General features: G+C 41.6%; 2 protein-coding genes across 2 annotated transcripts; both read left to right on the top strand.

Annotated features, from left to right (window-relative positions):
• Window positions 1-28,339: 28,339 nt before the first annotated feature.
• scin (scinderin) lies at window positions 28,340-45,251 on the top strand. The gene is made up of 16 exons (XM_071919184.2): window positions 28,340-28,621; window positions 32,211-32,365; window positions 33,144-33,305; window positions 37,240-37,389; window positions 37,646-37,738; window positions 38,595-38,727; window positions 38,978-39,066; window positions 39,224-39,439; window positions 39,759-39,880; window positions 40,232-40,322; window positions 41,576-41,746; window positions 41,844-42,021; window positions 42,270-42,391; window positions 43,124-43,201; window positions 43,281-43,341; window positions 44,643-45,251. Exons 1-16 carry the CDS (start codon window positions 28,429-28,431, stop codon window positions 44,798-44,800), a joined length of 2,172 nt encoding a protein of 723 aa, XP_071775285.1. The 5' UTR covers window positions 28,340-28,428; the 3' UTR covers window positions 44,801-45,251.
• Window positions 45,252-47,106: 1,855 nt separating this feature from the next.
• Window positions 47,107-51,019, top strand: arl4ab (ADP-ribosylation factor-like 4ab). Its single transcript, XM_078290361.1, has 2 exons — window positions 47,107-47,183; window positions 48,389-51,019. Exon 2 carries the CDS (start codon window positions 48,492-48,494, stop codon window positions 49,095-49,097), a length of 606 nt encoding a protein of 201 aa, XP_078146487.1. The 5' UTR covers window positions 47,107-47,183; window positions 48,389-48,491; the 3' UTR covers window positions 49,098-51,019.
• Window positions 51,020-72,089: the final 21,070 nt, after the last annotated feature.

Genomic DNA, 72,089 nt, shown 5'->3' with positions numbered 1-72,089 from the left:
CATTGATGACTTCATTGGTTTAGCGAACCTGTAATCCCACCCACTGATGATTTCATTGGTTTAGCTGTCGAAACAGCTGCTGCAGCCTGCGGAACGGGGTGGGGCTACAGATCGATTTCATTGGTTTAGAGGTCAAAACAGGGCGGGACTACAGATTGCCTGTAATCTAAACTGAGAATCCACTATGGTTGGAAACGACGGAAGTAGTGGTTTGTTTACTTAGCGGTAGTTATTCAATTTAGTTTCCTACCGTACATATATTCACAAACACCCTGTTGCATGTAAGTTAAGTCAATAACACCAGCAATTAAAATAAAATGTTTTTATGGTGAAATATATTTATTACCTTTTGATTTTTTTCTTTCTCCTTTTCTCCACCTAACCCCCCGCCTAAGAGCAAGCGTCCCCGGGTAGATCATTCTACCCCTAAGCCCAGCACAACATCTCAGCGGCGCTCTCCTGCACCTCTGTCCTCTCGGCCTGCATCTGCCCTATTACCCTCTCCCGTATGCGGAGAGGGACCTGCTACCGCTGCTAATGCAGTGATAGTTCCTGTAAATCATCCTAGCAACCTAGCTATCTACGATGGGGGATGTCTCAATGGTCAACCTGAGATTCTTGTGATCAGCGATTCTATCATCAGGTTTATCAAACTTCCTGGTGGCATTACCTACTTTCTCTGGGTTTAAAGTAACTGATGTCATTGAACAAGTTCCTGCTATCCTTGATCTTTACACCTCTGTCCACACTGTTATTGTGCATGTTGGAGCTAATGATGTAATGTCTAGACAATCGATCAAACTTCAGTCTGACTTTGAGTCTCTGATAACAACTATAGAGAGCCTTGGGAAAAACTGTATTCTGTCTGGCCCCATCCCATCCTCAGGAAAGGGTTCGGAACGTTTTAGTTGCCTTTTTAGCCTGCATTGCTGGTTACAGAACTTCTGTACTGCTACTGGATATGGATTCATAAGCAATTTTGATTCGTTCTGGCCCAGGGAGGACCTGTACAAAAAGGATGGTATTCATCCAAATGGACTGGGGGTAAAGCAACTGACTTCAGACTGTATTAATTCTATAGCATCGCTGGCCTGACAACTACCTACATCTGAAAATACTTTGTCAAATAGTTGTCTTGTCTCCGATCCCCCCTACCTGAATCTGTGCCTGCTGCCTCTCCGAGTTTTAATTCTGTTGTTATTCCATGTAATTCTTCTCCTTCTCAGACATGCCCACCCGAGTCTACTCCATTCTGTCTAAATAATCCATATAAGCTTAAGACCAGAAAAGGCTTAGGATTGATTCATTGGAATATTAGAAGTCTACTCCAGCATCAGAAAATTGATCACTTGAATTTATTAGTCTCTCAAGCTGATCCAGATATTTTGGCTCTTTCAGAAACATGGCTTAAAAATAGCATTAGTGATTCTGAGGTGGCCTTGAATGACTATAATCTTTTTAGAATTGACAGAATTGGAAGGGGCGGTGGGGTGGCCATCTATGTCAAATCTTGCTTTTCTGTTTCTATCTTACACGCCATTACCGTGCCCAAATGTTTTGAATTTATTGCCTTAAAGGTAAATATTGGGTCTAATAACTCCATTGTTGTAATTGGGATTTATAGACCTCATTCAGCTTATGCTGGGTCTACTGATTATCTGGCAGAGTTACTCTTCCGGTATACCAACTCGGAAATGATAGTCTTGGGAGATTTTAACATTGATTGGTTGACTGTTGCTTCTGATTATTTAAAGGAGTTTTCTTCTAGCCTCAATTTATCTCAATTGATCAGTGAACCCACCAGGCCTAATCTGAAGAACCCTTTCATTCTTGGTGAAGTGAAAAACTCTAATAGCAGTATCAGTTTGGCTGGCAGTATCTTCTAGGAGTGTAAGAAAATATTGATAAGCTTGTACTTTTTATTTCTTTGAATTATATACTTAAATCCATGCACTATACCAGGGGTATTCAACTAAAATTCAAGTAGGTCCAGTCACTAAAATTTCTTCCCATCAAAGGTCCGAAGTATCATAATGTCTAACTTGTGCTATGATTCGGAGGCCTATATGTGTGTTGTACGACTTTCTATCAAATAAAATAAACAATGTACATTTCAATATCATTTCAAGATTGATCAATTTCAATAACTTTTCCCATGCACACATATTGAACGTGTGGAAAACAAATCAGTAGCTTAAACATAAATAAACGTATCACAATGAGGTTCTAATTTCAAGTAAAAGAAAACAAGACTGTTCTTCAGAATAAAATAACTAAAAAGTGCCTCTTTTTGAAATAGTGCAAACAGAACTTTGATGTCCCTTTTTCTTTTTCCATATTTTCTTTACCTCTCTACCTTTCTTAGTGAGAGAAATAACAACATCATTAATCAACTTTAATGTCCATTCTTCTTTCTTTCCCCTTTGTCTCACACTTAGTGAGAGAAGTTGGCCTTTAGTTGTCCTGCCAGTAGTTTGAATCTCGGGTTGAATGGAGTTAGTGCCATTCTCATGCACATATGTAGGTGCTCATTGGTGAGCCTGGAACGATACTTTGTTTTAATGATGTTCATAGTGGAGAAAGCTGACTCACAACTATAAGTAGAGACAAACATGGTCAACGTGTGTAGTGCTACTTTGGCTAGACCAGGGAAAACAGTCTCAGGCACAGTCTGTAGCCAGAAAGTAGCAGGGTCATCAGTTACTCCAAAATGCTCTCTCAGTGTGACATTTGCTTGCAGATCAATCAGTTCCATCTCCAGTAGTCCAGGATGTGCCCACTTGAAGGTCTGTGTCACATCCTTTGAAAATCCTCTGACATCTGAGATGAGAAATGGATTCTGAATGAGCAGAAGGAGCTGCTGTCCAAGGCTGAAGCTGTCAAACCGTTGACTGAAGTTTCCAATCAGCTTGTCTATGAAGTCAACACATGTTCCTGCACTTTTGGGAAATGTGCACAGTCTCCTTGGAGATCTTCCTTGAAAACTTGCAGTTTCCTCTGGACGGAGCGGACAGCTGTCATCAGGTCACAAACTGAATTGTTCTTGCCCTGCAGCTTTAAATTGAGTTCATTAAGGTGTGATGTGATGTCTACTAAAAAAGCAACAATATCCATTTTGGACTCATCTTGCAAAAAAAGTGAAAACTGTGTTGCCTTCTGACTCTTGAGCTGCACTAAGAAAGCTGCTATTTCTTTTTGGATGGACGAAAAGCGTCCCAACACCCTGCCTTTACTGAGCCATCGTACATTATTGTGCAGTAGTAGATCATTTGCATTTGCATCCACTTCTTTCAGGTACTCTCTCAGCAGGCGGTGTTGATGGGATGAGGAAGCGCTGAGGAACTTGATGACTTTCATCATTGTGTCCATTACTTCAGCATACTCTTCTGATAGAATGGTACACAGAACAGTCTAATGGATGATACAGTGGTAGGCTACGAGATCAGGGTTGTCCTCTTTCATCCGTGTCACAGCTCCTCTCTCTCTTCCTACCATGGCAGGGGCTCCATCTGTGGTGACTGAGACCACCTGTTTCAGATCTATCCTCCTCTTTCTCAGCATCTCCTTTATGGCCTCATATATGTCCTCTCCTCTCGTGCAGTGATGTAAATAGGTGCATGTCCTGCGTCTCTGACGCGTTCAAATCCAAAAGGACACAGTAAACTCACTATCGACACGTCCAGGGGACGCACCCTATTTTATCCTAGAAAATAGTCTCAATCATCGCGGGAGAGACTTAATGCCCTTGCTGGGCCTGCATCCAATGCTACTTTCGCCGCACAGATTTCATTTCAACAAGGCTACAAACTTGGTAATTAAATTAAATTAAATTGGTAAATAAACTCACGTGGATGCTGTATTCACTCATGTCGATGATGACCCGATGATGCTTTACCGTCCAGGGGACGCGCCGTGTTGAAAAAAAAATAATCCACCGACCACGATTTTCTCACCGTCTGCGCATATACTGTATCTTGCGCATATCTCCCGTATTGTTCAGTCTCAATGAGTGAAAGGAAAACGTTTTAAAATGCCACCAAAGACAAACATATTGCTGGCCAACAAACTATTGCAGGTAGGGATGTACCCGAATCCGAATCCGTTATTTGGGAAAGCACAGATAGGCTAATGCGATGGAAACAGATATTTCTTCTACCCGAAGTTGCTCGTTACTATTCGGGGAAAAAAAGCCATGATTGACATGTCTGTGCGTCAGCCACTATGTTTCTTCAAATCGATTCATATCATTGTGGATGGCCACAAGATAAAAATGTCCATTCTGTTTGCAACACAGGACTTTGATTTCACTAACTAGTCGTTTCATTTACTACACATTAGAGGTCTGCAACCCGACCCGAACCCGACGGGACCCGAGACTGTAACGCGATTGGTCATGTCTTAGCTTACATTAGCTTTGTGCTTGTTAGCTTTAGGGAAGTAGGCTAACGTTATTCCTTATTTTTTTATTTTTTTAAACAAAGGAATAATATACAAACATTCAGGTAAACAATAGCAGCACATATAGATCAAATTTAAGGACACAAATGTAGCTAACGTTACTCCTGGATAGCATGACAGAGCGAGACGACGTCAGTATTGGGTAGACTGGGAGTAGTGCTAGTACATCCTCTGTTAATATTTCAGTCTTTTTTGTTGCCGTTGAAGCTGACAAGGGGATTTGCTTGATTTTTTCACACAGCTCGTCTTTTTGTTTACCTTTTTGTAATGTCTCAGCGACAGCATTCAAGCACTCCTTTACAACTGCCCCGTCGGTAAATGGCTTTTTATGTTGCCCTAAAATCCATGCTACTTTCAGCGAACGTTCGTTTGCGCGTTGCTGGGCCATGAATGAATAGGAGAGGATTCGGGTAGACTGGTCATACTGGGCTTTCAGTTCAGTTATTTTGCGTGCCTTCACCTCGGATTGCTGTGGATAGGCTTGCTCAAAAGATCGGTGCTTTGTTTCAAAGTGGCGCTTCACATTGCCACTTTTTATTACTGCTACGGTTTCAGAACATATGAGACAGACTGGTTTAGAACTCGTTGCGGGGAGAATTAAGGCATATTGGTCTGTCCATTCATCCTTGAAAGCATGATTTTCTGCATCTACTTTTATTATTTTGGAGCAAGACATGCTGTCATCTCTGTCTCTGTTTAGCTCTGTTCTCGCTCTCTGTGCGTTCAGTGAAGTAGACGCATGTGATTGGTCAGTGACCTCCTAGCTCCACTGACCGATTACCGTATGAGCTGAAATAGCTGCGCCTAAGGTCTATAGCTGCGCCCGTGGAAAAAAAACGCTCCGTCAAATTCTCATTTATTGATCAGAATGGGTCGCGGTTCGCACACAACCATCACTGGGTCCGGATCCGGCCCGGAGTCCGCCAGTTAGTGATGCCTGCACTATACTGTAGAGGTTATAGAGTAGCAATTAGGAGAGTAGCATTGACTTGTTTCAGTCATGTCTATCAAAACAACAATATGATGTACAGTCATATCTTGTAATTGTTAAACAGAATCAAAGTATTGTAAACTAGAAAAATGGGAAAATAGCTCTGCACACTGCAAATAAAAGGCTAGGACAAAAAAGCTTTTTTAGTTCAGAAAAACTCATTTATTGCTAAAGTGCCTAACTTGAAGGTGCAAGTGAAAAAAGAACTATATGTACAAAAGAACTAAAGTACGGTGGCCATTTTAGGACATCCTCAGCTGCCTTTGTCAATCGTAGATCTACTTTGTCAAATTTGGGTGGACTTGTGTCGGGTTTAGCTGTCTTTTGTCAGACTTAGATGGACTTGTATCAGGTTTAGCTGTCTTTTGTCAGACTTAGATGGACTTGTATCAGGTTTAGCTGTCTTTTGTCAGACGTCGATTGAGTTGATAGAGTTGTATCAGGTGTAGCTGTACACGTCTAGCAGTGTTTGACAAAGTACAGCTACACCTGATGCAACTCCATCTACATTTGACAAAAGACAGCTAAACCTGATCCAAGTCCATCTAAGTCCGACAAAAGACAGCTAAACCCGACACAAGTCCATCTAAGTCCGACAAAAGACAGCTAAACCCGACACAAGTCCATCTAAGTCCGACAAAAGACAGCTAAACCCGACACAAGTCCATCTAAGTCCGACAAAAGACAGCTAAACCCGACACAAGTCCATCTAAGTCCGACAAAAGACAGCTAAACCCGACACAAGTCCATCTAAATTTGACAAAGTAGATCTACGAATGACAAAGGCGGCTGAGGATGTCCTAAAATGGTCACCGTACTATGGAGCAAACAGCTGGTGGTGGTGCAAACAGCTCCTGATGACTCCTGTTCCTGCTACAGAGGTGCAGGGTCCCCCTCACCTGCACCACTAGAGGAAAAGAGGACCAAGAAGACAGGGCATTCACTCAATACTCTCTTACTTACAAGTTTGCTTGAAGGCTCAAACAGGCCAGTTCACTGATTCCTCTTGTAAGCAGTGAGGGCAAAGCCTTACCTGAGGACATAGAACAGGAGGTAAGCGGTGTCCTCTCTGTCTCTCAGGACCGTGGCCTCGTCTGTCCTCGTCACACGGGAGTCATCTAGGGTCAGCCATTCCCCGCCGTGTCCCTCTGCGACATCGCTGATGTAGTGACCTGTGTGGGACACAGAAAACACATTGCAGATTAAGCTTTATTTTGTGTGTTTGTTTATATGTGTGTGTGTGTGTGTGTCCCAGATCCATATTTATGTCTGATGTATGTGACATTAATTACCGCAGTCGATGCTCTCCCCGAGGTGAGAGACGATTGCAGAGAGGTGGTAGCTGCTCTGGACACTGTGATCCTGCTGTAAAGAAACATGGTGAGTGATGCCTTTTTAATAAGGCTCTTAAACTACTCTATCCATGAGTAACTATTCAGTACATTTTCTCTCTCTTGTACATGTATTTTCTTTCTCCATCTCTGCTGTCTCTCCCTATTTCTCTCTCACCACAGAAGCTCCCTGCTGAAATCTGTCTCTGTCTCCAGAGCTCTCCAGCTGATCAACTGATGCTGAGAGACACACCACAGAATCTTGTTTTACTTGGAAACTTACAAACTAAAGTTGGGTGTTTCTAGTTAGCTTAGCATTGAACAGGTTTAAAATTTTCTCTCACCTGAGCTTGGGAGGGGTTTTGCCAGCGGTGACGTCTTGCTGCCACCTGGGGAGCTATGAAGGAAAGAGCATCCATTTTGAACAATGTGATATTTAAGACAAATATATATAGGAAACTGTTTTCAGATATGACCTAAGTGTACAGTAATAGGCAGGTGCTCATTCATGCTAGTTAAGACTATAGTTTCTTAAATCTATAAGTCCTGTATAAGCCAGTTTGACAGACAGTCATGAGCTCATTCAAAAGAACTAGAAAGAGAAAAGCTTTTCAATCAGAGAAGTGAGAATAATCAAAATAACTCCATTACATTGTTTAGAGTTGTTTTGGGTGGTATAACATGCATTTATTGTACATTAAATCATTTCATGGTGCTATTTCTGGTTTGTGAAATGACTCAGTAAATATATGTACATAGTATGTTCGAGGTCATTATGCTGTTGTTCCAATATGGAGTGTAATGGTTTACCTCAGTACATCCTGCTGCTCTTCCAACAGGGAGGCCAGAGACAGAACTGGAGGGATGCAGACAGCATCATCCACTCTCCTCAGCTCTGCCCCGTCGTGGCAGAAGCGCTTCATGTGAAGCACTAGCACTCTGTTAAAAGAGAGAGTACCATTAACACATACTATAGAAAGACAGTGTAGTTTACAACATCATGGGCAGGTTCATGTCTGGGACTTACCTGGGTAGAGTGAGGAAACCTCTGGACACTGTCGCCTGGGGGCCAAGGCACTGCCAGCAGGTACACTCCAGTTCTGATGCCTAAGGAACAAGAGACACAGAGTCACTAACGTAAATGTGTGTGTGTGTGTGTGTGTGTGTGTGTTCATAGAGAACTGAACTGATCCTCTGTATACTGACTTTGAAGTAGAGTGCGAGGCTGTCGGTCAGGCAGGAGGAGAGGTCCAGAGACAGGTTGTTGTGCTCCTCCTCCTGGTAGACTTTGTTACCACAGCTTTAAAAACAGACATGGAGGAGAAAAATACTTGAACTCAGATCATTGGACAGTTCTGTGATCCTCAGTGATAAGTGATGTACTTTGTTGTTTCATGTTTAATTCTGTGATTGTTCAGATAAAACATCATGAATATAGTAAATGCAGTTTGCTGTTGAGTTACCTGGAGCAGGTGCGGACACACTGCAGCTTGAACTCGAAGTTCAGAGTGGGACAAACGTAGTCCGGTGTTGTGGACGTCCCCTGCTGCGTCTCGCCCTGCATTTTCATGCCCATGAGGAAGAGCATCAGGAACTCATGGGCGTCCTGTAAGAGATCAGCAAGCCATTCAAATATGTTTATCACACAAATACTGCAGTAAAAAAGAAATCATGAATGCTAGGCTCATTTGTGTACCTGCTGAAAGCCTTCCTTGTACTCCTCGTTGTACACGGCCAAGCTGCTCTTCACCGACCTCAGCAGCCTCCTCTTGCCATGGTAGGAGCTTCGACCCTGCCTCGCCTTGTACAGCTCCCCAAAGTACCTGGGGAACAGGAGATTGAGAGCGTTAAGTATTTATGACTTGCTTTTAATACCAAGGGAACAATCAGTAAAGCAATGAACCTCTCAGTCAACCTGTAGCCTAGTGTGTGTTGCTCTACTGCACCTCTGCAGCTTCAGGCTGGTTTTGGTCTTGGGGCTCCACAGCGCCTCCTGCCCCATGATGTCAGCACAGAAGCTGGGGAGGCTGTACAGGGCCTGGAGAGTGGCGTTCAAGAAGCAGGTGTTCCCAATGTTTGGCAACCTGAGAGGAAAATCACACCCATAAAAATAGAATAACTTTATAATGTGTTCTGTTACCCAAACTGCTTCTAATGAACCTAGAGCAATTCTTTGTGAAAACCGATCTGACTGAAACTATGCACGACATCTGATGAAAATTCATGATTTGTAATGGCAGTGATATGACTCAGTCTAAAACCTTTTGCTACAGCCGCCAATACTGTCAAGTGCAATTAGAATAATTAAACTTTTCCTGCTTGGATTTTGTTTGCCTTATACTAATTAAACAGGAATCAAATGAAGAGTCAAGGTAGATCAATTTCATTTTTGTCTCATACCCCAGCTTCTTCTTCTGGCCTCTCTGGGTCTTGCTCCTCCTGAACCAGCTGAAGAACGACAGCAGGCTCCTGGACTTGAAGGATGGTTTGCCCTCTGCCTGCACTGGCCTACAAGATGGAGAGAGAGAGAGTGAGAGAGAGAAGGAGAAAGAGAGGGGCTTGGTAAGAGAGAGGCAGACTAGCAGGGATGTGATCTGAGCAACACAAAAAAAGAATGGAGCCAAAGGCAGGAAAACAGGAATATTCACTGAAAATGTATAAGCAACATATCTGATCTCTAAACTGTCCTAGGTTTCCACTGCTGTATGAGAAACCTGTTTCATGGAGAAAAACAGTAATACCTCTCCAGAGATCCAGAGCAAGGCAGCTCCAAGGAGACTTATGAGGAGAAAAACATGAACTAATGAGAGAGTAGTTTTGGAGTAGCATATGAATAATAACTCTATATATATATCATACATACATATCATAACATATCTGTTATTAAATATACCTGCTGTGGCAGCGATGCCAGGAGACTCAGTCGGTGCTTCCTGGCCAAGCGCCTCAGGAACTGCTGGAATCCTAAAAAACAGTTTACCTTCATTTAGGACAAAGCAGCTACACAGGCACACTGACCATGATACTGAGACATACATGATGCTTACAGTTTCATCTCAAAATGTTAATATCACCCCACAACATTTCTCAGCATTGCAGGAACCACTTTCATTCACTTAAAACAAGCCACTTGAAGGGAAACCTTGACTTTTTGACTTAAAGTGTTATTTTTCAATCAACTAAACGCTTCAGTCAACTAAACAATGGCATGCTAGTATTGGCAGCATGATTCATGGAAAGTCATGGATACTGATGTGTCGACAGCTAGCTCATTGGCTACCCATGGCAACTAATTTGTTTCCATAATGAATGAATGAAAGCAATGCTAACAAGCAGTATTTAGTGGGAACAAATCTAGAATTCAAAACATCACAGTGTCCCTTTAAGTTGGTTTGACCAGACAAATTGAATAATGGAAGAGAATGGAGCTCTCAGTGATGGCTGGATTTCTGCTGAACAGCTACAGTAAAAATATATCATTAGCCTGAATTAGCCTGTGTCATATTCTACCTGTCGATGGCGCTGTTCTCCACACTCAGATCCTGGCTGTCTGGATCTGATGAGGAGGTCAAGGGGCGGATGGTGGAAGAGGGAGAAACAGTGGTGAAGGGGGAAGAGGAGGAGGGAGAAACAGGGATGGAGGGGGAGGGGGAAGAGGAGGGGGGAGAAACAGGGGTGGAGGTGGAGGGGGGGGGAGAAACAGGGGTGGAGGGGGAGGGGGAAGAGGAGGGGGGAGAAACAGGGATGGAGGGGGAGGGGGAAGAGGAGGGGGGAGAAACAGGGATGGAGGGGGAGAGGGAAGAGGAGGGGGGAGAAACATGGGTGGAGGGGGAAGAGGAGGAGGGAGAAACAGTGGTGGAGGGGGAGGGGGAAGAGGAGGGGGGAGAAACATGGGTGGAGGGGGAACAGGAGGAGGGAGAAACAGTGGTGGAGGGGGAAGAGGGGAAGGGAGAAACAGGGATGGAGGGGGAAGAGGAGGAGGGAGAAACAGGAGTGGAGGGGGGAGAGATGGAGGCAGAGAGGGAAGAGATGGTGGTGGAGAGGGGAGAGGAGGAGGAGGAAGAAAAAGTGGTGAAGGGGGAGGAGGAAGGAGAGGAGAGGGGAGAAAGGCGGAGAGAAGAGCGTCTCTTCACCACAGTGGATGAGGCACGGCTAGGAGTCGGCCTGCCATCGTCAACAGCCTGTTAGAAACAACAAGGTGAATTTCAAAATACTGTATCGTACCTGGGTAGAATTATATATAAAGACTAACAACAGAGAAGTAATTGTAATGCTATTTTTATTCAATTGAAGAAAAAATTCAATCCATGGCTAATGAGAGACTTATTTGTTTGGTCTGGTACCCTTGTCCAAAGCAGAAGGAATATCTAGATCTGTCTCATTGGCCCAATGAAAATTATCAGGGATTTAAACAAAGTGCTAATTTTATTTGGAGGATTTTAGCTCTCTTAACCCAAAACTGGAAATTTTGTCATTATCTAATGACCCTCCTGTCAGCTGAAACACTGGTGAAGTTTGTATTTCAATATAACACACAGCAAGCTAGCTTAGCGCAGCTCCATAGCACTCCAAAACAACTGGAGTGAATAGAGATAGTTTATTTAGTTACAAAAAGGTACAAATGACCATAAATTAATCCAAACAGCATAATACAAATGTTTTGAAGCCAAACCATTGCACTGTGGTCCAATATTCAGGCGTAGGTTACTTTATCTCCCAGATTTTCCGTCACAACAGTAACGAGCAGATGCTGCTTCAAATGCTGTCAGAAAAATTTTAATTACGGAAAAATGCGCTTGAAAGACCCAATAAAATTACATGATAACCAAGAAGCCAAGATGTGACATTCTCCCTTTTTGTTTAACTTCTGGTACCACGCACAATAACTTTAGCTAATACACTTATTAAAATATCAGTGTTGTGAAATTTGTGACCAAAAACGCTACTTTTGTTGCAGGGTCAGTTTAGCTATTTCTGACTGAAAAAGTACTTGAATACACGAGAAGTTGTATTTACGACTGGAACCTTCGAAAGTACGAGCAAATGAGGAGCACTTTAAGGCAGCAAGACGCTTCCACCAGATCGCTGGCGTGAGAGTTGCAGCACACTTATAATAGGCTACAGTAGGCTATATGGGATACATATAATAAGTTACTGAGCCAAAGTTTCGACCATGGTTTTGACACTATGTCTTCATCAGGGCAAATAAATGTGATACAGTTTTATATATAATATTTCACTGTATTATTAAATATTTTTCCTGCAGGTACACTTAATTGGACGACTGAACAGAGGATATGGATCCTGAAGCATTAAATTATTATTTTTTATTTAATTGTTAAAATATATAGTCACTTTTGAAACACCCAGTATTTACTAAATTGGAGTAGTACTTCAGGACAAAATAAATAAATAATAATAATTTATTTCATAATAAAGATACATTTTAGTTTAGGAATAACCCGTGTTTAATAATAATGTCCATTTTATGTCCTGTTTTATCCCTGTTATAATTTTGTATGTCTCATTTTTTCTATTTTCATTTGTTTTTGTTTCCTTTTTATCTACTTTTACTGTAAACTATTCAATACCTTATTTGCTTTGTAAAGAACTTTGAAATGATTGTTTGGGAAAGCGCTGTCTGAATGAAGTTCTTATTGATTTATTATCTAAACATAATATCGCTGGTCGTGGCTCTTGCTGCAGAAACCATTTTTTTCTTCTAAATATTGAAACATCACGTGTGTGTGTTCGCTTTGAGGTCAAAAGCATTCTAAAGTCAGAACAGCTGCTCGAGCTAAAGCGCGTGCTTCATTCAAACAATAACAAGTGCAGTGTCCGCGCGCTGTAGAGAAGCTTAGAGTGAAGCTCCGTGAACTAGCAACACTTTGACCCCACGGACCCATGAAAATCCACAATAACTCATAATTAATGAAACAATTACTCTGTTTTACTCGAAACCGTCACATCTCATTTGACACGCGACTTTTTTCTGAGCTGCATTTCACATCCTTCACAAAGTTTCTTACTTGTAGCTCAAGTTACGCCGTGAAAACGCACAAGAAAGACACATTTCTTCCACTATAAAGATGAAAATGAGCCAATCTTACCGGTTTGGAGAGGGCGCTGCCCATGGTGCCAAGTCCCAACCAGGTCCGGCTTTTGCTGTGAAAATGTAAGAAAAAAGAAAAAAAACACGAAAGAAAAACCGGACAAAAAAACAAACTAAACTAAAAATAAACTAAACAAAACAACGAATACACGAATGAATTAACGAAAAATGAAGAAATGAACGAACAAATGAATGAATAAGTGAAGAAATGAATGAACAAATGAATATAGCGGATCGATGTTAAAGTCTCTTCAGTTGAAGCGTGCTGTCAGGTCAAGTCTGTTGGGACAAGTGATGATTCTCATTCGAAACAGCATTTAAACAGGGAATGTTGCACTGTGGCATCACAGCTGTTCTCTGACTCTAAGAACTAGCAGCTAGCAACATAGAACCATAAAATAACTGGACCTTCTTACAACATAATGTCTCTTCTTCATCATCTTTCACCTGTTAATATACTAATAATGCGCATTTGGCCGCCTGGACTCATTTCTACAGAGAGAGTAAACCACCTAAAGCCAGTTTGCCCAACTTTTTATTTTTTAAGATGACAAAAATCTTCATGATATAAATTCATAGTTGGCCTCTAGTAAGTTGTATCAAACTTGTATGATAGGGGGAAATAATGATTTTCTGTAGAGACTGGTGATCTTTTGTTTATTGTTTGCCTTGTGATAATCACCAACTGGAGGTAATGGATTACCAAACCACTAGGCCTCCATCACTTACCTCCATCTATATATTTTACATGCTGATAATGTGACAGCATTTTCTTCATCACATTTTCTACACTTGGTCACAAATCATTCATTCATTGTATTTTCCAAAATCACATCTCATTCATGCAACATGGCCAGCATCTGGTTTTATTTCCAGTGAATAAGCCGTTTGACATGACATAGTGCTTCACTGTGTTTCACATGTGGCACCTTTTGTCTTCTCAAAGCTGTCAGACAATTATAAAAATACACATTTCCATACAAAATGACTCTTTGGAGACACTCTTTTGAGTTTGTTTACAGTTATGTGTTTTTTCCTTCTTTCCAGACGCTGATCCATTCCTCTCTACTGTTCAGCTAAAGATTCCTCTCCTCTTTCCTGTTAGAGACACACACACACACACACACACACACACACATACACACATACACACACACACACATTAGCACCTATAGCACAGCATTATCATCAGCATCCCCTCCATCTCTCTCTCTCAGTCCAACTCTCTCTCTCTCTGTGTCTGTGTGTCTCTTTTGTAATGTAACACACACACACACACACACACATTAGCACCTATAGCACAGCATTATCATCAGCATCCTCTCCATCTCTCTCTCTCAGTCCAACTCTCTCTCTCTCTGTGTGTGTCTGTCTCTTTTGTAATGTAACACACACACACACACACACACACACACACACATCTTCACTGTCTCAGTTTGATTCATTGGTCCAGGCTTCACTTTTGTCAAAATCTCAAATCACAGTTTTCCTGTAATTACTGATGAGAAGTTTCTAATTTTGCAGGATTTTAACTGAAAAATGGTCATTTTTGAGATGTTTTTGTGTTTATTTGCCATTAGGATGCGACTTACATCAATGTGTGTGTGTGTGTGTGTGTGTGTGTGTGTCTACCCATCAGGTGGTCATTAACAGTGCAGGTCAGCAGCCAGTGTCCAGGGTTGTCAGCTACCATCTCTACTGTGGCGGTGGAGGCGGGGAAAAGGCTGACCGTGTCTACATGGTGGTTCTGATTGGTCAGGATCTGGCCGTGGAAGTGAACTGAATGCATGTCCACCTGTCGGGTGCAGCTCAGTAACATTTAGACTGTCTGAAAGCTTTGTACTGTGTAGTCCTCACTAAAATGGTATGTACTAAGAAGACGCATACTGCCTATCTAATACTATCTAATCTAATAAAGAAACAAGGTAACTGTCAGTAGGTCACTTGTAGGTCACTCTCTGCTGTTTACTAGACAATACAATGAAAACACACTGAAAGTATTAAAAGTCAAATATTTTAAAAAGGCAACAGTTACCTTGTTGCCCAAACCAATCACACACACACATGTGAAACATTTATGCATATGTATCGGAAACACTCACACACACACATGTGAAACACTTGCATAACCTTTGGTGAAACACTTGTCCATGCATATCTGAAACTACTGCATATAAATACATAAAACACCCCTCCATGCATACCTTAAACATTTGTACATGAATGTGTAAATTAAAAGTATACATATATGTACAAGTATTTTATATGTATGTATGAGTGTTTCACATATGTATGTGTGAGTCTCTCAGATGTGTATGTGTGAGTGATCTCAATATATCTGGAAGGTCATTAACTTGGACTGTGTGGTCTAGATGTGTAGCTTTAGTCAGTGTTGGCAGAAAGTATTCACAAGGAAAATACATTTAAAAAATTAGGAGTGTATATTCTGCAAGGCTGGCTTGTATAATTAAAAACACTGTTAGTAACACAATATCGATATTTGTGACTGGAAAAAACGTAAAATGTAAATTATTATTAAGTTATTACATGTAAAATGTAATAACCAAAGTAACATGGAGAAAAGTAATTTGAGGGCAATGAACTACAATGTGATGATAGATAAGACCTTTTTAAGAGATGATCCAACACAAATTGTTATGTAGCGTAAACATTTATTTCAAAATAATCGTTTCATTCCACATGTTCCATTTTAAATGGGAGAAACATTTTAAGGAGTGTCTTAAGCATTATAAGACAGTCTCAGATTTGAAGAAGACCAAAGCCAACGATAAGAAAAGACCAGTCATCTTTTGACTAGAACACTAGTTTATAACAGGTGGATGTTTTGAGAGCCCCGGTCCACAGCAGCTGAAATATTTCAGTACAAGCTAAGATTCAGCAAAATCAAAGGAGAAAAGAAAATCTACTGTAGGTGTTATCCTGGTTAGATAAAAGGCTTTATCATCAGAAAGGATCACAAACAACAAAAAGTGATCTAAAATCACTCAAAAAACATGCATAGAAAACAGCCTCACTTGATGTCCCAAAAGTAAGATAAAAACAGAAGAAACTGCAGTAAATATCTTAGGCTCAGTACCTTATGTGACCTGTCTATACCTGTAATTTTGTTTTCACCCACTAGAGGGTAGCCTACTAAAAGATCATTTGTTACTATATCTTTTTGTTTCATACAATATAAAAATTATTATTATTATTGTGAAGCGGGGGCAACAGAGAATTGACCTTCTCCGTAAACTAAATTCCTTTTCTGTCAGGCCCGTCATCCTTTGTCGTTTTTATCAATCTTTTATTGAGTCTCCTGAGTTTTTCTTTTATCTGCTGGTTTCACAGCCTCACAGTAAAAGACAGAAACAGTCTGAACAGCATTGTTAAAATCTGTTTTAAGATCATCGGAGTGATCTTAAGAGACCTGAATTCTTTCTGCAACCAACAAATCCTCCGGAAAGTAGCAAGTATTCTGGCTTCTTCCGGACATGTTCTTGCAAGTGAATTTTCTCTGTTGCCATCAGGGCGTCGTTATGGTTTACCTGCTTGTAAAACTAACTGCCATTCAAAATCGTTTATCCCCTCTGCAATCCGACTTTTAAATGCTCCCTAGGTTTTTTTGTTTTTTTTCTGATTTTTTTATTTGTGTTTACCAAGTTTATTTATCAACATTACTTATTATTTATAGATTTTATTCCACATTTTAGCTCCTTGGTGTATTGTTTGTTTGTATGTTGTAGGATGTTACTGTGTTTTTCTGTGTACAACAAGCTGCTCGTAACTAATTGCCCCTAGTGGGATTAATAAAGTTGTTTTGAATTTGAATTTGAATTTGAATTTGAGGATGACAGTAATATATTCAAATGCTGTAGCTTTTTCTTATTCCAAAGGAGATTATTTAGATTTGTTTTCATATTGAATGATTTCAAAACATGTATTTTATTTAGTTATTTTATCTTATTGGATTAATACAAACCACTATGCTTGATCCACTGTGATGTATGAAACAGTTAATCCACAACATTTGAAGTGGCTCCATGTGTGTGTGTGGCCTCACCTCATCCTCTTCCCTGCTCTGCAGAGTGACTGTCACCACAGCGTACTTCGGGCACGCGGAGCAGGTATCTCAGGAGATTTACCAGTACGTGGACTGCGGAGGGAACACCACCTCTCTCCAAGGGCTGAACAAGCCGTCCAACATCCTGCATCCTCCTGAGTAACCGCCCCGCCCTCCTCTTCACCGGCCCTGACATGGGCCCCGGACATGGGCTCATCACCTTTGTTTTTTTTTGGTCCAAAGATCTATTTTCGGTGTTTGTTTACAATTCCCTACTAATCATATTTAACAGTTGGAAAAGCTATTTTAGACTATTATTACTTATGTCATTTTTAACATTTCGTTTGTCACGATTTTTTTCGGGAAGTCGGGAATATTAGGGAATATAGCAAATGTAGTTTCCAATTTGTTTCACACGTTCATTTCATTAAATTGTTTTCAGCCCAACTGCCATGGAAACCAGACTGAAAAACAACATTAACAAGGAATGGGAAGCAAGGAAAAACATTTTGAGGTCTTGTCATGGAAGTCCCCCGACTTATTTATAGAAAGAAATTTGACATCACAGTGGAACCTTGCTTGTACGTACTTTTTTCATGAATCACTCTTACATCATCAATCATCAATCACTCTTACCATTTCAACACTGAATCATAAACATGTGAATGTTAAAATTGGAGTCATGAGGTTTTCCTCAATACAGTAGCGCTATGACCAGCAACTTTCTGTGTGTGTTGGTGAGCTTTGGAAGAACAAGAAGTCCTTTTGATGCAGGAGAGTCATCCAAATCAATTAATGGAGTGTGAAATAGGCATTTCTATCAAGATGTTTTTTCATCTGCCTGATGATGTGCAGAACATTTCCCCCTCTTTGTAAATCTGTTAAGAATTGATAGAGGTTAACACTGCTGAAATCTCTGGAATGTCTGGCATTTTACAATGTCCTATCACCTGATTTATTTCACAGGTGCTCCATCATATTTGCTATGTCACAAGCCAGCAGCCTTGACTACTCTGTGCATTCTGGTCCTCAGACTCAGTGTTGCAGTCTACAGTATGAATGGGTCAGGAAGGAAGGAAAGGAAACCTCATTTACTCAGGCTACATCCTCCAACCTGCTTCTGAAATGTTCCCTATGGCGGCGCTCCAGCCATTCGGACCACCAATATGTGAGCCAGAAAAAAAGAAAATGAAATATCTCACCCGGCCGACACAAGAAGAAAGATTTGGGGTGAAGGACAAGAGACTGATGGAGAAGTTCAGAGCTGAGGCTGAGGCTGAGGCTGAGGCAGGGGTTAACTCAGCAGATCGGAGCTACACACTGGCAAAGTCAGCAAGGTGTAAAAACAGCACTCCTTGGACAGCGTTTAAAGATCAACCTGGGGATCTAAAGCAGTGTCTGGAGATGGTTGAGTCAGGCCCCAACACCTTGATTCTACCTAACAACCTGGAGCATGCACTCACCACACCAGTTGAAGAAGAAGAAGCGACCAGGCTCTTCAAACTTGGTGGTGAGACCTTTGGGGTTCCGACCTGCCTAGACTTCTCTGATGGATCATTTTTGGGGCCACAAGCTACAGCTCTTTTCCCTATCACTCAAAGCCTCATGGACAGCCTAAACCTGCCACTTTGGGACACAATCATGGATGAGTTACCCTCTCCTGGACCGCTCTGCCTGGGTGGCCCTGCTGAAACATGCTACAGTTATGTGGATGGTGATTTTGATGGCTAGGACCCCACAGTGCCAGCGCTTCAGGAGGCTCAACTCAGTTCATGGAGGGTGGAAATGACAACTGAGAGCCAGAGACAGGTAGTGGACGCTGCCTGTCACTGGGTGTTGACAACATCCTCAGACAGACAGCCGAATATTCCCTGGAGGATTACCTGGACATGTTTTAGTCCTCAGCTAATAGTGATGTGGAAAACTGCTGAAGGTATTTTCAATGTGAAGGGCATTTTGAAAATAAACATACACAAACAGCAATCAAACGGAGCTCTTCTGATTAAATTTGCACTGTATCTTGGACAAGATCTTCAGTTTGTTTATCACGCTATCCAGTTGTGAGAGTTGTGACAAGTAATGTCACACTAAGCCAAGTAAAAGCCACATCCTCTCAACACCAAGTTTTTGGGAGGTTGTCCCATTGGTCAACTTAGCTGTTAGCGTTAGCATGGAGCCTACTATCACTCAACAGAGTGTATGCTAAAGCAATGGTTCTCAACGTGGGGCCCAGGGACCACCAGGGGTCCGTGAGGGGGTTCCAGGGGGTCCCCAGCAAATTGATGAATTGTTAAACTTCACCATTATTTCATTTACAAGAAGTTAACACAATTAGAGAATGTAGAAGAATGACTGTTTTGATCATAGTTTCACTGTTATCTCTCTACCTACAATACAGATAGTCATGGAATTCTGGACAAAATAATACCTAACAATAAAATATTCTCAGATTTGGGTTCAAAAGACAAAATCTCATCAAATGGGGGTTCGTGGCCCTAATGTGGACTACATTAGGGGTCCTTGATATAAAAAAAGGTTGAGAATCACTGTGCTAAAGTGTTAGCATGTAGCACTGGAGTGATAATTATAACTTTATTTATATAGCACTTTTCAAAGCATTAGTCACAAAGTGCTTAAGGACAACGGTACTTAACAACAACAATAAGTGCATTAACAAACAACAGTGAAATACAATCAAAATATTTAAAATAAATATATAAAGAAAATAATTAAATAAGTATCTGATCTACCGGGGACACATGGGGGATTTTGATGTCTATGTTCTCATCACTTAAAGGACAGGTTTACAGGACAGATGTCATGTCAGTCCTGACTGAAGTTTAGAACTGCCTGTACTGTGTTCCAGTCATTGAATTTCAAAGAAACAGACAAAAACAGGAAACTGACATAATATCCTGTCAAGCATGTGATTAATCATGCGAGATATCATTCACAATCTTGAGTGTGTGTGTGTGTGTGCAGGGTTTCTAAACAGATTCCACCATCTGTTATGTAAGATTGCCAGTCATAGATTTTTTGCTCAATTTAAGGAAATTTTTACTCATTTGCCCTCATGCCGATCACATGGCATCACCATCAAACTACAAATAGTCTCCAAGCAGCTCACTGTTTGCCTTTGCTTCTACTTACAGTTGTGACTAGGTAAACCAGCATTATCCCAAAGGTCAAAGTTCCTGTCAACAAATGATTTCAATGTGTACCATTCAGTGAGCAGGGACAACATGTGATTGAAGTCTTTTTTGCATTCTTTAGCACCTCTTTAATCTGATTCAACTCGACTCAAATTTAGAACATTCCCATGGATGTCAATAGGAAAATTTGGTTGACCTTTAGGCTTCGTTAAGACGTTAGAAAGTGGAAACATTTAGCAAACCGAATAGACCACTTTGCACGATGTAGTTATGCAACGTTAAATTCAGAAACAGTGAAACATCCAATAGCTAGTCTCAAAGCAGAGAAGTCAAAGTCTCAACAGCCTCAACCTTGATCCTCTTTTATATGGGAAAGAACACATTTTTAAAAGAAAAAGCTTTTTTAAAAAAATTATTAAGAAACCAAGAACCCTGCATCCAGATTTGAACAAGATTTCACTTGAGAATGCTTAACAGATACCATGTCTGATGTGTGTTCTTGCACTCAAACCTACTAGGAGACTTCAATTAAACATGTTACAGTTACAATTTTGACTGTTACCGTTGTGCCTATCGCCACAAATGAACAATTATTTTACCTGAAAATACGTAAAATAAACTTATATTGCTGAAGTCTGCTGCTGAGGTTTACTCTGATTTACTACTAGTCAGAACAGCATGATCATATTTTGATCATATGTTGAGTTTAGAGCCGATATATGTTGTTCTCTATCATTTGGAGACAACATCGCGCCAAACTCCATTTAAAAATCTGGCAATTTAATAAAGCCTGGCTCATCAGCAAAAGTAGAAACCTGGAAGTACATCACTAAAGGCCTTTTACATATCTTTAGGAGCTCTGATCAATTAGGCAAACATCCAATCCATAACAACAAATTTTTTCAGGTATCAGGTTTTCTAGCCTGGTTTTTATACATTAAGACATTATTTACCCACAGCCAATTCTCCACTGGACCTCCATGATGGAATCAATCAAACATGATCGATAGACGTTCCTGCAAAGCTTCTAGAATTGATTTATGGCAGGATGTCACATGGTCGACTGTGGTTTGGTGTTGTAAATTGTCAAATTTGTAGAACCGCTATAACAAACATTCCTTTTTTTGTTGAGTGCACTCCAGGGGTCTAGACTGGAAGGATCATTTCAGGTACATGCTATCTCAGAAATCTATTTTACAGCTATTATTCAAATTTCACCCTTTCAGTTACTATCCTGGACACAGAGGTGTTTGGTGACAATCCCTGCAGAGGTAGAGACTTTTGTGAGTAGCACTTACCCTTAATGAGGTAGGCCTTAGTCATCTAGTATAGTTTTAGTGAAGGTTGGAGACAGTAGAATGGATTAAGCATCATTTACTTTACATTTCATGTGTATGAATCATCTGCTACCTCATTTAGTTTCTGTGGGGAATTTTTATTCATGGTACATTACTAGTAGAATACAGTTCTAATACAGATTTGAACTGTTTTACAGCAGGTGGACAAGCTCCTTTTACCCAAAACCAGTGATTCTCAAACTTTTTCATATCAATGACCCCTAATTTAGTCCACATTAGACCCCCATTTGATGTAATTTTGTCTCTTGGACCCAAATCTGAGAATATTTTTATTGTTAGATATGATTTTGTCCAGAATTCCATGACTATCTGTATTGTAGGTGGAGAGATAACAGTGAAACTATGATCAAAATAGTAATTCTTCTACATTCTCTAATTGTGTTAACTTCTTGTAAATGAAATAATGCTGAAGTTTAACAATTCAACAGTTTGCTGGGGACCCCTGGAACCCCCTCAAGGACCCATGGTGGTCCCCGGACGCCATGTTGAGAACCACTGCCCTAAACTATATTCCTTTACTCTACAAGGCAACAATTAAGATCTATTTTTATAGAGAATGTAAATGCATCATTTCCAGTATTCACAATACATTTAAAGCTCATGATTGGCTGCTACATACTGCCATTCCTTCAATCAACAATTCAGTCAATGCATCAGAGTCTATGTCTGTGTAAGTTCATTTTCAAAACATCCAGGTTTAAAAAGGATTTATTTTAAAACACTGGACTAAAAAGTACAAAACAAGATGTTTCGGTGTTCATCCAAACACCATCATCAGTTGTAATGAGTGCAGCAGCAGGAAGTAACTCTAGCAAATAAATACACAAAAAAAAGTCACATGATAGGCACATGGCATGAGGTGTTGAAGTCACATGACTTGTTGAGATGTAATCACTGAGTGTGTTTGCCAGAGAAGATGGTGTTCCCAGCAGCTTACAGTGATGCCCCTTCCCCCGCTTGTGAGGTGGAGCAAGTTGGTTTGTCCATAAAGCGCAGAGGAACCGTTTTTAACACAGCATTATCCCCAGCCTATAATGCTGTGTTAAAAACGGTTCCTCAGCGGTTCCTTGACTTTCCTTGACGGTTCCTTGACTTTTTGTGTGTATTTATTTGCCAGAGTTACTTCCTGCTGCACTCATTACAACTGATGATGATGTTTGGATGAACACCGAAACGTCTTGTTTTGTACTTTTTAGTCCAGTGTTTTAAAATAAATCCTTTTTAAACCTTCTATCACCTGGATGTTTTGAAAATGAACTTACACAGACATATTACAAAGCAATTCAGCGAGGACAGCCTGAAACTGCTGCAGGAGTATGAGAAAACAGCAAGGAAGGTGGCAGACTACAGAAATCACATACGCTTCAACCTAAGATGTCGACATCATGGAATCATACCAAAAAGCCTACGCCTCAGATCATCTTTAAATGGTCACAGAGCCACAGGTATTTTGCGGAGGGCACAAAAACAGCTGGCCTTGAATCTACCAGAGGAAACTTTACAAAAGGTGACAGACTTTGTGCAACAGGCACGGCTGGCTCAACACACCAAGAGCAAGGAAAGACAAATGAAGAAGTTTGCTTCCTTGTCTTCACATGCATGGGGTTCCTTTGGTCAGAGCGCATCAGATGGGAAAGAACAAGATCATAGTGAGATATCCTCAAGTACCACCAACAAATGGGTGAAGAACCTGTCTGATAGAGAACTCATTAAGCCAGAGATGGACGTTCTAGCCAAAGGCCTAAACTTTGCTGTAGCACCTGATCACATCCCAGCGGTAGACCTGATTACTGCAACAGAATCTGCCATTCGCAACAACAATATTCCTGAAGATGAAGCTGAACAGCTTCGTGTTCAAGTTTCCATCTCTCTATCAAATGCCAAGCCCCCACCACCCAATCTCAGCAAACAGGAGAAAAAGGCCTTAACCTCTCTCAGTAAGGATAAAAATATCACCATCCTGCCAGCTGATAAGGGGAGATGCACAGTGGTGTTGAATACTGAGGACTACCATTCTAAGGTAATCGCACTGCTCAGTGACAACAACACATATGAAACCCTAAAGAGAGATCCCACCAACAAATACAAGAAACAAGTGATTAGCTGTCTACAATCACTAGAAAAACAACAAGTTATAGAAGTCTATACTACCGTCTTTACCCTGGAGAAACCACACCCTGTATATATGGACTACCAAAAATACACAAAGACAATACCCCACTCAGACCAATTGTCAGTAGCATTAACTCTGTTATATACAATATTGCAAAATACCTGGCCACCATTTTAGCCCCGATTGTTGGCAACACTAGACATCACATACAGAATTCCAAGGACTTTGTTGACAAAATCCATGGACTCTCCCTGGAGGCAGATGAGACAATGGTGTCATATGATGTCACGTCTCTGTTCACATGTGTACCAACAGCGCTGGCGGTTGAGACCGTGAGGGAGCGACTGAGCCGTGACCACACATTAAGTGACAGAACACATCTCAATTCAGACCAGGTGTGCTCATTGTTGGAATTGTGTTTGAACACCACCTATTTTAAATATAAAGATGTGTTTTACCGACAGAAGCATGGCTGTGCAATGGGCTCTCCAGTGTCTCCCATTGTGGCCAGTTTCTACATGGAAGAAGTGGAGAGGAAGGCGTTGGACACCTACAAGGGAGTTGCTCCGAGCCATTGGTTCAGGTATGTGGATGACACCTGGGTGAAGATCAAGACCCATGAAATCGGTCCCTTTACTGACCACATCAGTAACATTCAGTGGATAATTACATCAAGTTCACAAAGGAAGAGATGAGGGAAAACCAACTCCCATTCTTAGACTGTGGGATAAATATGAGGGAAGGGGGAAAGCTTCAGGTTGAGGTCTACCGGAAGCCAACCCACACCGACCAGTACCTCATGTTTGACTCTCACCATCCACTTGAGCATAAACTGGGAGTGATCCGCACCCTGCAACACCGGGCGGAGACTGTACCCACAAACCTTGAGGCTAGAGACAAGGAACAGAATCATATAAAACAAGCATTGAAACAGGGCCTTTATTAAAACACACACAAAACACAAAAAGGATTCTAGACAACCAGGAAAAATGGAAATGGATCGCAATGTCAGAAGAAATCATGTTGTTATTCCATATGTGGCTGGGCTTTCTGAGAAGTTTCAAAGGGTTTTCTCCAAGCACAACATCCCTGTGTATTTCAAACCTAAGAACACACTGAGACAGCGTTTGGTCCATCCTAAGGACCAGATTCCCAAACATCAAAAGAGCAACCTGGTATATGCGGTCAAATGCAGTGAGGAGTGCAAAGATCTCTATATTGGGGAAACCAAACAGCCGCTCAGTAGACGCATGTCCCAACACAGGCGAGCAAACTCCTCTGGACAAGACTCAGCAGTCTACACCCACTTACAACAAAAGGAACACAGTTTTCACGACCATGATGTACACATCTTGGACAGAGAAGATGGGTGGTTTGAAAGAGGTGTCAAGGAGGCCATCTATGTCAAAGTGGAACGACCCTCACTAAACAGAGGAGAGGGTCTGAGACATCACCTGTCCCCAGTCTATAATGCTGTGTTAAAAACGGTTCCTCAGCGCTTTATGGACAAACCAACTTGCTCCACCTCACAAGCGGGGGAAGGGGCATCACTGTAAGTTGCTGGGATATGGAGCTTTTTTCCTATCTTTATTCAAGAGCATGGTCTTTCAATTTGAGAGCATGATTTATTGATTTCACGTTCAGATTTTGTAATGCTTTCCCTCAAATCCTGCCCTCGCACTCAAATAGCTCCTGCTTGCGCTTAGATTTGCTCTGCTTCTGCTCAAACTGTATGCTGCACTCAGATATAATGTTGCTTGCACACAGATTTCCTGCGCTCCAGCTTCAGCCCTTCTCCTCGCACCGCTGCTTCTGTGCGCTCGTGAAACGTCTGCTCTCAGATTTCTGCTCTGCTCTCGGATTTTTTGTGCAACAACCCTGTCAAAATTCCCCAACCAATAGAATGCCAGGTATAGTGTTGACCAATGAAATGATCCCTGCCTCGTTGCAGGCGCGTTCGCTTTACTTCTTAGAGCGTCCCATACGGGCGGTTACTCTTTAACCGGGTTCATCCACTCCCGCCCTCCGGGGCTTTATTAAATGTACTTCCCTTGCTTTCTTTACGACTTTTGGAATAAAAGGACAGTTAATGTATATACCAGCGCCCATACTTTTTCTTTTACTATAATAGCTACATAAAATAGTAGCCGTATAGCACACCGGCCTCCCGTCGGTGTGCTAGAGGAGAAAACGACGTCACCTTCATGACTCAGGAGCGGGAGTCTCGCGGATCGCTGGCCAACATGGACCGCCAAAGTCAAGGACCTCAAGTAAGTTTTTTATTTTAATGGTGCTATTACTTCCTTCAAATTGAATTGGTTAAGTCATATTTGCGGCACAAGAATACATCCATGATAATATGCTTGGCTTTCAAGTGTTGTACGTTATGGGAACACTGTTGCTAGGCAACTAACAACAAAATGGACGTTGCCGTGTTTCTTTTTTTCCTGTATTTTAGTGTTTAGGAATGGGAAAAGTACCAACAGCAAAAGTAACCAGCTGACACATTAAGACAGTAGAAAACAAAAGTAAATTCAAAGCTCATTCAGAGCTACTACATTTTAAAAACGCAATTGGTGTGTTGTGTATATATCCTTCTCTTCAAATGATGTTTACCGTTGCTGTGTCAAAGTCTGCTCTATCAGAAAGGTTTCACATATTGGAAATATGGTAAACACGTCCCCACTTGCAGGTATCATATCTGTAACATATCTACAATTAAATCAGTTACATTGCAGACATTAAGCACTAGCTTTCCAGTTGAACAACGAGGGGTCTGTTACTGTTAAAGCTGAGGAAATCCTTAAATTGTGTCACAGATATTATTCCAATTTATTCCAATCTCAGTTACACAACATTCCACAACATTGTTTTTTTTTTTGTTGTTTTTTTAAGAACAGGCACGTTGGAATACAGTGTGTGTGTGTGTGTGTGTGTGTGTGTGTGTGTTTGCGTTTTTAAAATGTAGTAGCTCATTGAATTTACTTTTGTTTTCTACTGTCTTAATGTGTTAGCCGGTTACTTTTGCTGTTGGTACTTTTCCCATTCCTAAACACTAAAATACAGGAAAAAAAGAAACACGGCAACGTCCATTTTGTTGTTAGTTGCCTAGCAACAGTGTTCCCATAACGTACAACACTTGAAAGCCAAGCATATTATCATAGATGTATTCTTGTGCCGCAAATATGACTTAACCAATTCAATTTGAAGGAAGTAATAGCACCATTAAAATAAAAAACTTACTTGACTTTGGCGGTCCATGTTGGCCAGCGATCCGCAAGACTCCCGCTCCTGAGTCATGAAGGTGACGTCGTTTTCTCCTCTAGCACACCGATGGGAGGCCGGTGTGCTATACGGCTACTATTTTATGTAGCTATTATAGTAAAAGAAAAAGTACGGGCGCTGATATATACATTAACTGTCCTTTTATTCCAAAAGTCGTATTTAATAAAGCCCTGGAGGGCGGGAGTGGATGAACCCGGTTAAAGAGTAACCGCCCGTATGGGACGCTCTAAGAAGTAAAGCGAACGCGCCCGCAACGAGGCAGGGATCATTTCATTGGTCAACACTACACCTGGCATTCTATTGGTTGAGGAATTTTGACAGGGTTGTTGCACAAAAAATCCGAGAGCAGAGCAGAAATCTGAGAGCAGAGGTTTCACGAGCGCACAGAAGCAGCGGTGCGAGGAGAAGGGCTGAAGCTGGAGCGCAGGAAATCTGTGTGCAAGCAACATTATATCTGAGTGCAGCATACAGTTTGAGCAGAAGCAGAGCAAAACTAAGCGCAAGCAGGAGCTATTTGAGTGCGAGGGCAGGATTTGAGGGAAAGCATTACAAAATCTGAACGTGAAATCAATAAATCATGCTCTCAAATTGAAAGACCAGGCTCTTGAATAAAGATAGGAAAAAAGCTCCATACTGGGAACACCATCTTCTCTGGCAAACACACACTCGGTGATTACATCTCAAGTTATGTGACTTCAACACCTCATGCCATGTGCCTATCATGTGACTTTTGTGTGAATTGTGTCACAACAGTGTTACAGGACTAGTATTAGGATGTGTTCTAAGTTGGTGGTAAAGACACATGATTTGATATCATAATACTAATGCAATGCCTTAAATGGAAAATCTTTGGAATTGAACATGTAGAAGAAAAATTCTCTTTTAGATTTTTTCTTAACATATTATTCTTCGATTGCCTTTTGTAGTTGTCATGAAAATGTATTAAATTGTATTAAAAATTACTGTATTATTATTTTTTTATTAATATTTTTTTTAATTTTATTTCAAAACATGTATTAATTTAATAAACTGTTTTATTAAAGTAAATAATAATAAAATAAACCCTTACAAATTAGAAAAGTAATACATTTTGATCCCAAAAAATAAATTGTTTTATTTTATTTTTATATTTTATTTCAATACATTTATTAATTCAATAAACTGTTTCATTAAATGATGTATTAAATGATTCAGCGTGTAATAACATTATTTTTTGTTCACCCTTGTCTTACAAGAAAAGTCATCAAGTGTGCATGCATTTGTTGGTGTGCACATATTTGTCTATATGCGTGTGTGTGTGCTGAAAAGCTTCACTTCATGCCTGTGTGTGTGTGTATGGGTGGATGCTTGTGTGTGTGTGTGTGTGTGTGTGTGTGTGTACTTTGGCAGCATGTGGACACACCCACCCAGAGGAAAGCAGAAGCCCTGCTGAAACACTGCTGCCACAGAGTCAGTCCTCCTCAGAAAACAGAGCAGCAGTGTGTCCCTCTCTCCCAACCCGCCTTCCTCTCACTTCTCCTGGGATCCACGTCCGTCTCACCTCCCTCCTCGGACCGGCAGCAGACATGGTGCTCCACCACAAAGAGTTCGACAAGGCCGGCAAGACGGCCGGCCTGCAGATCTGGAGGATAGAGAGCCTGGAGCTGGTCCCCGTGCCTGAGAATCTACACGGCAACTTCTACACCGGAGATGCTTATGTGATTCTCCGCACTGTCAAGCAGAGGGAGAGCCTCTTCTATGACCTGCACTACTGGCTGGGTGAGTTGGCGAGGCTGTTTACTTCCACAGATTGTACAGCTTGTTTGCTTACAACGAGGGAAAGGAGTGATTCATGTAGCATAATGTCATATTTTGAATCGTGTGCGAGGGCTGAGTATGAAAGAAAAGTGATGTTGAATGAGTCCTATTCATGGGAGGAGATGCAGTTCTACACTTAGTAAACACTCGGTCAGATAAGATTCTGGGGAAAGCAAAAAAGTGGGACATTGGGGATGTAATTGGGAAGTAATTATAGTTCTGGTCTGTGCTGCCCTATAAAGTCAATAGGCAGAAGTTTCATAGCAGATTTCATAGCAACAACCCACATCTGTTATTAAATGATGCACAGTCCACGTCCGCACCAACAATGCTTTTGCCGAGACAGAAGACTATGAAGTCAATTTTTCCAGTTTCACTCCTCATACAGTCACTGCTCCTTGGCTTGCAGTGCATCATAACAAGACCATTGCCTAGATACACACTATTTGACACGTCTGCACCAAAAACCTGTATCTCGCGACTGACAAGCCTCTATATTTCTGCTCTTTGCGTTAAACCGGATCCAGAGGTGCTGTGTTACTGTTGCGCATGATTCCAGAGAAATGTCATTAAGTGTGTGAGGCTTTTTTCGGCAGAAACGTAGAAGTGAGTTCTGCAAGTTCGCCGAGAGCAGCTGGGAACCTCCTGCCTGAGGCTGAGAGAATAAATGAATTATCATTCCTAGGCTGCTTCAAATATAATGCTCTGCTTGATCATTAACGTGTGAACTTTGACACTTGAGATGCTGATGTGATTCATTGCGCGGATGTTTTCTGTGACTTGCACTTCTAGATGGGTGAGATGGTCAAGAAGGCCAACTTCTCTCTGGATTCCAGACCATTTTGCACAGATTGTAGAGCTCTTTTTTGAGCGATTAATGTAACATAATGTAATATTTTGATTGAGTATGAGAGAAGAAGTGGTATTGAATGATATGTATCCTATTTACTGGAAGCAATTAAACAACAGATAATTGAACGGATGAAGAAGAAAGCAATAAAGTGGGACATTGGGGAAATAATGGGGGAAGCAATTATTAGAGTTATGGTCTATGACATAACAGTTGTGAGCACTCTTTTGCAGCACAAAGACATTCATCTAGTGACTGACAAACATCTATGTTCCTTTAACCTTTATTTTTGAGCAGTTCTAGAGATTACTGTTGCACTTGACAGAGAAATTTCAGGTTTGTGGATCGGCAGAAATGTAGAAGCAAGTTCTGCAAGTTGGCCAACAGCGGCTGAAAACCTCCTGCCTGAGGCTGAGAATTTTTTTTAACAATGACGGAAAAATCTGAAGGCCGTCCGTCATTTTGACAGATTACACTGAGGGCGATCTACCCTAACGTTAAGTAATTCACACGCAACACTGTCAATAACCACATGTAGACCACCTGTAGTAGACCCCCCTGTCCAGTTGGTGGCGAGTGTGCATATTAATTAGCTATTGTTTACTGTAGAAGGAGCGCATGCTGTGGGATTTCCTCCCGGTGAAGCGAGTGCTTGCAGGATCGGGAAATCCCACGTTCAGAGAGTCTTGCCGACTTCTGATCACTCCCCTGGGAGAAATGTTCCCTGACTTCAAAACTCTGGCTGAAGTGGCGCTGGTAATTCCAGTCTCCAGTGTGGCAGCAGAGCGCGGGTTCAGCCTTCAGAACAAAATTAAAACGGCCTTGACAAGCCGTCTGTCCGAGGCAAAGACGCAAAACCTAATGACAATCGCCTCTGCAGCAATCTCCCTTGATGCATTTGATTACAAATTGCACCAAATCTGACACTGCACGTCCTTGGGTCCCCAGCAATACACCCGCCAAGTGTGAAGTAGATCGGACGAACGGTTCTCGAGATATGCGAAGGACAGACAGACAGACAGACAGACAGAGATTCCTTGCTTTATAGTAGCCTATGATAAATGCATAATCTAAGTTTGTTCTTCTGTATATGAAATATTATTGTGATCGATTGTTTTTGAAAATTAAATGCTATTAAATAGGCTATGTCTCATTATCATAAAAAAAATGAAAATTAAAATGACGGGTAATAATAGATTATGACGGGATTTTTACGACCCTGTCCGTCAAAATGACGGACAGCGAGAAAGTCTAACGCAACCACTGGGCTGAGAGAATAAATTAATTGTCACCTCTAACCGACAGCTTCGTAATTCTACTGACGATCAAATATATAGAACTAGGAAAAGGACGACCAGATGCATTACTGTACGATGCTAAAATATACAGCAGATTGAAAACATGCAATGGTTCTGATCATCGACCATACTTCCTTCCTGCCTTAATGAGTCACTCTCTCTCTATCTATCTATCCATTTCCTTTCTGAGCAAAAAGTCAATAACCACTAAGATGTTTACTTGTCTCTCACTCTCTTCCTGAAAACCCACCAGCATGAATCATTAAACATCAGTCAATGGACATTTTATGTTTCATTCTTGCTTGTTAAATTGTATAAATTGCACATTTGCATGATTGCCAATGGAACCGCTGAGACATAATGGCACCTGTGATTGAAGATTTGCATGATTGAAGGTGTTAGGGATTGTTTTCGTGGACCCAAATGCAGACACGGACAATAGGTAGATGGAAAAGGGAAAAGGTTTATTGGTGGTTGGAATAGGGTGGAGTGAGACAAAGGCAGCGGGGTGGAGTAGTGGAGACGATCCGGACTGGGCTGGCTGACAAGCAGATGAGCAGGCGGGTTAGCAGGTGAGCGGACAGGCTGGCTGGTGGACAAGCAGATGGGTGGCAGGCAGGCGGACAGGCAGGGAAGCTGACAGACTGGCAGGAATGGTGTGGGCAGGCGGAGAAACACACAGGGAAATCCTGGACACAGGAGAAACACGATCAAACGTACAGGACTAGGAACACAAGAATAAACTCTGATCTGAGAATGCAGCGCAACCAAGATTGTGTCTACCACAGATTAGGTGGAACAATCTGGCGATGAATGGATGGCAAGCCAGGGTAGATATACTGGTGGTGATGAGTAATGAGGTTCAGGTGTGCAGGTAAATCCGGAGCCCAGGAGCTGGGGGGAGAGAGGGAGCCACGCCCATGCCACACACACCCTAACAGACACAGACTAACACAGAGAGACAGACCAGGGAGGCAGAGACACAAGGAAGGCAGGGAACACAGAGAAACACAAGGAAAAAAAATAGTCACGGCAAGAGGACAGAAGGTCTTGTGTCCGAAACATTGCATCGAAATAAAGTATTGCAAGTATAGATAGTGTGAGGAAACTGTTTATCTATTCACAGTTAGTTGGTTTTTCTACGCATCTACCCCCTTTAAAGGTTTTCTTTGTGTTTCCTTCCTATCATATTGAACCATATTGAGCTAAACAAGTTTCATTCAGTTACTCTAAATGCAGATTTTCTGTTGCGTTTGCGTGAGAATCTTACATTGTATCCTGCCTGTATAGCATTCTTTGCTAGCTTGCGACAGAAGTGGTGGTGGTGGACTGAAGCGCTTCTTTCTCGTTTATCGTCGACCTCACAGTGTCCTTCATTTGAGCCTGTATTTGTCCCTTCCAGGTAAGGAGTGCAGCCAAGATGAGAGCACGGCTGTGGCCATTTTTGCCGTGCAGCTGGATGACTACCTGGGTGGAAAGCCGGTCCAGTACCGGGAACTACAGGGGGTCGAGTCAACAGCCTTCACCAGCTACTTCAAGGGAGGGATCACTTACAAAGTATGACCGAGTCCTGCACTATTGGATTTAATTTTTTACCAATCATGGTCATCCATTGACCTCTAATCAGCATTCCAGACATCATGTAGCAGCTTTGTTTTGAATTAGGGTTAGACGGATATATCTTTTCTTTTCTTATCTGTTTGCCGATATTGGCGTTTCATTAAAAACCAGATCTGGTCCAGTCAGTGTGGTCCACCTCTGATATGATGGATATGATGGTGTTTGAATGATTACGTATTTATTGTAGAGTTGATCAATACTACACTGGTTGTCTATGGGAAAACCTGTATTCTGATGTGCCATTTTGATTGGATTTCACATAAATATGCACCAATGTTTCTTGTTCTTATTCTATTATCCTGGGTTTCAATGGAGAGTTTTAGTGTCCCATGATGGTCTAAATGTGGTTTCAGAGGCTTTTCCACCCTGACAAGAATAACATTCTGGGGGAAACTGAATGCTTGTACGCTTTAGCAATTTAGCATGAAAACTGTCAAATTGAAAGATACTGAATATCATATCAGCACGAAATAATGGCTATCGGCAGCTTCAATCCAAAAAATGTCTGTATTGGCATCGGCCTTCAAAAACCCCTACTGGCGGATCCCAAATTTGAACGATGACTTAATCGCACCACTGTTTTTCCATGGATCCTAATGCAGCGTTTTGTTTGGCCACAGGGAATAGTGACTCATGGGAGGAAAGGGAATTTCGAGCACAAGTAAATAGAGGGATGGAAGAGGGTGAACAGCGTTGTGTGTTTTCTGCCTCTCAGACAGGAGGCGTGGCGTCGGGTTTCCACCATGTGGTCACCAACGACCTTTCAGCCCAGAGACTCTTCCACATCAAGGGCCGGCGCGTCGTCAGGGCCACCCAGGTCCCCCTCAGCTGGTCCAGCTTCAACAGAGGAGACTGCTTCATCGTGGACCTCGGAGCTGTAAGGACTCACTCTTACTGACTTTACCATACAGGGTGCAGCGGGCCCAGAAAATGTCTGAAAGTGTCTTAAATTATCTAAATGTAAGGCCTTAAAAAGTATTGAAATGTAGTTATTTGAGCTATTTTTCACCATATCATGCAGGTTGATTTGTTTCATTTTGATGCAACTATAAAATTTGATAGTGGTATTTACAGATTCTTTCCATTCTGTGATATTTAGTTGAGGCAGAGGTGGAAAGCAAGGCAAATGGCATGAATGGTGTAGTTTCACCAAAAGATGTGAATGTGACTGGCTGTAGTGTTGGTTTTATTTTCTTATGTTGTATTAATTAGATTAATACAGAACAGGGTTAATGCAATATGACAAACATGTTGGACTTTGTGTCCCTAAATATTTTATTTCCTGGTCTTCTTTTTCTTATTCTGCACATTTATAGTTTTGGGGCTTTTATTAGCTATGTTCAATCAGAAACAGACTGTTTTTTTCACTTCTAGAGTGAGAGGGGTTGCTGTACTCATAAACAAAAACATAATGTTCAAATTGAAATCAATTGAAAAGGATAAGAATGGTAGATTCTTGCTTATTGATTGTGTTTTGAATATGAATAGGGTGACATTGGTAAATATATATGGTCCCAACTATGACGACCCAGCCTTTTTTAATGACCTACTTCTGAGGCTTGCAGCGGTTGAGGGACACTGCCTTATTGGTGGAGACTTTAATCTGGTCCTTAACCCAGCTATCGACCGCTTGCTGCCCAAGTCACTTACACCATCTAAGGCAGCTTCAATTTTGAATCACGGCATAAAAGAATTAGGACTATGTGACATCTGGCGTGCTCTCAACCCTAACAAGAAGGATTTCTCCTTTTTCTCTAATGTCCATAATTCTTACTCCAGGATAGATATGTTTTTAGCCCCTCAAAATATACTCAATAGGGTAGGGGATTGCTCCTATCTGGCTGCTGCACTATCAGATCATAATCCAGTAAAGATGACCTGGGTAATGGATTCTGTACAACCACCTTCTCACAGATGGAGATTTAAAACATTTATGCTGAAAGATCCAGAATTCATTGCATCTATGAACTCCCAAATCGATCTGTTCCTTGAGGCCAATCTGAACTCAGCTTCTCATGCAAATATTTGAGAGGCTCTCAAGGCATTTATGAGGGGATGTACCTTGTCCTACAGTGCACATAAGTTAAGAGAAAAGAGAAAAGCCTTGTCAAAATTAAATGAAGAAATTAGAACACTTAAGCAACAGCACTCTGAAACTAAAAAGGTGGACATTTTAAATTCTTTGACCATGAAACGGATACAGTACAACAATTTATGCACTAACAAAGCTGAAGCTGATTTAGCTAGGACCAACTACCACTATTATGAGTATGGAAACAAAACAGGCAAGCTTCTAGCGTGGCAGATTAAGAGGGAGGAATCAGATAAAATTATCCACTCAATAACTACTGATGAGGGCAGATCTCTGGTTAGTCCGTCGGAGATCAACACGGAATTCAAAAAGTTTTATGAAACACTGTATAAATCGGATCACAACACAACAATCGATATTGCAGCGGGGCGATTTCTGGAGGGTCTACCTCTTCCTCAGATCAATGCTGAAGATAAAGGCCGGCTGGATGCTGACATAACTGAGGGGGAGGTTCTCCTGGCCATGAAGTCTTTGCAGAATAATAAGGCCCCGGGGCCAGACGGCTTTCCAATTGAATATTTTAAAAGATTTTCAGATAAGCTGTTGCCTCCTCTAACAAATATGATTAAGGAAGCTTTGGACAATCAAACCTTGCCGGGCACTCTCGAATTAGCAACTATAACACTACTACCAAAACCTGACAAGGACCGACAAAAGTGTGGCTCCTACAGGCCCCTAAGCCTTTTGAATGCTGATTACAAGATCATTTCTAAATTACTTGCTACTAGATTAGAAGACATTATGCCAAAGATAATTCACCCTGATCAAACAGGCTTTATCAGGAATAGACAAGGGTCAGACAATGTTCGCCGGTTATTTCATATAGTGGACTCTGCACAGAGGAAAAAGGAGCCCATGCTGATAATATCAATGGAGGCTGAGAAGGCGTTTGACAGGATCGAGCCTAGCTTTCTGTTCCAGACACTTGAAGGCATGAATTTCAGAGAGAGATAAATCCAATATACCAAAACGCTTTTTAAAGCCCCTAAGGCTCAAATCTTAACCAATGGGGTCCTGTCTGGCGCCTTCTTGCTCTCTAGAGGGGTCCGGCAGGGCTGTTGCATCTCACCGTTGTTATTTTCGCTCGCCATCGAACCACTCGCCCTCGCCATTCGAGCTAACACAGCCATCTCTGGTGTCAAATTCGGTACTTCCGAGCACAAAATCTCTCTTTACGCGGACGATGTTTTAATATACTTAACTGACCCGGCTGATTTGGTCCCTCCACTTTTTCAGCATCTACAAGAGTATAGTGCAGCCTCAGGATACAAAATAAACTTAACAAAGAGTGAGGTTCTGCACTTAAACGCACAGGACTTGGATATTAGAACACTCACTGTACCACTGAAGGTATGTCCTTGTGGTTTTAAATATCTGGGCATAAATATTAGAAAACACCATGACAAAGTACTCAAAGACAACTATTTGAATCTCTTGGAGAAGATTAAGGCAGACACTCAGAGATGGATTGACCTACCACTGCTGTTATGTTCACTGGTAGTGAACATAATTAAAATGAATGTATTACCAAAGCTTATTTACCTATTCCAATATATCCCTCTGAATGTCCCCAAGAGCTTTTTTAACGAGATCAACAAAGCTACCTCCTCATTTTTATGGCAAAATAAAATTCCCAGAGTAAAACTTACTACTCTCCAAGCCCCCTATACTAAAGGAGGTTTAAACCTTCCCAACTTCAGATGCTAACTATCTGGCATCTCAGTTCCGTCCGATATGGACTTGGTTACACGCTGAGAGTAGTGAGGTTAGATGGCTTTCTATTGAACAACATGAGTTCCTCGCGAAGAAAAACCTCTCTTCAATCACAAAGAACCCCATAATCATAATTTTTCCCTTTAACATATCCTTAAAGGACTGGTGTTGCGAATGATGTTGATCATTGTACCATTCTCGGGACGGGGTGGGGGGAGGGTGTGTTTATTTTTGTTTATTTTTCTTTTCTTTTCCTTATTATTCTTTTCTTTCTCCTGTTGTTGTATTTTACACTTTGTATAAAAAATGACAAGTGTACTTGTTTGGTGCGTTGTCAACAAATAAATCTTTAAAAAAAAGAAACAGGCTGGTTTTGCCAGCTTTTTGTTTCTTTATTTTGGTTGTTAAATTGGTCTTACATTTTGGCTTTCTGAAATCTCCAGAGACCCTGAAAGGAAATATTATGACCACAAATGTGTTCTCATGGCATTACAAAATTTGAGTTTGAACCTGTATTTGTTATATACCTGTATGTTTGTATATTTCATCAGGTCATCGGCATAGGCTGAACATCTAAATGTTTTTTAATGTCTTAGCCCTCAGCAATTAGATACATTTTAACTTCCAAACCTGCATGAGTGCCTGGACGCAGATTTGATCGTTAGAATATTTCCTTTCTTTCTCTCCAGTACAATTCCTGGCCTCCGAAGGCACAAGTGGCTGTTTGGGGAAACCTAAACCGCTCCTAGTATCTTTCCTCTTAACGACCTCACTAGTTTCCACTGATGGGTGCTTTACCGAACTCCTCATCCAGTTTGAATGTTTCATAATTACAGAATCTCTTACCGTCATTTAAAGACAATAACCCCTCTCTTTTGTGCATCGGCGTCTGACAAATTCTCCTGCTGTATGTTTGCAGAGGGAGGGCTGATGAGACTAGAACATGTATTTTCCAGGAAATGTTTACAGTGATTCTCTGTCTGCCTGTGTGTTTGCCCATCTTCAGGTCATCTACCAGTGGTGTGGATCCATGTGTAACAAGTTTGAGCGGATAAAGGCGGCGCAAGTGGCCACTGGCATCCGCGACAATGAGAGGAATGGTCGAGCCAAGCTGGTGGTTGTGGAAGAGGGAGGCGAACCGTCTGAGTTAACCAAGGTCGGTCTCGGCCAGTGTTGACGTCTCAAAACATGACTACAACCCCTTGCTTATCTGTAGGCCTATTCACTGAATATTTTCCACCATGACCTAAATAGCAGTGTTCAATGTGGCTTTTGATATAATTTCCTGTTCATGTCGGGTTGCTTTCGTATGGGGGGTTTAAAACCACACGCCCCCCTAATTGTTTTTCTGTGTTTAGCTTGGTTGAACTATTGGTTGCATGTGGGGCTCATATCACTTCTCACACTAACAGGTCCTTGGCAGCAAGCCAGTGCTATCAGACGGAGATGACAGTGATGATACACAGGCAGACATGTCTAACAGGAAAATAGCAAAACTATACATGGTAGAGCATCTACATACACACACACACGCACACTCACACACTGTTATGCGATGAGAACATAGACACCAAAATGATCCATGTGTCCCCAGTAGATTGTTTGCTCCAGGAGCCGGTTGCACCAGCTGTTCGTAAGTTCAAATTTGGTCCAGTTATAATGTAAGTGTTTATTAATTTGAGATTTACGCATCACTAAATTAAAACAGGTTGCACCACACCAACTAGTTCTTATGTAGAGCTTAGTTGTTGCTAAATATTTACACCTACCAACTACCAGATGTAACTGTTGCATAGCTGACTAACTAGCTTGCTAAAATAAACACACAACAATAACAAAAATATATAGCCCACTTAGAGCGCCTAGAGGAGATCTTAGAAAACGAAGAAGTGTTTTGAAGTAGCTGGATTCCCATGCTATCACTTTAGTTGAGTGTTAGCATGGAGACTATCACTCAACATAGTGTACGCTAAAGTGTTAGCATTGAGCCTACTATCACTCAACAGAGTGTATGCTAAAGTGTTAGCATTGAACCTACTATAACTCAACATAGTGTATGCTAAAGTGTTAGCATGGAGACGATCACTCAACACAGTGTATGCTAAAGTGTTAGCATTGAACCTACTATCACTCAACATAGTGTATGCTAAAGTGTTAGCATGGAGCCTACTATCACTCAGCATATTGTTGCGTGTAGCATGGAGCACCAGAGCTAACGAGCTACCAGGAACACATGTATGATTTTGGTGTCTATATTCTCATTACTTGACATTGACCAACTGGACAATCTCCCAAAAACTTGATGTATTCCTTAAACAAGTGATTATTATTATTATTTATTTTGTGCTCGCTTGTCACCAGGTATCTGATGCATCTGGATCCATGAAAGTGTCCCTTGTATCAGAGGAAAACCCATTCCTACAGAGTCACCTGCTTTCAGATGAATGCTTCATTCTTGATCATGGCAAGAACAAGATGATATTTGTATGGAAAGGTACTTATCTTCTGAACCTAATATAATCATAACGACAACATTTATGTTTCTCATTTTCATCATCGCTTTAATTCCATTTTTTAAAATTCCTGACCCTCACCTAAATTACTGCTTATGTAGCATTACATTTAATTTAGGCAGCAACATGAGCACCAGTATCGCTTTGAATGGCTTATTGTCATTTTGACTATGCCGTAGGCTGTGGTGGTTTTCATATCAGGATTGATCTCATCTCATTTATCTCCAAAAGGGCATAATGCCAACCCCAGTGAAAGAAAAGAGGCCATGAAAACAGCTGAGGGCTTTATCAAGCAGATGGGCTACCCGGCAAACACACAGGTTGATGAACATTATCATTCATTTTCACTTTGTACCACTTATGCACATGATTATGTAAGAAGCAGTTATTAGTAGTATGTGGGTGACTTAGATTTTGGCTCACTGCTGGAACTGGACGTGGCCCCAGTGCTAAGTGTCAACCCTAATGGCCCTACAGATCCAAGTCCTCCCAGAGGGCGGAGAGACTCCCATCTTCATACAGTTCTTCCTGGACTGGAAGGAGAAGGACCAGAGCGAAGGCTTCGGGAAGGTCTTCGTCACTGAGAGGATTGCCAAGATTCGGCAGATGGAGTTTGATGCCTCCAAACTCCATGAGTCCCATCACATGGCAGCCCAGTACAACATGGTGGATGATGGGACTGGGGAAACACAGGTGACTGAATACTAGATCTACATGTGAAACCATGGTAACTCTGTGTTGTTGACATAGTTACATCCAGTGATGTAGTGGTAAATAAAAAAGTGGGTGAACTGAGACCTTCTGTTGGTGATCATCATAAGGCAAACAACAACCAATATCAAAAAAATCAATTTACTTTCAGAAGACTTTTCCCTTAAAAGACCCTATCCTCATATAACTGTAAAATGTATGTGGTGGGTACACTGAAGTTAGGTGGTCTACTACATCACTGGCTATATCCCAGTAGAGGTCTTTGAATCCTGAATGTCTGCTTCTTGTTTTCATCTTTCAGATCTGGAGAGTGGAGAGCAGTGGCAGAGTTCCTGTTGACCGAAAGACTTATGGCCAGTTCTATGGTGGAGACTGTTACATCATTCTGTACACTTATAGGAAGGGACAGATCATCTACACCTGGTACTCCCCCGTTCAGCCACTAATCTAGTTTTGCATAGCTGACATAGCGCTGTTACTTCCTCCTGTTATGCTCTAATGCTCTCCTGATTTATGAGCAATGAATCCTGATGGTATCTTTCATATCTTTGGTATATTTTCATATTGTTCTACTGTTGAAATTGCCACTTGTGTAATGTTTAAATACCCCCATTTGACATATTCTTTTTTATATTCTATTTTCTTGTGCTGCATCTTATTACTATTTGCTACTGCAATGCTGCTAATTTCCCCCAGGGATCATTAAAGTTTCATCTTTTCTTATGAATCTTGATATCATTGATTGTTTTATGTAATCCTCCATCTTGTCGTTAGGCAAGGGGCCAGCAGCACTTTGGATGAGCTGACAGCCTCGGCATTCCTGACTGTGGAACTGGATCGTTCAGTGGGAGGGAATGCAGTTCAGGTAAAGCCAGTCTTAAGTGAAAAGTGAAAAACGCATGCCTGGAGATGACTGTCATCTGTATCTGTCATCATATTTTAAAGGTCCGCACAGTGAATACCATACCTGAAGGTTTTAAGTGAAAGTCTAGTAAAGCTAAACAAGGTTGACAATGCTTTGTCACGCTACACAGGAACCCACTGTGCCCTAATTTGATAGTCATATTAGGGCAATTTCCTTAGTAAAGATGTCATGAGGGGAAGTTTTCTTTAAGTGTACTAGCCAACATCTGCAGCCTCATCTCCTCAGCCAATGATTGAGGCTTATTCTCACAACTTAGTGAAAAAGTTTATAGTTGGTAGCTAACTTTTTTCATGTTGACACATACCCACAAATTTTGTCATTTGTTTTATAGTAGTGAATGAACTGCGTTAGGAACATCATATCAACTTGATAAACCAAAGCTAAAATTGACTGCTATCTAAAAAACATGCAAACCTGTGGCCTAGTTAGCTGCTAGGTGTAGTGGCTAATGGCTAACTAGCTTGCTGGGCAGCTAAAGTCTGGGCAGTTTGAAAAAAGTGATAATTTATATGATTTCTTCCCCTAACATAAAACAAATGACAAGATTTTTGGGTATCTACCAACATGACAAGATTAGCTACCATTCAATTGTGCAACTCTTTCACCAAGTGGGGAAAATAAGTCTCGACCATTGGCCATTGGCTGAGATGATGCCACATGGCTTGTGGTTGGCTAAGTGAAGAGTGGGGCGGGGCTACTGTTGGCAGTCTTAGAGGAAATGGCTGCCTTCCAGTCGACGCTCAGGGAACAAAAGTCCCTTGTGCCCACAAGTCCCTAATGCCCGAAGTGGCCAAAATTACAAATAAACAAATAACTATAAATTACTTTCATAGAAAAACACTTCACAGGTATGTTACTTAGAATCAAGGTAACCATATAAAATTGTAGGAAAAGCAAACATAATGCCCCAAACATAAGATGATTGCTCAACTCCAGTAAAGTCAGCTTTCTACACAACAACCCAACATGTTCAGACTGGCCCATTTCAGAGGAAACGTTTTCTAAATACAACTTTGGCAAACAAATAGTACAATTTTCACTTTTTCTACAATGAGTAAGGAACACCCAAGAGTGGAAAACCCACAAAAAACATTAGATCAGCCATTTCTACAGATCCACCTACAGCTACCTAGTTACAGACAGTTTTCTTTGTTTGTCTGTTTTTCTTGTTTCTGACCTCCTTGCGGCATCAGGTCAGAGTGTCCCAGGGAAAAGAGCCACCACATCTACTGAGTCTCTTCAAGTCGAAACCCCTCATTATATTTAAAAGCGGTACGTCACGCTTTGGGGGGCAGGCCTCACTGCCCCAAACCCGACTCTTCCACGTACGGAAGAACCTGGCTACCATCACAAGAATTGCTGAGGTAAGGATTCTCCTCCTGTATATATTATGAGGGTAAAAATCTTGAAAGTGCATATTTGTGCATATTACTTCAACAGTTTTGTTTCATGCGCTATCAGGTCGAGGCCAAGGCTGCCAGTCTAAACTCCAATGATGCTTTCCTGCTGAAAATGGCCAATGGGCAAGGGTATCTATGGATGGGCAAGGGGGCGAGTGGTGAAGAGGAAAAAGGAGCTGAATACATGAGTCAAGAGCTGAACTGTAGCAGCAAACGCATCATGGAGGGAAAAGAACCAGGTAACCATCCATATATCATATATCATTTTAGAATTGTACAAATACAGGAATTTTATTTCATCTATGCCCAATACAACCACAGTCTTCTAGTGCTCAATATCACTCAGATGGTAGTTGCTGAGTCAGCGGAGAGTATCGCTCATTATCGCCACCCCCATCCCACCCCAAACCCCTCACCCACCACTACCTCAGCCACCCCCTCATATGTAATTGTTCCCCAATAAACAATTCAACGTTTGGCATTGCAGCTGACTTCTGGGCAGCGTTAGGCGGGAAGGCAGAGTATCAGACATCAGCAAGACTGGAGAATCAGATCATGACTCACCCGCCTCGTCTGTTTGGATGCTCCAACAAGACTGGGAGGTTCATTGTAAGTATAACGTAACCTCAGCTGCTTAAAGAGTCTGATAAGTCTTCAAAAGTATCAAATGTCGTAAATCCAGTTATTAGAGGTATTATTTTCCACCATGTAATGACAGGTTTCTTTACACTGCATGTACACTCTTAGATTAATCCAGAACAGGGTTAATAGTACAATATGCATCTTATCTGCTTTACCTAACACAGTTGCACTTAATTTATTTCCTGTTGTCCTTTTTCTTATTTTGCCCATTTATAGTTTCACAACTTTAATTAGCTATGTTCAATCAGAAACAGGCTGGTTTTGTCAGCTTGGTCCTTTATTTTGGTTTCTAAATTGGTATTAAATTCATTTCCAGATAGCATAAAAAAAGTCTTAAATTTGGCATTCTGAAAACTGCAGATAGCCTGAAGTATCACTGCCAAACCAGAGAACAAAACCACTTCATATCAAAAAGTACATGCATATTTTACCAGAGTGAAAGCAAAGACAGACGTGACAATGGTGGTTGTGTACTATACTGTATACTGTACTGTATACTGTACCCTGCGACCCATTTTACAGTAACTCACTGTTTTATTGAGCCTACTTTAAATAAAATTTCTCCAGAATAATTTAGAGGCCTAATGTATTCTTCCTGTGGCCAATTGAGTCCCAACCCAATCTTTGAACAACCCTGCAGTGTTTTGAATATGATTTGATAGTACAGTATCATAAGCAGTGGCATTATATTGTGTGCAGGTTGAGGAGGTTCCAGGAGAGTTTACCCAGGACGACCTGGCTGAAGACGATGTGATGCTGCTGGATGTGTGGGACCAGGTATAGAACCGTAGAAAAAGTTAAACCATCCCTAGAGAAACTGAGCAATCACACTAATACTGCCAATGTTCTGTTGTAGGTGTTTGTCTGGATTGGAAAGGACGCCAACAAGGTTGAGAGAACTGAATCTTTAAAATCGGGTGAGGTTTTAGAATTTACCTTTTTCCATAAGTGCAATGGGTTTTGGAGTGCTGATAAGATACCTGATCAAACATTGGTGACTTTGATTTCAATTTTATCAGCCTAAATCAAATTGGGGCTGCAACAGAGAGTGCGTCCCATCCCCACTAATTGAGACACTGTAGATTTGCCCCATTTGCCCAAATTAAATTCTGGTGTGAGGTATTGATACTGTTGGGAAATCTCCACACAGGAAGTGATGAGTCAAAACTTCTAAACAAAATACAAAAGTAGGTGATTATCAAATCCAAGAACACCAAGTCGATACTTGTGTCCTTGTGGAGAACGTTCTTCCCAAGTTGTCTTGGAGAGAACCAACTTCTCAAGAATGCGAGAACAGGAAAGCATCCTTACAGTTTGAGATCGCTGTGTGCCTGACGTCAGTTAAGACGCACAGCTGTTCATTTCCCAGCTGTTTCAATTGGCTCTGTGCTATAGACGGCAGTACTGTTTGGATGTGATGCGTTGTTCTCACACACAATCTTGGGGCTTCCCATGAGTTCTCGTCTGCCAAGTCACCATCCGATGCATCCTAGGTTGGGACCTTTAACCTAAGTCTTGCATCCTCTGCATTGTTTTGTTTTGGAATCTCACTTTGGCCATTAGATACGAACGTCAAACACATCATGGAGAACACAAGAACGCACAAGAACGTATATTGAGAAAGACCCATTGTCTTCTAAACAGCAGTGAGCGAGCACTTTGTCCAGAGAAAGCTGGACTCACCAACATTAGATCTTTTGCCTCTCTCGTCCCTTTGGTATCTTTGGTATAAAGAGACCAGACCAGATCACAGAGCGGCCGAGTTGGTAAACATGAGCGTAATGTGTGTGCAGTTTACTGACGACACCTTACTGGATTTCTGTGTTTTGAAGTTCAAATCTTTCAAACAGTTACCTGTTAATGCCACATGGGGTCGCCAACATGCAAAGTTGCCTCATGCAGCTTTAAGTATAGTTTAAGTTTATTAAGTACTCACATGGCAGCTGACAAGGCATCTGAAATACGTGAGCATCACAGTAATATTTCGTTTAAAAGGTACACATCATGAGATAAGAATAATAATGGTCGTATAATAGATCATCAAAAACTTGTGGAATAAAATTACATTTTGATACAAAGTTACCAGACTAGGGAACTAACAAACTGACAGGCAGCTATCAGTGTCATGTCACCTATAACAATTTCTTTATCACATATAGGATGCTGTTATCTGCTGGAGTACTGCTTTGTGACTCTGTACCATTTGTTTCCTCTGTAGCCAAAAAGTACATAGAGACCGACCCAGGCGGCCGGGACAAGCTGACTCCTGTGGTGATCGTGAAACAAGGCCATGAGCCCCCCACCTTCACAGGCTGGTTCCTGGGCTGGGACGCCTCACACTGGGACACCAGAACCATGAGGTCAATGAAACTTTAGACAATATATACTGTATATCCAACCAGGGAAACATACATATTATGGCTACTCCTTGTATTTATCCACTTATGATGACATGAATGATGGTTTATATGTTTTGCCATGATAAAATCAATGTAATAAAACAAATTAAATAAAACAAATGTACTTGATATTTTCCTTTCCTGTGATATTTCTTCATTGCAAACTGGTTAAACATGTACTTCAATAAAATGTGTGTGTAGTTTTTTACCACAGGGTGGTGCCCAAGACACATGTAGGTGCAGCTTTAACCTTGACATGTAATGACCCTCCTGATTTTTTCACATTTGCTTTGGGGCTGGAATACAGTATGTTGACTGTGTTACACTTTGAATTGCTATTGAAACAATATTGTAGCATCTTCTGGCTGTGAGCTTTTGAGTCTGTCTTTGTGAAACTCTTGAATTTTATTAATCACTTGCTCGTATCCAACTCATTTCACAATTCACATATAGGCCTACTTCAGAATATGTTTAGAAATATGTTTCAAGACAAAAAAGCTGTATTGGTATATGTAGGTGACATTAACTTAAAATAAAGTTTGGATATGTGGTATACATTTTCTTCCTATGAGCTGCTGAAAATATAAATCTATAATTATACAAAATAGCATGTACAAACACATTTTTAGCCGTTTTTGATATATTTTGAACCTATTTCTAGTGATATTCTTAAGTAGAACTGAAATGTATTTTTGTAGTAGGCTATGATTCTGTAACCTTTAAATCAGTCCTCTAGAATTAAGTAGGCAGTCTGTCTCACAGTCCTGTCTCCTAGAGAACATGGGAAACAGGCCTATTTCCTGCTGTATGGGTGACTGATTGATCAAACACTTAGAAACAATTGAGTTGTAGACAAGGTCATCTAAGCCAGTAATCAAAAGCCAGTTAAAGACTGTGAATGATTGATCTGCTTATTGGGTTTTTCAACCACCCCCAATACTTTTTAGTGCTTCTTTTTAAGTCATTTTTAAGTGCCATTGACACATACTATAGGGAAGCTTTTATCTTGGCTATATGACCTGATGCATTCATATATCATGGTTTAGCAGAGCAAACTATCAGTTTACAACATTCCAAGCTGTGTCGAAAATCATTCAAAATTAACGCAATTTAATATGGCTTTGCTTATCGACAAACATACATACGCCGTAAAACATGACTTAAGACATTTTCTGTATTTGTACAGTCTACTGGTAGATTCGGCACACATCTGTCCCACCAAGAAGCATTTTATTTCAATAAAATTTCAGCTTTTACGATTGGTTCACGCTGCTTGCAACCGCCGTTCTCGCTGTATTTTGGTCGAAGAAGATTGTCGAAATAACATGTGAGTCGATATTAAGAGTTGTACTTTTATTGTAATAAGTGTTGCTTGGTGTATTGGGTCTAGACCGAAAGTAAGAGTGGATTCTATCGATTCGTAAAAGGTCATAATTTAAAATCTACGACGTGTGTGCCCTTGCCGATAGCGAGGAGGTACTAAATTTGCCAGATTTTTAAAGCGGTTTGGCGTAATGTTCCCTCCAAACCACTGCAGTACCGCCTTGGGCACCGGTTGCCTCAGAGTTGGTTGAGTGACAGAAACAGGTGGTGTGTGGGCGTGTCGCAAAGAGAGTGATAGGCATTGCTCTTCGCCAATCAGATCAAGGAAACCTTGGAGGCAACTTGGTGAATCACCCAACCACCAGGCCCTCGAAATAATGGGTGGGACCCTCCAATGCGGGAGAAGGAGCCGCATCTGCCTGAGTAAGACCGGAACCTTCGTGATTTTGCCTTCAAAATAAAAGCGTAAAAATATGGAGTCAAACTATAGTTTAACATTGATCACAAACAACATTATATTGTGTTATCCACAGTAATGTAATGTATTACATGTGCCCTTCAGTCAGTGATAATCTTAAGGCAAACCACCAATATAAACAAAATACAATTATCTTTTCAGGAAAGCAGTGAATTGTGTGTTTTTCCTCAAACAATAACCCCATCCTCATATAACTTGTGTCAGTTTAATACTCTGATACATATAGTCATCCTAAAAAGGTGGGTAAACTGTATTCTGCGAATTAAACGATGGGTAATCTTTGTATGATTGGGCTTACCCTCCACTACAGCCTAGTTATCGGTCATATAGTGCATCATATTATGGGGCATGGTAATTTAACAATGATTTTATTTTGAAAAATCTTACCGGAAATACCATTGTTTATTCTTGTTGGCTTGACACTGGTGGGGAATGGAAAGCGCGTCTACTCTGCTGGAATCACTCAGTAGCTCAGTGGATATGGAAAGCGCAACAAGCAAGGATACATCACGTACTCTCACATTGCCAATTTCTGATGGGCTAAAGGCTGATTGTAAAGGTAAGAATCCCAGACTAGTTAAGGTTGTTTTTTTCCACCGCAGAACACATGACACTTGCTGTCAAAATTACATTTATAGGCAGCATAACCCTCAATGAATGTGAAAGTGAATTCCCAATCTTCTGTGTTTTTAATGTGCACGTCTGGTTCCATGCCAGTCCCAGCCTAACGTAATTCAGCTTTTATTTTTTAACACTTGTTGGCATTGCGGGCTCAAGTCAAACCTGGTCTGGTCTAGCTTAGCCACGATAACGCACCGTTCTTTCGTGTATAGAGAGAACGGTACGCCAAGCTCCATTTAAAAATCAAGCAATTTGATGTGGGCTTGGTTATCTACAAAGGTAAATACCTGGTAGAACACGAATTAAGACATTTTCTGAATCCTTAGGATCCGCTCTTCAATTCGGCATACATCTAATACATCAAGCAGCGATGACTTTCAATGAATTTCCACTTTTATAACTGTTCACCTGTTATTCCCACAATCTTCTACCACTAAAATGCACTGTGGAGGGCGGTAACGAACAGTGTGAACCAATACTAAAAGTTGTGATTTTATTGAAATAAAGTACTGTTTCGTCGATCATTTATAAGCCGAATCTACTAGAAGACCCTAACGATTCGTAAAAGGTCACTCATGTTCTATGACGTGTGCATGTTTGCCGATAAACCACGATTATTTAATTTCCAGATTTTTGAATGGAGTTTGGTGTCACGGTTCTCCATACGAGAGAGCGGAACGTATCTGGGCTAGGTCTAGCTATGTTGCCGAGCAACACCTTTTATTTTTTGGCTATAGCTCCATGACAGCTTGAAGAACAGCGCCCTGCTATTAAAATATCCCACTTCTGATCTCTGTGCCTGTCATTGCACATTGTACGTTCAGTTGAAAGTGGGATTTCGGCAAAATTCAAAGGCGTCTCTCCTGTTGTTGACGGATTCACCCAGTGAATAGAAATTAGCGTATCAAATCCCTGTTCGCTGCTGCGGTGCTACATGTGCAAATAGGCTCCCATCCACCCTGCTGTTTTATTTCTCATTCATCTCCTACTGCCAGAATAATGTGAGGATGTATAGTCTAAAGGGAGATGAGGGTATATTCACTTAATCTGTACTTCTCCTATTGTAAATCAATGGGGTGTTAGTTGTTTATGTGCTTTTACAGTTGCTTACAATGCATCCTTTCTTGACTCCCCCCTCCCCAGGTTCCTGCTGCAGCCCCTAGGGATTAAAAGCAGGCTGGTGAATATTTGGTGAAGGCAGAGCGACTTCTCCTGCTCCCGTCCCCCTCCGGCGAGGCCCATCAAGATGGGGAATGGATTGTCAGACCATCACGCCGTCTTCCCCTGCCTCCCGTCTTTCCAGGCCCTCCACATTGTCATTCTAGGACTGGACTGCGCAGGCAAGACCACCGTGTTGTACCGGCTGCGTTTCAACGAGTTCGTGAACACCGTCCCGACAAAGGGATTCAACACGGAGAAGATCAAAGTGTCGCTTGGGGCCAGCCGGCGGACGGCGTCGTTCCACTTCTGGGACGTCGGCGGCCAGGAGAAGCTGCGGCCGCTGTGGCGCTCGTACACGCGCTGCGCCGACGGCATCGTGTTCGTGGTGGACTCGGTGGACGCTGAGCGCATCGAGGAGGCCAAGACAGAGCTGCACAAGATCACGCGGCTGGCGGAGAACCAGGGCGTGCCGGTTCTGGTGGTGGCCAACAAGCAGGACCTGAGGAACTCGCTGAGCCTGGCCGAGATGGAGAACATGCTGGCGCTGAGTGAGCTGGGCGCCTCCACGCCCTGGCACCTCCAGCCGGCCTGCGCCATCATCGGAGAGGGGCTGCAGGAAGGGCTGGAGAAGCTGCACGCCATGATCACCAAGAGGAGGAAGATGCTGCGGCAACAGAAGAAGAAGAGATGAGGTGACGGCCCAAAACCGCCAGTAGGAACTATTAAGAGGACTAATATGAGCTGGATCCAAAGCTGCATGAGGACTAACGCGAGCTGGATCCAAAGCTACATGAGGACTAACGTGAGCTGGATCCAAATCTGCCGGTCGGTTGTGTTTACTATGAAAGAGACACAGCGATCACTGCCCAGTCAGCCGGCAGCCCTTTGAAGTCTGATTGCTGATTGGCTGAGTTTGATCCGTCCAGGGGAACTGTTTGTTCAGGTCAATCAGGGTTTCGTTCTCACAGAGGCCAGTGAAATAGATTTTGCCCCCTGGACTTCGGACGTCAACAGTCCCATCAGCGACAAAGGGACACTAATGTCATTTTCGAAGGAAGTATTTTGCCATACAGCAGCAAGTTGTAAAGTTTACACTGAACACTCAAGCGTCAAAGACGGAGAATGAGCTCAAACTCTTTTATCTCATTTGTTTAAAAAAAAAAATGTTTGTAGTTTACCTGTTCAGAAAACGACGAGTCTTTATATTTTTATTTTACCAAAGCTTGTGTTGAGATTGCACACGGGGGCATACAGTATATTAGAGCGAACTATCAAAATTGCAGATGTCAATCCTTTTAGTATAGTGACAGATAGAAGTATTTTGTCTCCATGTTGCACAGTGGGAGTGTGGTCCACAAGTTTACATGAAGCTTAATGATTCACTAAGTAGAGGAGGCACAATGGGTCTTAGAGGGGAAACTCCACCCTGAAACACTTTAACACTGTTACAAAACAGCTGTTGGTGATGTACTTTGCGTTTCTGGGCCCATTTTGTTGTTTGGTGGTGTATTTGGCATATTCCCAGTGCAGCTACAATGGAGTTTGGTAGCAGAAAATCTAAAACATAAGCGGTAAAAGTCACATTTTGGTGTCAGCACCTCAGAATCAAAGAGCGAGGGCTTTTTTCTAGAGCCGCCATTTTGCACCAAGAGACGTTCAACAATCACAGGGAGAAATCCATCGTAGAAGAGGCAGATAGACCAGAATGCAATGCAGCCACAAGACATGTTGTGTTTTGAGTAAGTGGAGGGGCCGCAATTATAGACATGCCCTAATGTTCACTAAATAGTGTGCTAGCTAGCTATATTCACATGCTCATATGCCCACCTTTTGACTGAAAGCAACAAGTTGACGCCCCTTCTCTCGGGCTGTCGAAAGGCATTCTGGGAAACGTAGGAAATCACTAACTGCAGTAGAAGTAGATGAGGCGGGTTGAGGGAAAGTGGGTTCACCAAAAAGTAAATTACACTTCATCACAAAATGACTCCTGGAATGCATTGAACACATCATAGACTGATGATATTTAACAGTGTCAGAGTATCGGAGGGATTTTCCCTTAAAAAAAAAAAAAATGTCAAAGGAACAATGTGGATTGTCAGTTGTAGCTTTTTAGTATTTCCAGCGGCTATAAAAGGTGTGTATCATTGGGTGAGGGTGGCGGGTGGCTCCATCAGCACCATCGCTCTCGGTGGATCTGTCTTGTGTAATTCTGTTGATTGACGGGCTCAGTTGGCTCAGCAGGAATACTCCTTGGCTGCCTGTCAAATCCTCCATCCTCCTAAGAGACAGGCTGGTGTCGGAGCCAACCTCGCCTATCTGAAGACATATTCACGTGTTCAGCGGAGACAGAGTCTAAAATGCACTTTATCGGTCCTTTTCCCGACCTTCAAATGGACATTGACAGAATTCTGTATGATTCTGATACTAAATGAAGTGAAATATTGCTTCAAAAGAAGCGTTTTATATATATATATATATATATATATCTAAAAACAAAAAAGTTGGATACTGTTGCCAGGTTTCACCCTTTCACTCAGTGTGTTAGGCAGGGTGTTCATATTTATGTGTTTGATCCAATTTGTTCACTTTGAATAAAGCAACAAAAAAGACATAGTGATGTTGTAGCCAGTGTTTCTTTCTTTATCTTATCAGCATTGCTGCTGATCGGTTCAAAGCACAGTCCATCCGGTCGCCGGGTTGAGACAGATTGTCACTTCTCCGCTCATTGGTTTACGTGGAACTGACGCTCTGTACACAATAAAGGGTGATAAAAGGGTGAATCAGGGCTGTTTTCTCAGGGAAAGGGGGCTCTTCCTTCTCTTCCTGGTTTATTGGAACATACGGACACCGATGCCCTTTGCAGCAGGAAACACAGTGAACTGGAGCTGATGTACCCACTCATGTTCTTCCACATTGTACTTAACCCCTTCAGCACCCTGACGTTACCACCGGCTAGCCTACACCCAGACCTAGGGATGGAGAGTCGACTCCAAAAGAATTGATTCTTGATTCTATCACGTCGATTCTGAGAATCAATTCTACTAATAAACGGAATTGGAGTTGACTCCTGTTGAAGTCTCAACTCCAAACTCTGGAATCAAACTAACTGTTTAATTTAAACAAATTTGTAATGAATTCATTCTGAATTAGGCCGATCTATACTAATCTGTGTTCGATTGACTCGGTCTGATCTGACGTGGGGAGGGGGGAGGGAGAAATTCAAGGCTCACTGGTTGAACAGCAACCAGCATAAAACTTACATTTTTGTGTTGACTTTCATTTGGAATCAGAATCGATTCCATCAATTCCATTACAAGTCCGAGTCGGGGTCGGAATCACCTCAAAAAAATGTGGAATCATCCATCCCTACCCAGACCATGGCTCTGTGAAGAAACAAATTCAGGTTCAACAGAGACTCTTAAAGAGGTGACTGCATAATGAGCATGTGCACACTCATTAATATTCACATGAAAGATACAGAGGGAGAAACACATTGCGCATTTGTAGTTGGTGCTGATCCACAGGGATCCACCAGTCTGTCGCTCAAATGTTCCACTGCACTTTTCAGTTTCTATTCTGCAGCTTGTCCTTTAAGTTATTATCAGCTGATAACAGCTACAGTTTGTGAATTAGGAGCTACATGGTGACAGGCAAAACGGGTAGGTTGCAATTCTGTTATTGTTCTGCATAAAGGAAAGAAAATGGGCAAATTTGGTGGAGATCAGCACATTTCCTGGTTGACGTTTGCTACCACCAGTGAATACTGATTACACTGAGGCACTTTATCTGATTTCATTTGTTTTGGAGAAAGTCTAGCCCTGGTACAGTTTGTTCTCTCTTGTATGGAGAGAACTTCATGCTGAACTCCATTCAAAAACCTTGCAATTTAATAAAGAATTAGCCAAGAACCATGGAAGAAGAAGCTCTGTCTTGTGTGGAGGTGTTGGGTTACGATGGGTCAGAAAAGGCATAAAGTCAGGTCTTTCTTTCTTTCTTTCTTTCTCAGCAACCTGCACTCATTTCAGTCAAATGTCAGCTTTTAGAATTGGTTCGCCTGTCATTCCCACAATCTTCACTGTGATGAGCGTTAGCGAGCAACGTGAACCGATCCTAAAAGTTGAGATTTTATTGAAATAAAGTGCTGCTTGGAGGATCATCTATATGCCAAATTTACTAGAAGACCTCTAGAATTTGTAAAAGGTCCTCAGTCCTGTTGAACAAGTGGACTTTTGGCGTGAAATTTTCTCCATACAAGAGACCTGGCACATATCTGGGTTAGAGAAAGTGTAAAAGAGTTGTGTTTGGGTTGCGGTGGATTGCTGGTTTTGCTAGCTGTGCTCAGTGGAGCGGTGTGTTTGGAGAAGAGTGGGAACAGCCAGTTCTGGCCCAAGCCTTGGTCTGCTCTGAGAACAATACCAGCACAAACAAACAGAGGGAGTATGGAGGGGCACGGGGGGGGGGGGGGGGGGGGAGCAGATGAACCATTATGGACTAATTTCTCGGCACTCAGTTCTCCCGTTTGAGGTTTCTTCGGTGGCCGGGTCTGGGAGCAGCGGGGAGGCTGAATCATGTGGCACAAATACTCCCACACTTCCATACACACTGCCTCCAGGTCATCCAGCCAGGGATAATAGAGGTGAAGCTGGCACGCATTTTAATTGTTTCGGAGATGCTGAAATATGCGGGCAGATTGTCTTCCCAGCGTGAGACATAATCCTGCTCCTCTGAGTCCAAGACCCTCAAAAACAATTTCCAATGGGGGGGTTATTTATGCAAACTTTTAATAGGTTCGCAACTGCTGGAGCTACACGTAAACTTTCAACTACATGGAAGGTGAAAGACACCATTATTTGTTTTTCACCAATGTGCTTTTAGGATGTATCAGAAAATCCAAATGATGCATGGAAAAGCAGATTGCATGTCAGTCCGCTGCCCTTCCTGCATCTGTAGCATCCTTCCTCCAGAGCAATATGGCTGCCTGCCCAGTGGCCCTGTATTTTTTTTCCATCACAGAAAGCTCACGCAGGGCTGGGTGGCATGCCAGGTTAAGCCTCTCCCTGTTCCCATGGCCCTTGGCTGAGGGGGAAAACCAACCCGGTTTATCAGAGTGACAGAGGGGGCTTCAGGGTTTGGTTGTTCCCATACATTCATATCAGCCTCCCCGGCTTCCTGGAACGGCACAAATCCTGCCGGGGCCTCTTCCCTTTGATCCTGTGCTGTAATTAACACTGGATTAGTGTGTTACTAGTGGGACCAGCCAAGACGTGAGGCGCTGCCATAGCAAAACACGCAGAGTCAGCACCTTTTCCTGATCTACCTATACCAGGTTAGACTGATATATTGGGCCAATATTGGCTTTTTATTAAAAATCAGATCTGGTCCAGTCAGTGTTATTCACCTCTGATGTGATGGATATGATGCAGTTTGTTTGATTACATATTCATTGTAGAATTGATCAATACTACACTGGTTGTCTATGATTCTAATGAGACATTTTGATCAGATTATAACAAAGTATGAATGAATAGAAGATAACATAAAACTAGATTAAATTTTATTGATCACCATGGGCAAGTTAGTTTGTTGCAGCAGCAGTAATAGGACAAAAGATAGAATATAAAATAAGCAATAAAAACGATAAAAGCAATAAAACTGATATGAACAATAAAAACAGAGTAGTACCAATGTTGGGGACATATAAACATATGCAGCCAACAATTTCAGCACATATTATCATCAGTTTTATTGTCTCAATGTCTAAATGCTGTTTCAGAGGCTTTTCCATCCTGACAAGAAATAAAATTCTGAGGGAAACACAGACTATCGGCACAAAAAATCAGCTTTCAATCCAAACATGTCAATATCGCTATCCGCCTTAAAGAACTCATATTGGTCGAACCCTAACCCATACCGCCGCCTCTCCCAGGGCCAATTCCTTATACGTCATTGAAGTTGACTATATGGTCATAAACATTAGAGCTTGCAGAGATAAAAGGGCAGTGCACGTGGTCATTAAATACTCCCATGAAGGAATGTGGAGCCGATCTGGACTCCTAAGCTTTTCATTTACAGCAGCTGTTTACTATAACTTCCTCCTGCTCGTGACGTTCAGCCACGTGTGGAATTCTGACTCACACATTTCATACAAAAAGCAACACAATGTGCTTCACAGGGCCAAGAGCAATACATGTATGGTAAAATAAGATAAGAACATACACGTCATCATACATAAAAACATACATACATACACATGCACACATGCAGAGGACATAGACAATTTAAATTGCATATAAATTCTGGTAAAACAGAAGCAGACATTTGCTCTAAAAAACCCAACATTAGTGTGTTAAGTCAAAAGACCGAGTTAAAAACAGCAGTAAAAAGAAAAGTTTTAAGTCTACTTTTAAAAGAACAAAGTTTTGGGGCACTTGGCAGGTTGATTTAAAGGAAAAATCCCCTCGTCAGATTCTCTTACACTGTTAGATAATCAATTTTCAATGTATGCCAGGAGTTATTTTGTGATGAAGTGTTGTAATTAACTTTTTTGGTGAACCCACTTTCTACCATTGATGTTGTAGATCACTGAAACCTTTCAAACTCCATTGTAGCTGTGCTGGAACTATCTTGACGTAGCACCAAAGACATCACAATTTAAAACAAAACAGGATCTTGCAGATTACTACTGTGAATACCAGTGTTCGTGTGTATTTCAGTCACATTCAATTGTCCCGTCTTTGATCCCGCTCCTTCTTATTGCCGAGGAAATGGACTTTGAAGGGATTTCCATACCATTTGAAGGCTGTGTGTCCTCCAGGGGTGTGAATGTGCGTACTGCGGGGGGTTTGGTTCGAGCTGAACGTTGACTGCGTGGACTGCCAATCTGATCCCCGGTCAGTGTGTGTGACTTGTGAGGGTGTGGACAGTGTGTGGTCGTCAGAGTGGAGGACAGGATATGGTGATAAGGGAAGAGGAACCACTCCCTTGCCGGCCTTGGTTTCCTGAGAAGAGCCCGGCTGCCTGCCATCTCCCCCTCCACCCAAGTGCAGTAGAAATATGGCTGAGCCGTTTCCTCCAAACTCTTTTTTTTTTGTGTATTGACTGTAAATTGAATACATTTGAAAAGGTGAATACTTTCTTATAACACTTCTGCTTGCCTAGACACTTTCTGTACAGATGTATGGCCTTCAGTAGACCTGCTAATGTTGCATATATGAAAAAAACACATATTTGTCTTTCATATTCCAATATATATTTCACCTATCTTGGTATTTTTTACAATTCTACACTTATTTCATGGTGCATACATTTCATTTTTCAGTCTATTTTCATATTGTACACATTTTCATTCATTTGCGTCCTTTGTCTCAGTATGTTCTTCATTCATTTTTCATTGTCTTTACCCGCTTATTCCTATTCAGGATGGCGGCGGGGGGGCTGGAGCTTATCCCAGCATGCACTGGGTGGAAGGCAGGAAGACATCTCAGAATCAGTTTGTTCTACTGCTGTTATTTTGCACACATGCTGAAATTCATATTTTTTTCATACTTTATCCATATGTCTGCGTTTGTCTTTTAATATGACTGCTTCTCTCTGTTCTGATCATCACTGTTTCAACATGACTCAATCCAGTATGCATAGTCACTTTATATGCTGACAGACCAGGTAAGGCTATACTGTGCCATTTGGAGACACTGAACACCTGCAAACAACAAGAGGCCAGACAACAGCTTGTACTCGACCCCGTTGCATAATCATGACCTTTGTAAGCTCCTCCAGCAGTGTTCCCTTTCATCCTTGTTTAGAGAAAACTCCAAAAGCCATCATGTCCATTTAACTTGAATCAAAGGCATGTTGATGGTTTATAGAAACCCCTAACGGCCCCGCTTGTTTGTTTTACCAGGTGCTATTTCAGTCTCGGGGTTGTTTCTCGCCCCACGGCTTCTGTCCTTATGCAGGAGGACGGGGGGTTCTGACTGTCGTGGGCCTAAAACTCTGAAGAACAAAGCTGGTTTCCCGCTAAACGGTCAATGGGAAGGGGGCGGCGGCTCACCGTAGCGCTTGGGATTTATTTTTCCGGTCATGGGTTCATGAAAGCTTAAGTGTGAACTGGCACATTGACAGCCATGGGAGTAGAGTTACGGCACAGTCACACCAGTCAGGAAGCCGGGTTACAAACCACCTTGTTCTGAGTTGTAGCTGTTGCGATAAAAAAAGGCCATGTGTTATCTTTCTGGGTTTCACAGTAATTGAGCTCGCCACATTCAGAGAATTCAGGGTTGTGTTTCTCGGTGGAACCTCACACTTCAAAGAGATTAAAACATATTCAATAGGAAAAAACACATTCAATATTCAATATCTTTACATTTGACCATTTTGGCATGAAAATGATCAAATGTAAAGATATTGAATATTGACACAAAATATTGGCTATCTGCAGCTTCAATAAAAAATATGGGTATCAGCTTTCAAAAGCGCATATAGGTAGAGCCCTACTAAAAACAGAATATTTATGAACTTTATTAGAATAAACTCTGGATTCTGGACCCCCACTAGCCCAGAACAGAGGGATCTACAGAGGTGAGTTGGTTTTGGAGTGGTTTTATGGGTGATGGAGCTGAGCCTGTAAAGTCAGACTGGACCTGGGCTGTTTTATGTTTTGTCTAAGGGGGTTTTGTTAACTTAGTGGGTGGGAAAGTCTTGGGTTTCCTGGCCGAGCCCTCGACTCTTGGCCTGCTGGGTTAGATAGAGGGTTCAGCGGTGCCATCTTACACAAACAAGAGAGTGTACCAAGTCTACGACTATCAAGATTTTTGGTGGAACAGAAAAATTGCATCTCCACATACAAGATAGTTTTGTTCATTCCAGTTGCATTAAAATCTGATGAGGTCCTTGTTAAGCTGCAAAGATACTAAATTGCGCCCAGCAGCAAAAAATGTTATTTACCTTGGATGTGTCAGTTGAAAAATAGAACAAATCTCAGGGGTAAAGCGACCATGTACTCAGAGCAGAATAGCTTCAATAGTCAGTCAGACACTGGTGCAAAAAGTGTGTTTGAGCACATTTTTTGCAACAATATCTGTACAATTTTGCATTAATCTCTTCATATGGACTGACTTTTTGAGCCTGTTTTGCCCAGACTACATGGTGTGCGGGGTTGCTTTTTACCCCTGATCTATGTAATTTCTCTGAAGAAGCAGTGTCTAATTAGTAGCATTCCTACAAGATTCTAGCTGTCATATGTAAATGCATTTGTATTCCCTCCAAATTCTTATATAACTTGGCCCATGTTTTGCACGTATGCTGGAACTTGTCTCATAGCTCTATTGTTCTTCTCTACCCAACAGATCCTTCTACCTTGTGTCTCCACCAAACCTTACATAATCTTTATTTATCACTGACCCATTCCATCGCCTGAATATTTCAACAAAAAGTGACAGGTTGAAGAAGGCACTCTGCTAAAGTGCTTTTTAATCTTTCACTCCCCTTCACAACCAACAATTCATCTCATATGCCACCTCGCCTCTTCTTAAATGTCTGCCTCGACTCAAAGTCTGCTTGGCAACAGTGAGCCATGGTGTGATAATCAAGGCAGATGGGCTTTTTATTTAATTCTGTCACTGACGTACCTCCGTACTGCGCGCCTTTCATAGCTTCCGAGACCGAGTGGAAATTATTCATATGTGAAGCATAAATGACTGGTTATGTAGCTTTTGTTGGCAAAGCTGTCACATGTTGAGGACAGTCTTGTTTGGCTTGGGACCCCAGAATGGCAAGGTGGAGGGGTGTATGTGTGTGTGTGTGTGTGTGTGTGTGTGTGTGTGTGTGCGGAGGGGGTGAAGGGGGGTTGTTTGCTGAGGTGAACCAACAGGATTATCTTCTTGGCAGGTAACAAGGAGCCACCTCTTGACGCTTCATTAGCACCTCTGATTGACATGCTGAGAGGGCTGGAAAACTAAAATCCTCTCAAGTTGTCTCAACTGTTTCAATAGATTGAGATTCCCCCCCCCCCCCCCCCCCCTCCCCCCAATCCCTTTAAAGGATGTGGCACAAGCAAAACACACCTGGAACAGCTTACATGCTGAAAGTCACAGCGGCAAAATCACTTTCTTACCTTTGGCTGCCAGACAAGTAAACAATTTATTTCAAAGTTCTTCTGTTCAGTTTTGGCTCTGACTTCTTATATGACTGAGCAGGGCTCTGGACTCTGGAACAGCCTCCCTGTAAACGTTGGACTGGCCAACCCAGTGTCTGGCTTTAGGAAATTACTGAAGAGCCACATTTTCTGTCTTGCTGTCTCTTTAAAGGTGCTACGTGTAGCATCATTATATCATTGTCAAATTAATTGTGATAGCTTGGTATGATTACCGTAAACAAATGAGACTGAGATTGGTAGCCTCAATCTCTCACTGGTGGTATTGTGTTTCTCCAAATTAAGACCACATTTCCCATAAACTTCCAATGGCCTTTTCTTAAAAATCAGATATGGTCCAATCAGTGCCATCCATCTCCGATATGTTGGATATGATGCAGTTTGATTAATTACATATTTATTGTAGAATTGATCAGTACTACACTGGTTGTCTATGGGAAGACCTTAACCTGAATTGATTCTAATGAGACATTTTGATCAGATTCCACACAAATATGCATGAATATTATTAGTAGTAGTAGTAGAGTAGCAGCAGTAGTATCCTGGGTTTCAATGAGAGTTTTCGTGTCCCATTATGGTCTAAATGCTGTTTCAGATGCTTTTCCACCCTGCCAAGGATAATATTCTGAGAGCAATACTGAATATTTCCATTTTTTTGGAATGGTCAAAGATATTGAATCTCAGCCAAATATCAGCTATCTGCAGCTTCACTTCAAAAATATTAGTATCGGCCCTGAAAAACCGATATTGGTTGAGCCCTATCATGGTCTGTACCACTACCAACTGACTACTTCTCCCTTTACAGCACAACACAGAGAGATGGAGGCCGGCATCGAAACACAGTCCTCAGATGATTATGATCATGCACGCTGGTCAAAGCGAGGGAGTCGGAGATGGCAGAAGAATGGAGGCTATATCTGCGGCAGGCAGATTACTTAAAGTGTGTGATCCTCTCTGTGGTATAAATGGTTGAACATACTCCAACAGGAGGCAGCTGTGTTGCTGTAAGATAGGCCTGCGGTCCATCCAAGTGTTCTTGGCACTGACAGAGGAGATCACACAACCTCAAGAACACTGCGGCTGGGAGGAATAATATTTTGGCTGGGCTGAGGACTTTGCACGCCATGCTTAGAGAAAGGTGTTTCTGCTGGCAGCTGCAGCACCGGAGAACCCTTTAACTATTCATAATAATTAGCGGACAAATGTGACTCCAATATACACAAGAAAAAGATATCAAAACCATGTATTTAATACTGTGACAACCAAGTGAATTGTCTTGGCAATGCTGTTGCTACATACTCCTAGCCTTTTCTTTAAGTTATTATAAGGAGTGAGCATATATGGGGCAAATATTGATGTTTTATTACAAATTGGGTACCATCCATTTGATAGATATGATGCAGTTTGTTTGCTTACATATTTATGGTTGAATTGATCAATACTACACTGGATGTCTATGGGAAGCCCTTAACCCAAATTGATTCTAATGAGACATTTTGATCAGATTCAACACAAGTGTATAAATATGTTATTATCAGCATTAATATTAGTATCTTGGGTTTCAATGGATAGTTTTAGTGTCCCATGGTCTAAATGCTATTTCAGAGGCTTTTCCACCCTGCCAAGAATATTCAAATTTAAAGATATTGTATACTGGCACAAAATCTCATCTTCAATCCAATCCAGGTTCAGTCCAGAATATATTGTTATATTATTACTTTTCATGAAATGTAAATTGAAACCAAGGTCTCACATGACTCACTATTATAAAACAATATAACCCATTTTGAGGTAAATGCTGACAAACTGAATTATGTTAAGCTTTTAAGCCAGCGTGATTCCCCAACCTCCATAGGAAAAGCCACCGTTCCAAAGCCCTTTTCCCCCCGGTGCCGCTGTTCCTTCCCCTGCTGCAGGCCCACCATGTTGATGGTAATGACCTCAGTGTGAAGAGAACAATGGCTTTTCCTCTGCAGAGAGGGAGGAGGAGGCCACCAGGACCCAGCGAGGGGCCAAAGAAAGCTCATAGTCATTAGTTATGTAACTTTTTTGACATTAAATAAATGTGATATATTATACATTATCTGTCTATGTGTGTCTGTGACCCTGTGTGTTCATGCCTAAATCCCCCCTGTTCGTCTGAAATTGTCTTTTCAGTAATGTTGGGACGTTTTGGGGCGTGAACCATTTACTGTGGGTGTGGCCAGTAGTGAGTAGTGGCTAGCAGCCACAGAGCAGGGAAGTCGCAGCAACAACAACAATGGCGGAAAGCAGGAAGAAAAGAAAGAACAGCAAAGCTAAATGTTCAAAAACACAGTGAACAGATTGTGAGGCAGGAGAGCCTGGGCTGAACAATACTGCTTTCTCAGCATTCCAGTCACTTTGGCATTTACAAGGAGGGTCTTATGTTTTATCACACATCACCCTGATTTATTGCAACGCTATTGATTTCCCCTCAGTTTCCACCCCACGTAGAGCTGAACATTTTCTCGGCCGGGCCACGTAACCAGGTGTCGTCTATAGGAGGAGAGCTCGATCGAACTGTTCTTTCATCGCACCTTATGAAACATCCGGTGCCACGTGAGAGCGATCTGTTAAGATGTGTACTTGAGTAGATAAATAACAAATACTTCTCTTTCATTTTCCCAATTATGAATAGAGCTGTTTGCTAGGCGGTGCGGCTCCTGTCAAGACTGAGCATCTGAGAGAGGTAGAGAGATTGGCATGGATAGAGGGAAGATGGAAGAGAGAGAAAGAGAGAAATATGGGTAGACAGAATTTGGCTTGTCCCAATGCTCTTGCTTTTTTTTAAACATATATTGTATTGAGTGGTTTAACAGCTTAGGTGTAAGTTACATTGGTATGCTATAAAGTAATAATTTCAGATTTTACATAGTTAATATTAACAAAGCAAGACTATTGCCACTTTAATTATACACATGCTGGAGCACCTCTGAATCCATATCCTTATACTAAACATAACAAAGCTCAAACTGTCATCACACTTACAATACAAAATTGTAAAAAAAAAAAAAAAAATTGAGAAAATAAGTGGGAATAAAATAAATTAAACATTAGATAAATAATAATAAATAACCAGTAATAAATGTGGGCTGTTTTCTGTAAGTTTCCATACATTTTCCCATTGGTCATACCTATTTGTGTCCACACTATCTAAAAGGTTTGTCATTTTTTCCAACTTTAATGTTTCAATATAATTTTCAACCATATTTGACCAGTTATAGCATCAGTCACTATTTTGGCACACATGCAGGCAATAGAATCAAGAGTTATGATCCCTGCAGTTGAGAATACATACTCAACGATTTTTCTGATGAAATGGAAGCATCTTATTCATTGGCAGCTCTCATTAAGCCGTCAGTGATAGAGCCAAAGGAGGAGGCATGACATTGCTATTCTACTGTACTGTGATGTACTGGCTGTAGCAGCTTAAAGGACTACACCGACTTTTTGGGGATTTGGCCTCCATGGTCTCCTTACCCAATATGTGACGAGAGGATTGGCACCAAAATCATCTCTGCGTCTCCGGTAGACAGTTCTGTCCTGCGCAAGCGGGTAGGATCCAAGTTTAAACCTAAAGCCATATGGACTATGGGCTCTGCTGCCCTCTACAGGCTGGTCTCAGTACCATTCTAAACCCCGGAACAAGGAATGCATCGCAGGCCAAGCCAATACATTTTTCCTGCAATAACTTTCAGTCACAATGGCTTCTCTTTATGTTTTTCCCTGGGATGATTGTGCTATGTAGGATATTTGAAGATATTTAAATGGGCGTGTCTCGGGCACTATCTCGGTCTCGACTGGTCTTAACTCTCGTGCCTGTCCGAGAAACGCTCTTTTTTCCGTAGAATTTTCCTTAATTCACAGATACAGTATGTGAAGTGCATGTGATTAGCTACATCATTCATATGAGAGGTTTGGAAGGGAAATCATGTCTTGCTATGCAGTATGTTGTACTAATGGATGCTTTCAGGGTTCTTCTTTCCATTTTTTTTGGTGAGTAGATTTAGATGTTACTTTGCTGCATCCCATGTTAGCTAGTTGTAACAATCAATATGAAGAAGCTAATGTATGTCCCACTATCTATATGCGACCATATGGGTGGTTCTGCTATCATAGTCTTAACCCCTCTCCACCTGCTTGCTCTACTAGCAGTCTCTGGTTTCACACGTGACATATTTTCAACATGTCAGCGCCCCAAATCTGCTATCAGCAGCATCAGAATTCGCTTGTTCAAGTCAGTTACATCGCAACGTCCATCTTTTTTACAGTCCATGGCTCAGCACATGCTAACGCTTTAGCATGTGTTAAGTAATTGTAGGCAACTAGCTTTATCCGAAGTATGAGATAAACCTTTTAGTAATCCAAAGTTGGTATTGGTTTTCATTCTATGGCCTGTAGATTCATGACTTCTGAGAACAAAATGTGAAGTGCAAAAATTTTACCTGTCTGGCTAACTTTGCTGACTGTGTGTAAACAACACAAGATTTACACTTTAAGTATCATGGCAAGAGAGATCTTCTGCCAGTGAAAGTGTATCTTTTTGTTGAATGTTGTCTGTTGTACCAATCCCCTAAACAAGCCTGACAGGTTTAGACACGTCATTAAAATTAAATAACCATCCAGCTAGCTTTAGAGCTGCTACTACTTACTTTCTCGCTTAGCATATTGTATGCTAAGCGTTAGCATGCACACCGGACAGAGCTATCTACTGGAGACACAGAGATGACTTTGGTACCAAAATGATTTTGGTGCCAAAATCATCTCGTCACATACTGGGTAAGAAGACCAATGGGCCAAACTCCCAAAAAGTCAGAGTAATCTTTTAATTAGAACTTCCCAGCTTTAGTTTCCTTATCTGGTGTGACACATGAATATCAAAATTTGAGGAGGCTGCATTGTGTAAAACGAGTAGCTCTGTGTATCTAGCACATTACAGAGTAAAGATGATTTTTTCTGTAATATATGAAGCTCAACTAGCAGGCGTATGTGTTTTCTGACTGTGTACAGCAGCTATGAAACATATTCCATCTGCTAGATTTGATTCTTCTCATGTCTCTAACCAAATCCCAGGCTTCAATTATACAATTTTTCTTTGATTTTATCCTAAATTGCATGCTTCAATCACTTTAAAGAATATGATAAACAAATGAAAATCATAGTAGTCATACTGTGGATGGATTTCTATTTATTTAACCTTTACATTGTTGACTCAATACGGGTGGGGAAAGTGTAGATTAGTGGGCTTCAATGGGTTTTAACCTTTTATATATCACAGAAAATTGAAGAAAATCAATGTAGCCTGAAGATCCATGTTTGGCATGAAGATCCATGTTTTATCAGTCACAACACTGGCTTGGATTTGGATACGCATTAAATGTGGGTGTTTTTCCTGCTCCTTGTGTGAGCTGGTCTTCAGAACAGAGGACTAACTTAGTGCTGGGTTTAGCTGCTGCTGTTCATCAGGCTGTTGGTGCTGAGCCCAGACCACAGCAGGAAACAGATAACCAACATACTGCGGACAGTGATAAGACCAGACCGTCACTCACTGACATCTGGAGTACTTTGAGCCACCCTCCTTCTGTAGGTTCACAAAGCGTGTGTGTGTGTGTGTGTGTGTGTGTGTGTGTGTGTGTGTACTTCTATCTTTGTGAGAACTAGTTTGAGATGGTGAGATGGTGTTTGTGCACGCCAAGCATGTTTATGCAGGCACAGAAGACTGTCATGTAGGTATGTGATACGCAGTGTTTAATCAGTGAACTGCAGCTTTATGATAAAATCTCAGTTATGTAACTCAGTTGTCAGGTTGGGACGGGAGGACTGGGGTCTAATTAGTAGAATCACAGGAGCAATTCCCAAGGTGCAGACAGTGCAGAAGCATAACAGCACAGCTCTTCAAACGGTACTGTTTTATCAGTGACTTATTAAGAAAACAGAGGAGAAAATGGCGTCAGAGACAGAGTTCGACCAATATGGGTTTTTGAAGGCCGATACAGATACCAATATTTTTGGATTGAAGCTGCTGATAGCTGATATTCAATATCTTTTAATTTGACCATTTTCATGCCAAAAATCACCAGTATTCAGTGTATCCACCAGACTTATATTCTTGTCAGGGTGGAAAAGCCTCTGAAACAACATTTAGACCATCATGGGACACTAAAACTCTCCATTGAAACCCAAGATACTACTTCGACTACTACTAAAACTACTACTACTACTACTACTAATAATAATAATAATAATAATGTTAAATGTGGCATTAGAATCAATTCATGTTAGGTTCTTCCCATAGACAACCAGTGTAGTATTCATCAATTCTACAATAAATATGTAATCAATCAAACTGCATCATATCCATCATATCAGAGGTGGACGACACTGACTGGACCGGATCTGATTTTTAATAAAATGCCAGTCATCAGTCCCATATATCAGTCTAACCCATCAGAGATAAATTATATTAAATATCAATGTTTTCGCCAGTCCAAGGCAGCTTTTCCTCGTATCTATTTTACTGGTTGAATAATTGGATTGATTTCATTTTCATGAAATAATTTAACTGTAATTTATTCACCCTGTCCAATATATTCACATGACTCACATCCGTTTAATATGGGGCAAAACACTTGCAGATACTTAAGCCTGGTTTCTAGTTAAATATTAAAGAACCCCGTATTTCAATTTCTGGTCGTCAGAAACTCGGTCAAACCGGCAGTGAAACATTTAGCAGCGTGTGAGTGATGTGATATCATGCGGCGGGGTTGAGTCTCCCGTGACCTATATTGACAGCATGAGTGTGATAGCAGGGATTACCTCTTATAGCTCAGGGAAATCTGGATAAGAAAATGTAAAAAAAAATAAAAAAATAAAAAAAAAGATAGTTTTACTTTGGGGTGTCAGAGAGAAAACAACAGCCTTAAACTAAACTCTCCTCCTCACCGCAAACTGGATAATGACGTAATTGTTGTGTCTTGCTGTGCTTGTTTCTCTGCTCTCTCACCCTGTTTGATGATTAAACGTCAGTCCTGAGTGGCAGATGAGACATTCCTCTCTACAGCACTGTTTTATCTAGAGAGGGGGTGCAGTCAGGTCGAACTGAGAGGAAAGGCATTTCCCCGGCGGCCCGACGTTTACGTGTTTCACGCGTGTTACAGCATCAAGAGCCCCAACTTGAGGAGGGTAAATCCTCTTAGAAGTTATTCAAAGAATGCGTGCGAAAGCCCTGAAATAATCAGCCCCCGAAAATACCGCACCGACATATGTTCGCAGATGCAAAAACACAGAGTTATTTTTACTCCCAGAGCCCTTGGCATTCTGTCCTGAGTGGCGAGTGTACTGTATGTGTGTGTGTGTGTCTAATCCCAGTTGAAACGGGAGCCAGTAAGGCAGTCGAACCCCCTGGTCTGTGACAGGCATCTCTTCAGTTCTTTGGTTCTTGCATCTGCTTTGCGCTGCTCCTCCCTGATAGAGATTCAGGCCTAATTAACTTCGTACTCCAGAAATTTGCCCTGCTTTACATTTCAGATCAAACTCCTTGTGGAATCAGTATGTGCGGGTGTGTTTGTGTATGTGTGTGTGTGTGCCCATTTTTGGCCACCCAGAGTTTTACGCCCTCGCCAGTGAGATGCTTCTAAATCGAGAGCTGAATGGTAAGTGAGTGGTGGACTGGAGGGGTTGGGGGGAGGAGGAGGGAGGTCTGGTACAGAATTGCCTCTTCTGTGACTGGGCAGAAAATGTATCATCACTCAAGTCAATTGAAACCCTATATGGTTGTCATGTATAGTACTGTACATTCTCACTTGCTCTCTACAACACTGTCAGCTGGCCCTGTCCAGTCGCAGTATAGGTTCTAATTAGGGTTCAACCGATGTTTTTGAATTCCAAGTATTCAGTGTTTCTCCCAGATTTTTCTTGTCAGGGTGCAAAAGCCTCTGAAACAGCATTTAGACCATAGGACACTAAAACTCTCCACTGAAACCCAGCATGAGAACCAAACACATTCATGCATCAGGTCAAAGTGTTGTATTTGAATCAATTCAGGTGAAGGACTTCCCATAGAACAGTGATTCTCAACCTTTCATATCAAGGACCCCTAATTTAGTCCACATTAGAGCCATTTGATAAGAATTTGTCTCTTGGACCCAAATCTGAGAATATGTTTATTGTTAGATATGATTTTGTCCAGAAGTCCATGACTATCTGTATTGTAGGTAGAGAGATAACAGTGAAGCTATGATCAAAACAGTCATTCTTCTACATTCTCTAACTGTTAACTTCTTGTAAATGAAATAATGGTGAAGTTTGACAATTGATCAATTTGCTGGGGAACCCCTGGAACCTCCTCAAGGACCCCTGGTGGTCCCTGGACCGCACGTTGAGAACCACTGCCATAGACAGCCATTGATCATATCAGAGGTGCACAACATTGACTGGACCATCTCCGTTTCTACTAAAATATCAGCCCAATATATTGTAAAAGAAAAGTAACACACTTGCACTTAACTTTTTATTCACCACAGCTGTTCAGTTAATGGGCCGGTTTCCTCATATAAGGATAAGATGAATTTAGAAGAGGCTGTGTGTGTGTGTGTGTGTGTGTGTGTGTGTGTGTGTGTGTGTGTGTGTGTGTGTGTGTGTGTGTGGAGACCAGAACAGCTCCTCCAGAAATATCGCCAATAAATAGAAGTTGGCTTTCCAGGGAAACAGCTCCCCACCCCCTATTCCCACCCCCGACACATCACTCTTAGTGTGCAATATTTGTTGAAGACGACTGTTTTGGGACACTCTGCATCTCTTTACTGCATCATCTCTAACATGCTGGGATTTGAAACTGCACTTGTGGGAATCTGAATGTTGTCTTTCCCCAGATAAATTCAAGTATAATAAATAAGTAAATCCCTTTTTTAGTTCTAATTTTTTAATAATCTAGCTTTACTTTTACAGTTTGTAACCTGCAGTGGAGTTCATGGGATACATTCCGCGGCAGGTTGCTCGGTGCCCTTTTCAGACTGAGAGACCAAGATAGGATTTCTAAAGGGGCATTGCTAACATTGATCACCTGAGCATTAGCTAAAATGGGCATATAACAAGTGAGAGGGGCATTTATACCACAGTATCTCCACTATGTGCAGGCTTGCCCCTGCGGCAACACACCAATAATCTCTGGAGTCTGCAGGGAGGGGTGGGAGGGGAGCGGCGAGTCGTCTTTGCAACAGTGATGTAAAGCACTACCACTAAAGGACTTAAGGGGTCGCCAAAGACATCAAGTCTCAAATACTTATGGTAATAGATTTAAAAGATAATTTTGGCAATTTTGGACCTATATAGAATTTGTCTCTTACATACCTGTAGTACTTGGACCTACAGAGAATATTGACTCCTGAGTCAGTTTGTGGTTGAAACAGTGAGCTCCTGTTGCTCGGCCTCTTGCTGCTAACAATGAGTCCAAATTGGGTTTGTCAAAATATCTCCAAAAAAGCCAGTCTATGAAAATGAAATGGCGACCAACCGACGTATTTCTATCCACAGCCTGGAAAGCAGCAGCACCGCACCATTTCCACTCAGTGGATCGTCTTCTACCAAACTCTACTGTTTACAATCTGATCTGGCTTTTTAGCCCCGCGACAGCAGGGGCTCTATGGATGGCATTGTCGATCGGTCAGTTGGTCGCTCCGTTCACCACTTTATGAGTCACGTGGCCCGCAGGGAGTTAGACTGCAGACTCTCAAGCGGGAGGCCCAAGTTCGATTCCCGGCAGAGACGCTTCCACAAAATTCAACGTTGCAGGGCCAATAGACTCTTAGTCTTGTTTGGAGGTATTTTGACACTCCGTTCGAACTCATTGTTAGCAGCAAGAGGCAACGGAGCTCGCTGTTTCAGCCGACAGCTGACTCCAGAGTCAATATTCTCTGCGGGTCCAAGCACTACAGGTATGTAAGAGACAAATTACATACAGGCCCAAAATCACCAAACTTATCCTTTATGTATTGATTCCTCACTTCCAGCCAGTGTCCATACCTGAAAGCAGAATGTCATTTGGGTAAATAGGAGATGTGGAGATGGGACGCTGTTCTCTGTTGCAGCCCCAATCTGTGATTTAGACTGATAAGATGGTGTATTTTTACACAAAATTCTAGTGCAGTTTTAAGCACTCGCTACAAATAACGTAATGTACTGTAAGTCTGTGCTTAAAAGGGGCAGCAGTGTAAACTCATTTGCGCTTTTGTGAATGTATGCATGAAGTATGTTAGGCTTAGACAGTCGCACATTCCTTACCTCTCTTCAAGAGCTTACATAACTGTTTTCATTTCCCTTGAAAGGGTATGTACATGCAAAAACTCACCAGAAGTGAGTGTTTGATGAGTTTCTGGGGAAGTGCCCTTTTAGCGACTGCCACCTATGCCCCTATCAGAGTCTGTGCATGCCCCTGGTCACCTGGATAGATGAAATGCTACATGGAAAACATTCACCTTACCCACGCTGCTCTGTCAGCGCCTATGAATAAAGAAGCACATTCCTTTAACTGCTATCTCTTTTCAGTGAAGAGACCCTCTCTGATTCAGGCTTCCCTCGCAATCGCTTGGTCTTTTAATCTTCGCTCACTCAAAGTTCACTGGCGGGTGTACCCGCTGTTGTTATTGTAGTACATAATACCATCATCTGAAACCCGAATGCGATCACTGTTAATCAGCGCTTTCCCTCTATGAGGCAGAGAGGACGATAACAAACTCATTAAGAAACGAGGCGCCGGCCTACTATCTATGATCCTTAACTGTGCCATCCATTTATAGATCAAACAAAGCGGTGCGTCGGAGCTGTCCTTTCACGGAGAAGGGAGAGAGCCGGGCAGGGCGGTCTCCTTTTTGAAGTCGCGCCGAATAAAGGGGATCATCTCCGATCCAAACAAACGTCATTAACCCAACTTCGGGGCTTTGTATTGAGAGGAGAACGGGGCGCTCTTGTCACCACGCCTTCCTTTGATGATCGCACGTCACGCCAAAAACTGGGATGAAGACGCATTGTCTGCTTTGTTGTTTTCCGATTGATTGTTTCACTTTTAATGACTCTACCTCAAATATATATCATAGTTACCTTTCACCTATTGCTGTTTGCCCATGCCTCTTTGCCCACTGAGTTATGTATACGGATCTGTTTCACTGGGCAGGAACCGACATGAAACATTTATATCGCCGGACTAATTTGAGGACATTATAGTCATGCCACACCCATGTGCTATTCTATAATCATACTACAGCTGGTGTATAGACCTTTGCATTGACCTCATTCAAATACACCACTAATATGTTGTAGATCTTCTCAAAATTAGCCCCCTGACAACGATTTTTTTTTAGTTTACCATTCAGATATGACAAATAATTATTGCTAATACACTGGACTTGTTCACTGGAATTCCCACGGTTTTTATAGCCACAGCTTTAACATACAAGAACTGCAAACAGAGGCATTGTCTTGTATTATTGCTGCGATTCAAAGTTCTACAAAAATTTCCCAGAGGCAGGAATGATCTCATTGGTTGAGTTAAACCTCAAAGGGTGGAGCCAAAGAACCACAGCTTTTCTGGCTAAGCTAACATTAGCCTGAAACCAGGGGTGGGTAGTAACGCATTACAAGTAACGCACATGAGTAAAAAAGTAGTTTTTTTTAAGGAACGAGTACTTTTAGTTCTTTTTTTTAAACTGTACTTTTACTCTTTACTCGAGTATATTTTTGAGCCAGTAATCTACTTTTTAGTTCACTACATTTGCCATTTATACCTTTGTTACAACTAGTCTGCTCTAAATGCGGGGGTTGAGTGTAGGGGGGAGAGCACGCGAGGAGCACCTCTACTGCAGATGCCAAGCTGCCAGCTGCCTGGAAGAAAAATAAGCACCACCTGTCTTTTGACCACAATGCGATGATGATGGAGCAAAACCCAGAACAAGAGGCAGCTTCCAACAAATGGGTATCCCCAAATGAAAAATGTGAATGGAAAGAAGTTTTCATTCTCTAGTTGATTGACTGAGGTCTTGGTACAGGAAGTAATACTACAGAACAGAAAATCTGAGTTTTAATTAATTGTATTGTATTCGGTATCTACTGCATTTTGGGGCTGTAATAGGTTTGGATACTTTGATAATGTCTGTAAATACTAGAGTTAAACAGACTTATATTCTGTTTTATAAAGGGCTAAGAAAGTTTTATCAACAAGTGCTGTTTTTTCATTATTTTGCACTGGCCCGCACACCCAAAAAAATATTAAAATGGAAAGTAACTTGTACTTTGAGTAATTTATTAACCAGGTACTTTTTTACTTTTACTTGAGTAGGTTTCTCAAATGGTAATTTTCACTTTTTCTTGAGTCATTTTTTATGGGAGTAATTGTACTTTTACTTGAGTATAGATTTTCAATACTCTACCCACCACTGCCTGAAACCCAGTGAAAAAGGCAAGGGGTAAGAGAGGAGGAAGCTAATATTATGTTATATATCTGGTTAGCTAGTTAGTCTAGCTGTTCTTCCAAGTTCAAACTAGTCATAATAGCCTTTAGCTAGTTGGTATATTTTTTATTTATATTTTAACCAGAGTTCTGTCTTTATCATTTAAGTTTGTCAGTTAGCTAACTTGTTCTCTGCAAAACTGTGGTTCTTTGGCTCCGCCCACTGAGGTTTAACTCAACCAATGAGATTATTTCTACATCCAGAGCAGCTCTTCCTCTGAGAAATGTTTCTCCAGTCGGTTCTTGTTATGAAGTGAACATAGTCTGTATTTTTGGCTGCAGCTCTGTCTCAGCAATTAGCCTCTTGTTAGCCTCCATGGCCGGTGTGTCTCAGAAGAGCTGGGAACATAATAGCCTGGCCGGTAACTAAAAATAAAGGAGTTGAATAGGAGGAAAGAGGCCGTCGCAAAGGCAGGAAGTCAATCAGCCTGAAGGAAACATGCAATGTTATCCTTGTTCTTGACACACAGGAGTGAGGGTAACATGGCATAGTGTGTGTACGTGGGTGTGGATGGGTGTGGGTGTATCTTCAATCATCCTCCCTACAGGCGGTGATGTCCACTGTCACTTTGTTGAACCCCATGTGTTAAATGTTACATGCAAATACGATTGGAGAGTTTCAATTGTTTGGTCCGATCTTATCTGCTATCTCTTCAGCTCTGTACTTTTGCCCTTTCATCGATTTCAGTGGACGACTTGAAAGCATCCAATTAATCCCAACCACACACACACAAGCACATAGACATACACACACACCAAAATTCCAAGACTCAAAATTTAGAGTCTTAAAACTCTAGTCCTATCTAGAGAGAAACGTCTGGGTGTGTTTGAGCGCTGTTCGTATCAGAAGCAACTAGCAGGCTTTGTGTGCTGTGATGTTTGCATCTAAGAACATCCAACCAAACTAGGCTCCTCCGTTTGTAATTCAGCATTTGGCTAAATACCATCCAGAGTGATGAGTAAAATATGGAGGAGCACGGCAAATGTTTTATTACCCTTGTTACCCTGTAATC

This window comes from Centroberyx gerrardi, chromosome 19 (genome assembly GCF_048128805.1).
Source record: "Centroberyx gerrardi isolate f3 chromosome 19, fCenGer3.hap1.cur.20231027, whole genome shotgun sequence".
In the NCBI taxonomy this organism is placed as follows: Eukaryota; Metazoa; Chordata; class Actinopteri; order Beryciformes; family Berycidae; genus Centroberyx; species Centroberyx gerrardi.
Note: the sequence above shows the minus strand (reverse complement) of the source record. Positions and strands in the feature narration are given on the sequence as shown.

Coding starts and splice junctions, on each gene's coding strand:
- scin (XM_071919184.2), top strand. CDS start 28,429: ATGGTGCTCCACCACAAAGAGTTCGACAAGGCCGGCAAGACGGCCGGC. Junction 28,622..32,210: donor TGACCTGCACTACTGGCTGG/GTGAGTTGGCGA, acceptor TGTCCCTTCCAG/GTAAGGAGTGCAGCCAAGAT. Junction 43,342..44,642: donor AACTGAATCTTTAAAATCGG/GTGAGGTTTTAG, acceptor TTTCCTCTGTAG/CCAAAAAGTACATAGAGACC.
- arl4ab (XM_078290361.1), top strand. CDS start 48,492: ATGGGGAATGGATTGTCAGACCATCACGCCGTCTTCCCCTGCCTCCCG.